Below are 70,355 nucleotides of genomic sequence, written 5' to 3'. Positions count from 1 at the left end.
GTCAAAGTGAACAAGCGTGTGTGATTTTGATAGACATTCCAAATTCCCCTTCGGAGCAGGGGCCAGCTGACACCCCCACAAGCAATATCTGACGGTGCCTGTCTCCCCACATCCTTGCCAACTCAGAGTGCTATTGAACTCTTTAATCTTTGACCAAACTGTCAGGCAAAACTTGTCACTGAACTGCAGTTTTAATTTGCATTTCTTATTATGAGAAAAGATGAGCATCTTCTCATGTGTTTAATAGTCATTTGTATTTTCTTTTCTGTGACCTGTTTCTGTCTATTGCCATTTATTTTTGAGTAAAATCTTTTTCTTATTTATTTCTAGAAAAACTTTTAAGAGTTAATTAGGAAAATTAACTCTTCATCTGCGATACGAGGAGCAAATATATTTTCCCAGTTTGTCACTTGTCTCTTTTAAAAAAAACTTTCTGAAGTATAAGATACACAGTAAAGTGTCGAATCATAAGCGTACAGCTTGACGAATCTTCACAAAGTGGGCCACCTGTGACGCTTGTCGTTTGCCGTGTTTTTTGTTGTTTATCATGAGCTTTTGCCATGAAAAGTTTCTTATTTTTACATAGTTGAGTTTATCGATCTTTTATTTTTATGACTTCTGGGTTTTGTGTCATAGATAGGTCTTTCCCACTCTGAGATTAAAAAAAATTCTGACATTTATTTTAGCCTTCTTGCTGTTTTATTGTTTTCATTTAAAATCTTAATGTAATTTATGCTGGCAGATTGTGTGAGGTATGGAGTAGCCTTATTATTTTTTTCAGATGGCTCAACCTTGTCCCAATGCCATTTGTGGAAGAATCTGTATTTTTTTACTAATCTGAAATGGTGCCATGGCCCACGCTGAAGTCCTCCACCTCTTCTGGAAGCTCTGGTCCGTTTGCTGTCTGTCTATCCGTGGCCATTCGGGGGTGCCCCTGGTCTGGAGGTGTGCTGAGCGTGTCTGTGCTGTGTGTCACACAGGAGCTGTAGTAGTTGACAGTGCGGACCCTTGCGCCCTCTGTTAGAACACTGACTCCAGCAGTCCTGTGACCTTGAGCAGTGAGTTCATGTCTCTGCCTCAGTTTCCCCATCTGTAAAGTGGGGATGATGATAGTGCCTACCTCATAGGCTGGCTGGCCTATGAGGAGGCCATTGTATGAGGAGGGTCAATGTAATGTATTGTGCCGAGGACAGCATACAGTACACACTCAGTGTTAACCATTTATGTTTATTATTTAAGGCCATTTTCATCCTTTCTTCAAGGTTGTGATATAGAAAGTGTTGCTGACTTTATTTTTGGATGAGGAAACTGCGACTTGGAGCCACGAGATGACTCGCCCCGGCCTTTGGTGAGCGGCAACTAGTTCCGAAAGGGGCCTCCCCCGTTCCTGAGCCATGGATGGGCCTGGCCACCTGAAGCAGGTGGACTTCTCCGAGTTCCCATGGGTGGGAGGGGCCTCCCCTTCTTCCCTCTCCGGCCTGTGGCTGATCTTGAGAGAGGAAATGTCACATGCAGCCCCAGCTGTGGGGGGTGGGACGAGGCTTCACCGGGCGGAGGCTGCAGCCCCAGCTGCTGTGTGAAAAGACCTCACAGACTGAGGGACCTGGAGCCTCAGCACTCAGCCCCTCCCTACGGGGCCAGCTGAGTCGCTGCAGGGAATCCGTCTCCAAGGAGGCAGGGCCTGCTCTGGGCAGCCCCAAGGCCCTCGAAAGAGACCTCCAGCCAACTGCTCACCAGTGGTGCGACCTGGGACAGGGCCCTGGTCTCTCTGAGCCTCAGTGTTCTTATCTGTCAAATGGGCAGGTTGTAGCAGGACTCAAAGGAGAGGATGTGTGCACAGCAGGGTGGCGTGGAGGGTTGACTTGTGGTGGCCTAGTAATTTGAGACATCAAACAATGTGTTCTGTTTTCTACCACCTGCCACAAAAGCAGCTGGGCAGGGAGAGGGAGAGCCCAAACTGCTGGTTCAGGGACTGCGCCAGGTGTGAGACAGAGGGACCAGGGAGGGCAGGCCAAGTGGGAGGACTGTTTCTCCTGCCAGCAAGAGAGAAAATGTGCTCGCGCTGGAATGGGCCCGCCACGGAGAGTTTGAGACGGTGAGGAGCGGGTGGGGCTTTTCCTCCTTACCTCTCTTTGGGGCCAGTCCAGGGGCAAGGATGGAGTTGGTGGGGAGGGCAGAGGGCAGAGAAGGAAAGCAGAAAAAGGGTCCCAAGGAGTTTGGGGTCTTTGAGGGAAAAGGAGACCAACGACCCTCTCCCAAGCTGGATTTGCTGGGCCAGGTCCTCACAGACAAATCCAACCCCATGAGTTGTTCTGGCAAACGAAAACACAGGATGCAATATTTGGGACATACTTATACAAAAATATTATTTGTTGGTTGTCTGAACTTCAAATTTAACTCGATGTCCTGTATTTTATCCAACAAACCTACCCACGAGCATGAAAGGGACAGAGCAGAGAGGGGATGGGAGGGCATTTCTGGGGAAGGGAGAGGGGGTATCCCATGGCCTGTGCATTAGTGAAGAGGCCTTCCAGAAGTTTCTGCAGGCTCCGAAGGGGACACAGAAGGTAGCTAGGAGGAATGCCTGATGTGCTTGCCAACAGCGAGGCTCATTCTTCTCAGAGGTGATGCGACCTTGTAGCTGAGGGCTGATGCCCAACCAGGCACCGAGCGGGAGACTTGAGAAACCTCAGCAACAGCAGACATGAAGAAGAAAGCCTTGAAGCTGCGGGGAAACCGCAGCGCTCCTGCTTGCTCTTTGCCACCGGGGCAGGTGGGAGGGGGGCGGGCCGAAGCATCAGCCAGCCCCAGCTCCGTCCAAACCTGTTCTCCTCTCCCCTGTTGCCCAGTCACTTTAGTGGGCTCCCACCCACCCCTCACCGGCCCTGTGGGCCCACCCAGAGGCAAGTGATGGGGAAGAACACCATGACCACCGTCATAAAATGGCTGGGACTCAAGTCTTCAACTAAAAATTTCCAGTTTGGACTGAATTTCCCTGAACGTGTCTCAATTATATTGTCAGAGGTGGTGAGGAGAAAGAGTCAAGAAAATTATGTTTGGTCAAAAAATACACTTATCCTGTTTCTTCTCCTCCTGGGTTCTGTAGACAGTCCTACTTGCTCCGTGCACAAGCACCTTGTTCACGACCCTGAGGTGACCACAGCAGGAAGAGAGCACTGGCCAAATGTTGACAGGAAGGCTGACACTTGAAGGGATTGCAGCGGCTTATTTGCATTTCAACCACACTCTTACAGCATTGACTGCGGGCCAGCCCTGTCTTAAGTGCCTGATAAATATCAGTTCAATTAATCCTCGTAAGTGCCCTTGGAGAAAGGGCTATTGTTATCACCACTTAGCCATCGAGGGTACTGAGTTGCAGATAGGTTAATGGAAGTGACTTGCCGAAGGTCACACATCCAGGGAGGGGCAGCCCTGTCCAGGCCGAGCCCAGGCTGCACTCAGTGAGACTGGGCTCCAGCCCTCAGCCGCTGCTCACTTGCAGGGAGCTGGACCCTTGGTGGGTCATCCAATCAATAGGATGTGTGTGGAGACGTCCACCAGGGCAGGCCCTGTGCTGGGCTCTGGGATGAGCATGGAAACAGGACACCGTTTCCACTCTTGCAGACTGCTTGGTCCAGTGGGAGAGACAGACACAAATGCTTACAACTCAGTGTTCACAAATCAGTGCTCTAAAATGAGCCCATTTATAAAAGTGAGTATTTACTGTGGGCCAGTCCCTGCTATAAGCACGGTGCCCAGCTTATCTTCATCCTCGCAACAACCCCTTGAGATATGATTGGCCCCGTTTTGTAGATGAGTAAACTTGAGGCTTAGAGAGATTCAGTAATTTGCCTAAGGTCACACCAAGCAAATGGCAAATTTGGGACTCACTAGGCAAAGTGTAGGCTTCTATGGGGGCACATCCTAGACGACTTTCCAGGCGAGGTGCTGCTGCCCTTGAGTTGGGCAGAAGAGGGGATTGGTCCAGTGGAGAGAAGTGGGAGGGTGTTCCAAACAAAGGAAACCACTTACAAAGTCCTGGAGGCTCGCGGGCCTGGGGGAGCCCATGGTGCCTGGTCAAGAGCTCTCCTGTGTGACGGGGGCCCCTGCTCACTGTTCTCAGGGGCTCTGGCTGGGCTGGGCTCAAGGGGCAGGAGGAGGCGCAGGGCGGGGACCCAGCCTTGCCCGGCCCTTGGGACAGTGTCAGTGCTGGAATACCAACCATGGAGGGGAAGGCATGGGGAGGCCAGCAGGGCAAGGAGGCTGCACTGTGTAGTGAGTCTGTGCGTGGACTCAGGCCGCAGACTGCCTGGGTTGAACTCCCTGCTCTGTCCTTTACTGGCTCTGTGACCTTGAGCAAGTCACTTCCCCTCTCTGAGCCTCAGTTACCTCATCTATAACATAGGGATAATTAATGGGCTTTAATGAGCATTAAATATCTTAATAGGTGCAAGGACTTAGAGCAGGGCCCGCCTGAAGTCTGCGCTCCAGAAGTGTCGGCCGTTATTAGTACCGAGACTATTTCCCTGGCAAGCTCGTTGCTCTCATTTAGGTTGAGGGGAGCCAATGGTGGTTGGAGAGCCTGGTGCCCCCAGCCACCCTGCCCACATCTCAGGACTTGGCCTCACCAGCCCCACTACCAAGCCCCCGCTACACTCGGGGCCTGGGCCCACTGGGGGTGGCACAGGCCGCTCTGGCTGTGGATGCGGAGGCTCTGGCAGTCGGGGGATGGGTGGGAACCAAGAGAAGTGGTGACTAAGACAGAGCCTGAGATGGTCTCACACAAAGAACTCCTCCAGAAGGTGGGTTCTTTCACTCCGCTCTGGCGAGTGACTCATGCGGGGGCAGATACGGAAGGCACTGGGGCACAAGAGGTGACACATGTCCCTCCCAAGAAGCTGGTGGCACCGTGGGCTCTGCAGAGCTGGGAGTGTCTCCCATATTCTAGCGGGGGTAGGACAGACCCTGTGCTTGAGAAGCCTGGGGTCAGAAAGACCGAGGTTCGTAGTCCCAGCTAGTTAAATCCCCTCCCGGCACGAAGCCCTTCCTATCGTGCTTCATTAGATCTTGGTGACTCCCCTCCTCACAGACCTGCAGTGGCTCCCCTCGCCACACGACATAGTGCAGCCTTCTTCTGTTAGGGGTGAAGTGGGGAGGGGACGGGGAGGAGACACATTTGCGGAATATCTGCAGACTGCGCCGTCTTCATCTTATTTAAACCTCGCTCAGATCTATTTTACAGCTGAGGAACCAGCCCCGCACAGGTGGCCAAGTCACCTAAGGCAGAGCTGGGTTTCAAACCCTAGTCTGTCCTTCCCCATCCAGAGTCTGTCTGTCTATTGCCTACATAGCTTCACCCAGTCAGTAAAACGGCAGGAGTTTAAATGTGGTCACATTGTTATTACAAAGAAAGAAGAGAGAAGGAGAGAAAACCACAAATCGCACTGCACGGTCTTACCTCCTCCTAAGTAACCTGCTCGGCAGTCTGGCCTGCTCCAGAACGGCCGGCAGGAGAAGGCAGTGGGTGTCGCCCTCTCAGCCAAGCTCAGACTTGGTGACAAGACAAGGAAGTTATAACTGCACCTTCACTTGGCTCCTGGGTCTTGCTTCTGTGTCTCCTAATTATATTTATCTTGCATACCTTTTTTGTATGTATAAGATTGTAAAGACACCAGGCCCTGATGATTTCAAAGATGAATTTAGCTAATCTTCAGATGTTTAAATTGATAGAAAATAAAGGTAATTCCAATGCTACTTAAACTACTCTAGGTCATAGAAAAAGATGGAAACTCTCCAGTTTATTTTATGAAGGTAGCATGACCTTAATACAAAAACCTGATGAACACAGTGAACCAACAAACAAATTACAAGAACTAAAACCACAAGGCAAGCCAGTAAATCGTAGACCAATCTCTCAATGATGCGGATGCAAACATTCTAAATAAAATGCTAACAAATGAAAAACAATTGTATATCCGAAGAATAACATACTTTGAACAAATAGCGCTTCTTTCAGGAATGCAACACAGGTTCAGTGTCAAGTGATTGAGCAACACAATTCTTCACATCACACAAAAGGAGAGAGAAAACGCGATCATATCGATTGAGGTTGAAAAGTCAGCTGAAAAAATTTAACAGCTTTTCCTAAAAATACTAAAAAAAAGGAATAAACTGCTTAAGTATGATAAAAGTTCTTTGCCCAAACCTAATAGCAAACATCATTCTAAATACTAAAGCCATTTCCCTTAGAATCAAAACGAAACAGTGTTTTGGAGGTTCTATTAAATATGTCAGGACAAGAAAAGAAAAGAAATGCTCACTATTGAAAAAGAAGAGATAAGATAAGAGATCATCGGCTAGAAATGGAGGGAAATATTTCATCCATGTTTATGTTATTAGGGGATAATTTAAGAGGGAAAGTGCAGGACTTCTATGAAGAACAAAATGGTTGAAGGACAGAGAGAAAGAGCTGGCATGAAAGAACAGGATGATTCAAAACGTCAGAAAAGCATGAACGTTCTCAGATGCGATTCCAATTAAAATACCAGTGGGGATTTTAAACAGTTAGATAAGGCTATATTAAATTTCACATGGAAAAAGTCAAAAATCTGCAACCAGGACAACTAACTAGAGAGGCCAGAAATGGATCCTGTCATCTGTGGGGACTCAAATCCCGACCGGAGTGGCCTCCAGCTCGGTCAGGACGGGACAGTGTGCTGAGTAATGGGGCCAGCACAGCTGGCTAGCCACTTGGGAAAAATAAAGAAATAAAGTTGGATCAATACCTCATACCATAGGCAAAGTTAAATTACAGATGAATTAAAGGCTTAATAAAAGTCTTTGAAGAAAATTTAGGGAACTATACTTACAATCTAGAGATTGGGGAAAATTTTTAAACCAAGAAAAGCAGCCCAGCAGCCACCAAAAGTCTTTTAAATGAATCTGTGTTGAAATCAGAGGAAAAAATTATGGGAAGATACTGTAAGCAGAATTAAAGGGTGATTTGTATTTGCAAATATGGCAGATGAACGGTCCATGCCTGTCCTTACAGATTGACAGCAAAAAGACAAACAGCTCAAAGAAAAATGGCAAAGGATATGAAGAGACAATTCAGAGGAGCAAATCCAAACGGGAAATACATAAACTAAAGATGTTCACCCTCACTGGTAAGCGGGCAAGGGCAAATTAGAGTCCCAGTGAACTAGCACTTTACACCCATCAGGCAGGCAGAGATGAAGGTGCCGGTAGGGTTGGGCGGGAGCATCCTCTCAGATACCGCTGGTGGAGACGCTGCCGTTAACAAAGCAGTCTGGCAACATGCCATAAGAATTGCTTTGCCAGATCTCAAAAAATTGACTTCTCCTGCACCTTTTCTTGGGCAACCACAGGAGAACGTGCCCCACCAAAACAAGAGAGAAAACGAAGTAGAAGGAACATAATTCGATTCTGGAATAGGAGCGCCAACATAGAAAAGAGAGGAAAGGACTTCTCGAGAAATGATGACACGAGAAAGACCCCAGGATGACGCTGTGCACGAGGCCTGAGAGCAGTTGGTTCATCCTGGAGCAGGCAGGGGCTCTAGCAGAGATTTCCTAAGAAGGGTAAATTTGAGAACCACTGAATCCAACTGAGCATCTCGAGACATGATTTAAACAGCTGGTGGAGGGTTCGGGGTTGAATTAATAATACATACATAGATTATTCTAAGCAGATGAAAAAACAAAATCCCTAATGATGCGGGGTCGGTGAGCCGAGGAGTCGAAAGAAAGATTTCTTAGACTCTTAAGATCTGGCAGTAGTGCTCTTTTATTTAGAGAATATTATAGAATAGCATGGGGACAGGACCCATGGGCAGTCAGAGCTTCTGCTGCCGCCGCTTCTGTTGCCCCCGCTGGCATGGGGACAGAGCCCATGGGCAGGCAGAGCCGCTGCTGCTGCCCCCGCTGGCATGGGGACAGGACCCATGGGCAGGCAGAGCTGGTGTGTGGGGACAGGACCCACGGGCAGTCAGAGCTCCTGCTGCTGCCCCGAGTTGAGGGTTAGGACTAAATTTAAGGCATAGGTATGTGAGTCATCTCTTTACAAGACAAAGGAAAGAACATGAAAAAAAGTTAAAATGGTATCAGTGCAGGTGGGGTCTGGTCATTGGGTGATCCCATGACTTTTAGACAAGAATCAAATCGGATTAAGTAAAGGTTAGAAAGGTTAGACGCCACCACCCTAAACCAGTTACATGAGATTGCCAGACAGCAACCAACTTAAGTTCTTGCCTTCCCCATTAAGAGCTTCTAGAGATAAGACCATTCCCCCTTCTTCCTGGCACAGAGAGGGAGGCATCTTCATAGATAGAGGTTTCCCTTAGAAATGTAAATATTTCCCCACAAAGGGGCAAACAAATTCCACTCCTTGGAGCCTGAATCTCATCTGTAGTTTTAAAACTAACCAGCCTAAAGAATCCTCATCATAAGCCATTTTAAAATTAAGCAGCCTAAAAATCCTCATCACCTAACACTAAGAAAACAAAAAGTTGTCAGAAAGAAAAGGTGATCATCATTTACTAAATGGCTTAGCTCAGAGGAGAGTTTACGTGTCATAATAATGTTAGCCAAGATCATTGGAGGGACAGATTAATGTTTTTCATCAAAATTTAGGAAGTTTTCAGCGATTGTTCTTCAGGTTTTTTTCTGCTCCAATAAGTTTTTAAAGGATGATTATTGTAGCAGAGTTTGCAACAGCTAAAAGTAGAAAAAGGTGAACATCCACCCAAGAGGAGATGGTTGAAGGAACTGTGAAGCATCCACACCATAGAATGCTATGCAGCCGCGAGACGGTGAATTAGATCTCTCCCCGTTGCCCTGGTGGGATTCCATAAAGTGTTCCCATTCGAAGAAAGTAAAACAAATGGAGAGAAGTGTGAATGATGGATTCCAGTTTTGTAAAACAAAAAGCAATCCCTTTTCTACGCTTATACGTGCTTGCGTGTGATCACGTGAGACAGAGGCAGGAGAGGCAGCACGTCGCCTTGTAAGCTGTGGTTCCCTGGGGAGGGGTGGAGTCAGGGAGAGACAAGGGTGGGAAGTAAGCCTGAAGCAAAGCAAAGACTGCCCAGTGTAAACAGAGCCCATGTATTGTGACCCCACTGGTAGACATCTCTATGTGTTTGTGCGGGGGTCTAGCCCGAAGGAATCAGAAGGGAATCCCTGAAGGGTGGTCACCAAGCAAAATGGCGGCTACGTTGGGGCAGTGGGATTCCAGGTGACTTGACTTTCTTATACTTTTATATATTATTTTAATTCTTTATAATGCATATGGATCATTGATATAATCAGAGAAGTCAATTAAGTGAAAAAGAAAAGAGAAAGTGAGAGGTCCTGAAATCCCAGGAGGGCGGGTCTCCTTGACCTTGGTCCTCCAGAGCCAGCATCTGTCCGTGCTTGGGAGAGGTCCAGGGTGTGTTGACTTGTCCTTGCAGTTTAGTGCTCTCATATGCACTGAGGGCCAGCCTGGTTCTCAGGGACTCTGGCAGCCGAGTGGTCACCAGTCTGCTGGCATTTGTCACTCCAGGACTGCAGGCTCAGCCGGGCTGCAAGGACGGATCACCTGAGGATCATTGAACAGATCCTGGTGCGAGGAATCTGATTTAATTTGTCTGGGTGGCGCCTCAGCATCTGTGTTATTATCTGTAAATGATTATGAGTTTTTATTTTCACACAGCTTTTGGGAACCGAAGAATCCAGGCTTATTCAGAACGCTAACACATGAGGCGGCTTCTGGTTTATAATTTGATAATTATGCCTTCCTGGTGCAGACATTGGCAGCTCTCTGGTGCTTGGCCATGAGCCATTTTCTATGTCATCCATTTTGCCAAGCCTCAAAAAGAAAACATCTTTTTTAAAGCTATAAATTAAAAAAAAAATCAGATCATGTCACACCCTGCTTCAACCTTCAAGGGCTCCCTCCTGCGCTCCAGAGAGAATCCAAGCTCCTGATGGGCTACCAAGGGCGGACCATCTTCATCCCACTGAGGCTCCCCTTACTCAATGATGCTGCAGCTGCGCTAGTCCAATTTCTCCCCACCCCCTTCTCTGCTTTTTATTTTTAAAATTTTCAAACATAGAAGAGCCGAAAGAATGATATAATGATCACTCACATAGCAATCCCCTGATTCAGTAATTACCATTTTGCCATATTGCTTTGTCTGTGTGCATGTATTTTGCTGAAACATTTGAAAATTAGTTGTAGACATTGTGACACTTAACCCCTAAATACTTTAGCATGAATCTGCTAAAAATAAGGACATCTTCCTCTAGAGCCCCATCCCATCATCATACCCAAGAAATTAATAGTGATTCTCTAACGAATGCACAAAGATACACGCACCCCTATGTTCATCACAGTATTATTCACAATAGACAAGACTTGGAAGCAACCCAGGTGCCCATCAAGGGACGAATGGATAAAGAAGATGTGGGATTTATACACAATGGACTACTACCCAGCAATAAGAAATGATGAAATACGGCCATTTGTGACAACATGCATGGGACTTGAGGGTATTATGCTAAGTGAAATATGTCAGAGGGAGAAAGTCAAATACCGTACGATCTCACTCATAAGTAGAAGATAAAAACGACGACAAACAAACGCATAGAGACAGAGATTGGATTGGTGGTTACTAGAGGAGAAGGGGGGGAGGGTGAAAGGGGTGATTAGGCTCATGTGTGTGGGGATGGGTTGTAACTGGTCTCTGGGTGGTGAACATGATGTAATCTACAAAGAATTCTAAATATGTAACAATGTATACCTGAAATTTATATAATGTTAGAAACCAATGTTACCACAATAAAGAAAAAGAAAAAAGAAAAAAAATAGTGATTCTCTACTATCTTCAGTACTGAATCCACATTCAAATTAACCCAATTATTCCCCAAATGCGTTTTATAGATGTTTATTTTCCAAATCAGGCCCCGGTAAAGTTTGTACACTGCAGTTGGTTGTTGCGTCTTCTTAGTCTCCTGTAGTCTAGAACAGTTATTCACAGTGAGGTTTGGGACCACAGCATCAGCAGCACCTGGAACCTGTTAGAAAGGCGACTGCTACGGCCCCACGCTGGACCTCCAGCTGCAAACTCTGGAGGCAGGGCCCAGCAATCTGTGTTTTAACCAGCCAGGTGATTCTTGTTCATGCTCAGGTTTGAGAAACAGTGGTAGAAGAACCGGTAGAAGAGCCCCCACATTTCCTTGCTCCACAATGTCTGCTTTTTGAAGAGACCAGGTCAGTTGTCTTCTAGAATACCAAACATTCTGGATTTGCCAGATTCTTCCTCATGGTGTCACTTACCTTGTTCCTCTATCCTTAAGTATTCTTTTTTTTTTTTTTGAGGAAGATTAGCCCTGAGCTAACATCCGCTGCCAATCCTCCTCTTTTTTGCTGAGGAAGACTGGCTCTGAGCTAACATCTGTGCTCATCTTCCTCTACTTTATATGTGGGACACCTTCCACAGCATGGCCTGACAAGCGGTGCCATGTCCACATCTGGGATCCAAACTGGCAAACCCCGGGCCACTGAAGCAGAACATGCGAACTTAACCACTGCACCACCTGGCCAGCCCTATCCTTAAGTATTCTTAAGCAGCCAAGTTAGGAACTGCTGTGACAAACTTCTGGCCTCAGTCAGCAGAGCTCTGAGACCCCTCTGAGTCCTTGAAGGATCCTCCAGGATCTTCATGGAGCTCCATGGCTGGGTCCTGGGGTCAGGACCATAACAGACCCCATGGGTGAGCTATTAAGAAAGAAACTCCTCTTGCCCCATTGCCATCCCAGGAAGGGAACCAGCAGTGCACCTCCAAGGTCACTCAAGGGAAGTCACTTTAGATTGTTTGCCCCAGGCGTGGGAGGGGAAGCTGATGAAGGCAGAGAAAGTTGCGGCATCTTCTGAGACTAGAAAAAGATGAGACTGGGGACCCCGGAGAGAGAATGGCTGCAGGGGGCATCTCTGAATCCTCCCAGGACAGCAGGACCAATATACAGGCACATGACCCTCATATTCCAGGGACCTAAGCCTCCCTCAGTTCCCTGGTATTCCATAAGGCCCAGGATTTTTGCATGAATTATGCATTTTAAAATACAATTGCCCGATTGCCCTCCAAAGAGGTAGGTACAACTCTGTGAAAAGCAATTTGGCAACATCTGTCAAGAACCATAAACGTATTCGTGCCAATTGACCTAGAAATTGTACTTCTGGGAATTTATCCTAAAGAGCTAATCCAAAGAAAGGCAAAATTATGAAGAATTTCGATGCAAGGTCATTTGTAATAGTGAGAAATTAGAAGTAACTCAAGTAATTAACAGTAGGAAAGTGGTTAAGTAAATTAAGGGACATCCACTCAGGAGGACACTAACACACCATTAAAATGACGGTTATGAGGAGGCCTCTACAGCCACTTAGAAAATGTTTATGAGACAACGTTGAGTGAGGAAAAAAAGCAAGACACAAAACGTTAAACAGGTGTCTTAGGTTCCATTTGGTTGTGACAGAAAACCACTCCAAATTGATTTAAAGCAAAAAGTAGATATATTATAGGGGCTTAGAATATATCACGAAATCCAAGTACATGAAGCCGGCTTCATGTGCACAGGAATTTAGAACCAGAAAATTGGCACGTACATAGCCAGTTACCTTCATGATCATCTCTTACTTTTCCTCTCTCCTTTTCTCTGTCAGTTTCCTCTCTCTCTCTCTCTCTCTCTCTCTCTGTCTGCAGTCCTACTGTGACAAAGAAATCTGGTTCCTTTTCTTCTTGGGTACATATTTCCCAGCCTCTCTTGCAGTTAGGTGTGGCCATCACTAGTTCTTGCCAGTGGAATGTGAGTGGAGGGTGTGTCCTACTTCTGGGACTAAGATGGTTGAGAGTAGATCACCCTTCTCTCTGTATTGTTTGCCATCCGTCAGTTGAGGCCCCAGGGGGAGCAGAGCCGTAAGGCAGAAGTTTCTGAATCACCACATGGAAGAGCAGACTGTTATGTGAAGTGACGACCTTCTGTGATGTTAAGCCACAGAGATGTGGGGTCTATCTGAAACAGCAGCCAGCATCGCTACAGCTAACACAATGACTTTCTCCACTTCTCTAGGCTCATGACTAAACGTAGCTGCCCCACAACTTCCAAGTTCTCATATTTTTGATTTAAGTGAATATTGGCTGGCTTCTCAATCTCAGTTCTAAACCTCTAGGAGACAGGCTCCAATTGACCCAATTTGAGACAGCTTGAGTCCACTCCGAACATGATCAGTTACCGTATGAACAGGGCAGTAGACCCCTGGCCCTGCCAGTGGAAGAGTAGGGGCCATTCTTAAAGAAGATGTCTACTGCAATATGCTCCAGTTCTTAAAAATACATATGTATGTAGAAAAGGAATAAAGAAAATCAAGGAAAAATATAAAGGCAGTTATCCCCTAGTACAGGAAGAAGAGACAAACGTGGGTTCCTGGCAATGGCGGAAGGTCAGAGACAGCAAGCACCAGTGTGCAAGCCCTGTTTCCAGCCTCTGATTGCATCCCATGGGCTATCATCCCACTGACCGCCGCAAGTCATATGTTTGATCCCAGACTCAAGAAAAGGGGCCGTCCTCCCGCCCGCGGTGGGAGGGCACTGCAAAATCACCTGCCAAAGGGCATGGGTACCGGGAAGGTGAAAGTGTGGGGGCCTAACGAAGGATCTGCCACACGCTAACCTGATTTTCCACTGGAGAATACCCTCTGTAGTTCAACTACTTTAGGTGGGGCTCCGCCCCCAGCTCAGGGGTGGAGCATGTGGTAAGGCTTCAGCCAATCAGAGAACCGCATTGCCCTGGCCGTGGTGATTGAATCAGCGATAGGCACAGCGTCCCATCAGAAGCAAGCAAGGGCAGCGCAAGCGCCAAGCGGGACAGGACGGCCGAGAAAGGGACTCTCGCTTCCTTCTGCTGCGCCTCAGACAGAGGATGCGAGTCGGCGCGGCTGGCAGCTGTCCTACACCACAAGGAGAGAGGAGGAAGTCCAGGAATAAGTCTACCCAGAGGAAGCAGAGCAGATGAGAGAGAAACCTGTCCTAGTGTCAAAGTTGAAGCCTCTGAAGTTAGTTCTACTTTCGGACTTTTCTTTTTCAAATCAGCCAGTCTTGGCTGGGTTTTCTGTCATTTGGGACCAGATGGGCCCAGAGGAATACACACGTAATCTCAGTCTCAGAAGTGAGCATCTAGTCCCAGCAGGGCTCAGTGGCTTCTAGGGATCGAGGTCACTTGTGTTGGTCAGGAGCTGCTATAGGGCGGGGCCCCATAGATCCTGGTGGCTTCAGGGGTCTTACAGATTAGATTTCTCTGGGTACCAGTCAGAATTCCTTTACTGGCAAGCAACAGACACCAAACTTAAATGGATTTGTGAGACTATTTTGACTTATGTAACTGAAAAACCCATTTAGATCTGATTTCAGTCATGGCCTGTGCTCAGATAATGTCATCAGACTCCATCTCTTGGCCCTGCTTCAGTCACTTTGTGTAGGTTTCATGCTTGGCCAGAATCTCCCCAAGTGGTGGCAAAGATGGCCATCAGCTGGTCCAGGCTTACATCCCACAAGCTTAGCAACTCTCATAAGAAGAGAACACTTTTTCCCCTAATGGGTGTAGAAAAAGGCCAGCAGCTGCCTAGTTCGGGTTCTATGTCCATGCTGGAGCCATATGCTATGGCTCAGGGGATGGAATGTGCTGGTTGACCAGACATGGCTCATGTGGCCACCCTATGGAGCCAAAGGGTGGAGTCAGCCCCACCTGAACCACATGGATCAACAACATGGAAGGGAAAGTGGGGGCGTTGTCACCTAAAGAAAGGGGAGACAGTGGGTGCTGAACAGCCAAAACTAGCAGACATTCACTACGTCTTCTATTATTCTTAGCATCCCATGGTCCTTATCACAACTGTAAATATAGCCCCAAATCCTCCACCTTCTGCTGTCACCCTCCGTGTACGTTTAACATCAGAACAGAATGACTTGAGCCCCCTTACTACATGCTAAGGACAACCAAGTCTTTCACAATCTCTCTGAGGATTCCCAGATTGGGGCTCACTGTCTCGAGTGAGGCCGTGCCCAGCCTACTTCTTTGTGTTTTCTTCTTAGCTTTTTTTTTTTTTTTAAAGATTTTATTTTTTTCCTTTTTCTCCCCAAAGCCCCCCGGTACATAGTTGTATATTTCGTTGTGGGTCCTTCTAGTTGTGGCATGTGGGACGCTGCCTCAGCGTGGTCTGATGAGCAGTGCCATGTCTGCGCCCAGGATTCGAACCAACGAAACACTGGGCCGCCTGCAGCGGAGCGTGCGAACTTAACCACTCGGCCACGGGGCCAGCCCCCTTAGCTTTTTTTTTTTTTTTTTAAGATTATTTTTTCCTTCTCCCCAAAACCCGCCAGTACTTAGTTGTATATTTTAGTTGTGGGTCCTTCCAGTTGTGGCATGTGGGACGCCACCTCGGCATGGCTTGAGCGGTGCTAGGTCCACACCCAGGATCCAAACCTGCAAAACCCTGGGCCGCTGGAGTGGAGCACGAGAACTTAACCACTCGGCCACAGGGCCAGCCCCTCTTCTTAGCTTTCTTGAGGGTATAACTGACAAATACAAATTGTATACATTTAAGGTGTACAACTTGATGTTTTTATATATGTGTGTATCATGACATGATCACCACAATCAAGCTAATTAATATATCCATCACCTTACATGGCTAGAATTTTTTTGTGTGTGGTGAGAACGCTTGAGATATACTTTCTTAGCAAATTTCAAGTATACAACACGGAAGGTTAATTAGATAGCCTCCTTCTTGGCTGTCCCTGTATGCTCATGGCCTCTGGAGCCACCAGCCTATTTCTGCCCTCCTTTGGCTCCAAATGGAAAACCCTGCATCCCTGCATTGCCCCAAAGCTCCAATAACCCAAGGCTGGGTGGTGAACATTCTCCTCCCCTCAGCTGCCAGTAAATATCTCTAAATTATTTTTCTTATGCCCACATTTCCACCCTGAACCAGGCGCTAGATGGGTGGGAAGGGCTTTATGGTTTGAGAGAAAGAGATGCCATTTGAGGACACTCTCCCTTGGTGGTGTAACTTGATTAGACATCTTTCACCCTGTGGGAAGGGTATCATGGGACCTTTGAGGTTGCCCCTTCCAACACCCTTATCTTGGCATGCTTAGCTGTCACTTGTGAGGAGTTGGGAAATTTGCATAGGGCTCAAGGAGTGTCTTGGGGAAAAAAGGAATCAAGAATACAGTCCCTTCTCTTCTGAAGTCCAGTGTTATAGGAACCTTTTTGATGGACTGAGTCAGTCTAGACTGAAGACCATGGGCAGAAAAGGACACTAAGTGCCCTCGAGAAAGAACTCGCTATGGTCAAGGGGAGATGACCCAGACTAAAGGGAGGGACCTAGGGGGTTAAAGAGGTTAGTCTGGTTCTAAAACGTGTGTGGGGGAGGCTGGAAATCTTTCTGGTCAAGCCCCTGTGGCCTGGCAGGACGATGGCTTTATCACCTCGGAGGATGCATGAGTTCGACGGCCATGTTGAGCCGCAGGCAGAAGCAACAACAGCGGAAAGCCAAGGCCCCCTAGCGGTGCGTGCTGACCTTCTCTGACACATTGGGAGTTATGAAGAGCTGATACCTGTGCACCAAGGGGGAACCAGGGATAGTTTGCGTTTGTAGATTTCCCCTCCACCCCTTAACAATTCACTAAAGTGTTCTGTTAACTAAAGGGATTGCTGCCCCTAGGTATCCACCCTTATCATTGCAGGCAAGTGGCGGACATTTCCAAATGACAGTTTCCATCAATTTCTTGGATAGGAGTGCTTCCCCCTCTGATCTAGTCTGGGTGGAATTTTTTTCTTCTTCTTTTCTTATTTTTTTCTCACTCTTTTTTTACTTTCTGCCATCCATTTCATAGTTAATTATATAACCTATTTGATGTCTGTTTTCTTCTTTAGAAAGTAAGCTGCAGGGGATGGGGATTGCCTTGTTTATTGCTGTGTCCTCAGCCCCTAAACAGCATTGGGCATTCATTCATTCGAAACATCGTTATGGAGTGCCTGTCATGTGCCTGGCCCTGTACTAGGTATGGGGGGTGGGGAGGGGAGTAGCAGTTTGCCAAACACCGATCTGATCTGGAACCTACAGCGTGGTGGGGAGAGATGAGAACTCACACGTACACGGTACTGCGAGTGGTGATGAGGGCTCAGTGGACAAGGAAGCAGGGTCGGGGAGTCTGCTCCAGGAGCGTTCTCTGGTCTGCTGACATCTGAGCAGGGACCTGAAGGGGAAAGGGACGGGGTTCAAGGGAGACCTGGGACAGTCCAAGACGAGGGTACAGGCCCTGAGGGAAGAGCATGCTCGGCTCTCCTAGAGGCCAGTGTGGCCTGAAGGCAGTGCAGGCAAGGCCAAACGATGAGGCCGGGACCTTGGAGGCCACTGTAAGGACTCTAGCTTTGATGTGGTAGAATAGGGAGCTGGTGCAGGGTTTCGAACCGAGTGAGAGATCTTATCTGTGAGAAGACTCACTCTGGCTGCAGTACTGAGAAGCCTGAAGAGGCTCAGGAGAGGGAGCCGGGTGAGCAGCCAGGAGCCACTGCAGTAAGCCAGGCGAGGGATGACTGCGCAGGGGTGAGAGTGCTCAGGGTCTGGGTAGACCTGTATTTGAAGGCAGAGCCAACAGAATTGTTCTGTTGACACAAGTAGGTAATTAACAAATGTTTGCTGAATGAATGTTGAATCATGACACTCCCTACAGCCACCCACTGCTTTAGAACTTCCTCTCTGCGTGTTGCCTCAGTCTGCAGCCTCTTCCTACCCGGATATGCCCCGATGCCAAGGGAACTCTGAATCCTCCGGTCTCCATCTTTGGGGAGCTCCCAGCTCCTCCAAACCTGATGAGCTTCCCAGTTGTATCCTTCCCCAGCACCTGGCCTTGTATATGGGTAATGTCTCTCTCCATCATTAGATTGCTAGCTGCCCGAGGACAGGGGCCTCATCTGTCCTGCTCACTGCTGTCCCTCTGGTCCCTAGTAGGAAGCCCGGTACACAGAATGTGCTCGGTAAATATTTCCTGACTGGTGACTGCATGAATCGGCATACTCTGTTCCCCTGGGCTTCTGCTTCTATTTCCTGCCCAATCTGAAGGGCTCCAAGCTGACGCTGGCCTCTAGGCCAGGGACAACTCCCTGCCCCATCCCCCAGAACCTGGTTCCTTATTCCCTTTACACTCAAGCCCTGGCCTGGGCCTACTCTAGGCCTGAGAGGTCACAGGAGGCCTGGAGTAGCTGCCCTTAGACTCCGCAGATCCCACTTTAGAACATCTGTCAAGTTTTCAGTTTCTAGAGTGATTCTGTGTGCCCACCTTCCTACCCTGTAGCTGAGACAAGACAGCCACCCAGTGGTAATTTTTCTAAACTTTTGTTTATTTTATAGCAATTGTCATTAGAGAAGTAAATAACACATTTAAAAACCTTCTCAGGGCCAAAGGGTGCCAGAGTATTTACAAACACATGGTGGGGAATGGTGGCAATACACGAGGGGCTGGGATTCCAGCCAAGCCCTGAACCGGGCTTGGACTCTGATGCCAGCCACCGGGGCTGTCCTACCGGCCACAGCGTGGGCTCAGGGAGCATCGGTGGGCCCGGTGGGAGACCCTCTAGTTAACCTGTGGCCATGCCTCCTGCCCAGGGGGCTCCCTATACCCCACAGGCCAGCTCAGCGGGGCCTCTGGGAAGCACCAAAGGACAGGGGGCAGTGTGGAGAGCACAGGGCTGGACCAGAGGTTGGGGATGACCCGGCCTGCCCGGGGTGGGACACACACACAACATCACACACACACACACACCTTCACAGAGAATCACAAAGGGGGAGTTTTTCTGTGTGAGATTTTTATCGTCTAAGTCTTCATGTTTACAGTGTTATTAATTTTTTGCTATTTATTTCTTGTTTCTTCGACAGTGACATAAACTGAGGTAAACTTCTGTGACCAACACCTCTCCTAAGGGGCAAAGGGTCCCAACCCGACCAGCAGAGGTGAGGCAGCAGCAGTGGCCCAGACAGCGAAGGAGCACACCTGGTTCTGGTTGGCCGTCGCTGCCCCTCTGTGCCTCTGACAACAGGGGCTGGACTACAGAACTACGGGCCCTTCCCAATTCTAACATCCTAGCTACTACGACAAGGGAGAAGCTCCCACACAGGGTCTTAACAGAGACAGAGAGAGAGGGTGCGCGGCCAGGGATGTCTACTTGGAATCTCGCTTCCTTGTTATTGCAGGAGAGATAGGATGTCGAGAGGCCTAAGGCAAAAGGAGAAGTCGCGTCTGGGAGAGGCGCCCAGATGGGCTCAGGATGAGCTCCAGGGGAGCCTGGGGCAGTGATGGGGGGCCTTCGCAGAGACTTGGCCCTTGGTGGGAGGAGGGGTTTGCTACTTACCTGGCGTGTGAAGAGCCCCAATGCCCCTGGGGAGGGGGGTCTCCAGAGGGGAGGGCACTCCAAGGAGAGGGGTCCAGGCTCTGGGACAACCGCACAGTTTGTAAACTGGGCCCGGGCAGGGCAGGGGGACCTATAGCCCTTTTGCGCGGTGGGAATGAGAGGCGAGTAGAGAGGTGGGGGCTCCGGGCCAGAGAGTGGTCAGGGCCCCCTCTAGTCAGCCTGGCCTATCAGGGAGCACCCTCAAATGGCCTAGAACCCCAGGAGGGACCCTGACAGATGTGGCCTGGGATGGTGGATGGGGCACTGCCAGGCAGAGGGAGCAGCCTCACCCATGCTGAGGTTATTGCGGGGTCCCAGGCCTCCACAGAGAGGGCAGGGGTCATGAGGGGGCGCTGGGTGAGTCTGTGTTGCTGCCTAAGAGCCTGAACCAACCTGCAGGTGCCTCCCTGCCGGGTTCCCTGAGGGGTGTGGTGAAATGCAGGCCTGGACGCCCTCTGGCAGCCGCCTGGAGAGAATCCTGGGGCCGGGCAGAGTTGCGGAGGTGTCTGGATGCAGTCACAACACACAAGGCTCCACGCACACACGTGCACTCTACTCGCGCTCACACCACACACACACCTATCACACATTCACCCCTCACATTCCCACGCCCCCGTTCTCATACCCACAGCAGCACACTCCAGTGCCAGAAACTTGGGAGGCAGGGGATGGGGTCAGCCTGAGGCTGACATGTTCGACTCCAGCAGAAACCCAGGAGGAACTCCTGGCACAGATCACCTCCCTGCCTGCCAGAAGCCCCTGTGTCGGGGCCGAGGTGGTGAGGACCTGAGAGGTCTCCTGGGTCTGGAAAAGGTGTGGCCATAAGGGGAAGCTGGGCCATCCCTGGGCTCTGCACTCACTCCCCCGCCCTAGGGATGCAGTGCAGCTGAGGCTCCTGCCCTGGGGGCCCCTCTGTGTGGAGCTGTCTGGGGGGGTGACAATCCCTGGGGAGCAGGGGGACGCTACTAGAGCCCCACCTCTCAGCAGCTGTGTGGCCCCAGGCAAGTTGCCTCCTGGCAGGCTCAGTGTCCTCATCAGGGGAATGGGCTGTGGGGGTCACTGGATTCTCGGGGGCCTGTGCCTGCACACTCTTCTGCAACACCCAGACATCTGCTACATTTTGCAGGGGGCTTGGCCTCTCCCCTCCAGCCTCCTAGGAAAGGGGCAGGACGCAGCTGAGCAACACCCCTGCCCTCAGCACCTCGCCCTCCTCCCAGCCAGTGCCTCAGGCCCTAAGCCCCTTCTCTGCCCCAATACTTCAGTTCCCTTCTGTGCCCAGGGTGGAGTGGGGGGCGGGGTGGGGTGCCAGGAGGGCAGGACCGGGGGCGGGGCTGCGGGGTGATCTGCCAGGGGGTGCAAAAGGCTAGGAGCAACTAGTAAGGGTTCAGGGTTCAGGGAGATGTCAGGTAGTCTGCCCGCAAGCTCCTAGGTATCAGGGGGGCCTCTGAATCCTCAGGTCTGTGGGGCTTGGCTCCTCTGGGCCAAGCCCCTGCTCCACAGGCCGGGCAAGAGGTCTTTTGGTGGCTATTTCACCAGCCCGCCGCCGACCAGGCGCCTGGGCCGGCGGTCCAGCCTAGTCTACCACTACTCCCTCCCGCCGCCGCCGCCGCCGCCGCCGCCGCCGGGTTGGGGGAGGGCGCTGCTCACGAGGGCTGCTCGGTTTGGCCGCGGCCGCCACCCCGGCTTGGAGCGGGCCCAGCGCGGCTCCCCGCGCCCGGCCTGGCTGCGTGCACGGCGCCCCGGCCCGAGGGCGGCGGGGGGCGGCTCAGACGCAGATCTCGATGGCCGTGGCCAGCACCACCTGCCCTTTGCTCTTGTCCGGGCGGCCGTCGGTCCTGCCCGGGGGCCCAGGGGGCGCCAGGTCGGCGTCGGGCACGGGGACGGGGACGGGCACGGGCACGGGCCCGACGGCGGGGGCCGCGGCCCGGGAGCCGCTGCCGCTCTCGGTCAGCACCGTCCGCTTAAGCGGCGCGGGCGCCTCGAGGCGCAGCGGCCCGGCGGCCGGCAGACGGTCCCCGGCGGCGGGCTTGCGCGCGCGGTGCGAGGGCCGGCGCCGCAGCTGGGACGTGAGCTCGTGCTTGAGGAAGCGGAAGACCTCCTTGGCCGGCCCGCGGCGCTCGGGCTCGAGAGCCAAGAGCCGCTGGAACATGCGCAGCGCCGGCTCGGTGAAGCGGCGCCACTGCGACGGCAGCCCCGGCAGGCGGCCCCGCTGCCAGCGCACGAACTCCTCGAAGAAGGCGTCGGCGCCCGAGGCCGCCTCCCAGGGGAAGTTGCCGGTGAGCACGCAGAAGATGAGCACGCCAAAGGCCCACACGTCCACGCCCGTGTCCACGGCGAAGCCGTCGGCGCGGCCCGCCTGGCACACCTCGGGCGCCGTGTAGGGGATGGTGCCGCTGACGCGCTTCACGCGGCAGCCCACGCGGCGCGTCATGCCGAAGTCGGCCAGCTTCACGCGGCGGCACTCGCGGTCGAACAGCAGCACGTTCTCGGGCTTGATGTCGCGGTGCACCAGCTGCCGTCCGTGCATGAAGTCCAGCGCCAGGCCCAGCTGCTGCACGCAGCGCTTCACGGTGTCCTCGGGGAGCCCCACCTGGCGGCCGGGCCGGGAGAGGGCGCTCAGGGACGCCCGGTCCCCCGCCCTCGCCCAGGCTCGGGGCTCAACTTCCAGGGCTGCCCTGCACCCACTCCCGGAGCTCTCGTCCCCGCCTCGGCCTGGGCCTCGCCTTCCTCCTGGGGCCCCGGCCCCGGTGCGAGCAGCAGCTGCCCTCCGCCATCCCACCCGCGCAGCTCCGGCTCCCTCGCTAGCGGGGCGCTTTTCATCCCTCACCCTTTTCCCCAGTAACTGCAAGAACCGATGGGCCAGGTGCTGTGTTAAGCGCCCTATCCCGCGCTGTCTCAACTCCTCCCAGCGGCTACTGTTAGACCCATTTCCCGCACAGGGACGTTGCGGCTCTGAGAGGCCTTATCGCTTATCAAGTAAGCGGCAGAGCAGATTCAGGCCTGGCACTGGAACCCCCCTCGCCCACCCCCGCACTCTCCTCACTCCAGGGCACCTCCTCTGGGAAGCCTCTGGTGGCCCTGCCGCCCCCCTCTTCTGCCCCCACCAGTTCCTACGCAGCTGCAGAGGAGGCGCTGTGGGACTTCCTCCTGTCACCCTGGCTGTTTCCTCCCGGGTGCTTATCTCGGTCTATTATCTGGCTTCTGGCATGGCGGGGCGAGAGCAGGACCTGTCTTGTTCACCGTGTATTCCCTCCAAACAGTGACTGGCATACAGTAGGTACTCAGTCAATACTGGTTGATTAAATGAGTGGCCTGACTCACAGTCTAGGGGCCTGGAAAACCATCTCCCCTCCCTCAGCCGCCACCCCAAGTACCTGAGGAGGAATGATGTCAAACAGGTCTCCGGCGGGTGCGTACTCCTGGGCGAAGACGTAGCAGTCCTCGGTCTCAAACACCACGTCGAAGACCTTGATGATGAAGGGGCTGGAGGAGAGGCTGTTGGTGATGCTCACCTCCCGCAGGAAGTTCTTCAGCTTGGTTTTGCTCTTGTTCACGAACTTCAGTGCCATTTTTGTGCCTGACGGGGCAACAGCCAGGGTGGTGAGGACCCCTGCTCCCTGCGCTCCTGTACCTGATACATACCCCTGCCTGTCTGCACAGCCTGTCCTCGCCACAATGGGACCCCCAGTGGGTGCAACTGTCCCCGTCTGACATGTGGGAAACTGAGACCCAGTGAGGGGACGGGACTTGCCAAAGGCCATGCAGCAAGTCAGGGGCCAACCTGAGTCTTCTGCACCCAGCCTGCAGCCCTCAGTGAGGAGGGCCTGCTGCCTTCTCCACCCTCTCCCGTTTTCTTCCGGACACACTCTATGCTTTATGTCGCTTGTCTGTCTCCCCAGCTAGAAGGCAGCTCCGGGAGCACAGGATCCTTTGTCTTGCTCACTGCTGCATCTCCAGTGCCTACAACAGAGTCCAGCGCATGGTAGGTGCTCAACGAGTGTTTGTGAAATGGATGAATGAATCAGACTGAAGTAGACACTGAGAGGTGAGGGTCTGCAAGGCACATGCCCCGAACTCTGCGTGGGCAGGCATCTGTACCCACCTGTGTGCACAGGTAGGTGACATACAGATGTGTGTGTGTTCACAGAGCACTCACACATAACAGTCCTGCCTTCAGCACTTCACATTCACAACTCACTCCTCATAATGACCCTATCAGGTGGGCACTAATGCTGCCCTATTTTACAGAGGAGGAAACCTAAGGCACAGAGAGGTTGTCACTTACCCAAGGTCACACAGCAAGCAAGAAGCAAAGCTCAGGTGACCCCATGTCCAGCGCTCCTCCTGCTGCCCTCAGTTGGCACAGAGTCCCCTACCCCAGGTGTGAGCAGCTGCGCCCCTGACTGCTGAGTGGGCACTGCTGGGAGCCTACAGTGTGGGGATGGCATCAGGCTCAGGGGTTAAACAAGATTCTGGAGCTGACGACTGGGTGTCGTCCTAGCTCAAACCCTCTGTTGACCTTGGTTGAGTAACTGAATCTCTCTGGGTCTCAGTGTCCTCATCTGAGAAACAGAGATGGCCACAGTGACCTCACAGGGTCATCTCCCACCCCTCCTTAAGCATGGTGCCCTGTTCCCAAGGACCCGGCCTCAGTTCTGCCCATCTCTTTGGGGTCAGCTATTGCCGACATGGCAGTGATTCCCCAAACACCACTGCCAGCCCTGACCTCTCCCCCTGAGCTCCACATGTCCCAGTGTACATCCCCTTGGCTGTCCCAAAGCACCTCAGTGGCCCCAAAGCAGCCCACCCTTTAGTCTGGGCACTCTGCCTCACATTCCTCCCTTGTCCCGTCTGCCTGCTGCTCTCCTCCCTGGGCCACGTCAGGCTGCATCCACTCTACCTGGGCCGCTGTCAGCTCCTCCCTGCTCGCCTCCTGGCCCTGGCAGAGAGTGCCCCAGAGCCCCAGCCAAGACCCCACCCCAGCCTTAAAACCAGCGCCCCTGCAGACACTCACCTGTGCCCTTGTAGGCCACTAGGTCGACCTTTCCATAGGTGCCCTTGCCCAGCTCTCGGACGAGTTCATAGTGCTTGGTGACGTCGCTAGCAGCCAGCGTGCGGAGGGTCAGCGCCTGCATGTCTTCAGTGAGAAGGGGCACGCCTGCTCCCAGCCCAGGGGCAGTCCCTGGCCCACAGCAGGGCAGGGAGTGGGGTGGCTCGGGCTCTGGGCAGCCCACACTCATCTTCTCCCTATTGTAGGGGAGTGTGGCATGAAGTACGACTTTAGGCCAGGGCCTCCTCCTCCCTCCCGGTGCCCAGGATCCCTGGGCTGGGCCCAGATGCCAGCCCCAAGATGACCACGAGGGGGCGACAAGCATCTTTGCTGCATCACCATTTCCCAAAACTTCAGGGTCAGGCTTGAGCCAGCACTCCCTGGACACGGTCACTGCCCCCCATCCTCTGACTTGGGTACTGCCAGCCTGTCTCATGCCATCATCCAGACACAGTGTCAGGCATGATACTGACACAAAGACGTGCCATATACTGAGTGCGCGCATTCACAAGTATGGATCAGCACGAGCTGTTTGCCAGGTGCTGTTCAGAGCCCTGGGGACACAGCACTGAACAGATGGACAAGAATATCCCTCTCATGGGACCTACGTTATAGAGAGGAGATGGACCTAAGCACAGTGGACACATGAATTATATACTATGATAAAGGTGATATGGGCTATAGAGAAAATAAGGCAGGAGTGGGGGGTGTCTGAGGCAGGGGTCGCAGTATCAGATACCTCAGCCTTGGGGTCTCAGACAAAACTCTGGCAGGAAGGTGCAGATATGGCCACACACCCATCTCAGCCTTGTAATCCCTCCCCCATGGCAGCTGCTCAGGCACACACAGCTACAGCTGTGCTCCCAGGGCCCGCCCAGCGCCCCGAGACACAGCACCTGTCCCACCCTCCACGTTCCCGGCCTGACTGACCCCTGCAGTGTCCACCCAAGTTGGGGTGGGCTTCCTGGATACACCCACCCCTCAGGGGTACTGAGTTTGTTTCCAGATGGTGTTGGGGGTGCAGAGAGCTGCAGTGGGGAGAGCCAGGCCTGGGTGACAGTGAACGCCCATCTGGGGCCTGCATTTCTGTCTGACGCGATGGGGGGCGGGGGGCGGGCTGGGGAGCTGAGCTTCCAGGAGCAGGTGCACACCTGCACACGTCTGTGCCTGCACCGCAGGAGAAGCCTCCGTAAGCTGCCTCCAGCCCCGGGAAGCCTGCCCCCTGGTGCACCTCCACTGCCCTCACCTCACTGCCTTCTACCTCCAGTCCCAGGCGTACTGCCTGGCACTCAGCATCCCCAGCCTGTCCCTCAGCTCCACCCCTGCCATTCAACCATGGCTTTCTGAGAGCAGCACAGACTTGGAGCCAGATGGCCTGGGTCTGAATCCCAGCACTATGACTTACTAGCTGGAGGTCCCTGGGCAAGTTACTTCATCTCTCTGTGCCTCAGTTTCCTCATCTGTAGAAAAGATATACTGTAATAGTACCTGGTCCCTACGGCTTTCTGAGGATGAAGTGAGTTATAGACGTTAAGTGCTTGGTGGCTGGCACACAGTAAGCACTCTCTGTCAGGCGGGATGTGTTCTCATGGTACCATCTGCGTTCCCTCTTACTGAGCATGGCTGGAGGCTGGGAACAGGGGTGAACTCTCCGTGAGCCCAGCTCCCTCACCCTGGCTCAGCTGCTCTCCTTCCAGGCCCAAACTTTCTTCTCCTCCTCTGCCTTCCCCTTCCCTCTCGGCACGACCCAGCCTCCCACTTCACACGGAGAGGAGGAACATCAGGAAGGAACTTCCTGGCCTCCCACCCAGCCCCACAAGGAGCTCCATCTGCACGTCCTCCAAGCTGGCTGGGGAGCTGGGCACCTCCTTCCCTCCCCAGCTTTGGCTCCACCTCTTCTGCTTCCTCAGGATCCTGCTCCCCATTCAGCCCCCTTCCCCTCCATTCATGAACAAGCCCTATTCTGATAGGACCTTCCCCCAAGCTACTGCCTCTCCTCCCCTAGTTTATTCGGTCTGAATGTGTGCCAAGAGTCTGAAATGCCACACGCATGCCCTCAGAGCATCTAGTCTGTAGCCTGGACTAGCCCATTCCACAGACCCCCAGAGGGAGGCATGGTGCCAGGCCACAGAGAACCAGTCCTGCTTCCCCTCTCTTTGCCACCCTCAGTGTGTTGAACCCAACCCTGCCACAGCACCAGTCACCAAGTCTCTATATGGTCTTTGCTCCACAAGTCTCTTGTGGTCCCGGGCTGGACAGCACTGGGCCCCTCGTTGCCTTGAACTCTTCCCTCTGCCCGCTGGGGAAAGATGCTGGGCTGCTCTCCTGATGTGTGTGGACTCCCTGAAGGCTGCTGAGGTAGGGGGGCCACATGTGTGCAGTGCTCCCACTTCAGGCTCTGGCCCTGCCAGGTCACTTTGGGCTGTTTCTGCATCCTCTGAGAGCTTGAATGGCAGGTGCAAGTTGCTAGAAGTCCTTCTTCCCTCTCCTCCCTCCCCCAGGGACTCTTGGGTGCCTGGCCTGTCCCTGCTGCTTTGGCCTCAGTGTTGTCCTGCGCAGGCACTAGGCTGGGTCAGGGGCACAGCCACAGTGCGGGTGGGTTGGGGCCCCACATTTGCTCCTCACCTCCAGCTTCAGCCCGTGCTCTGACCACTGCCCTTCACTGCCTCTCCACAGCTTAATGCCCCCTCTCCAGTCTCCCCCACCATTCCTGCTGCCTGCCTTCACCTCCCCCGTCCCATACCCCATCGCCTGTGTCTCATTATCCTCAGGTTCCACTCCTCCAGGAAGCCTTCCCTGTGGCCCAGGCACCAATTCCTTTTTCTGTGGGGTCCCAGGATTCAAACAAGGTCTGTCTGTCTCTCTCTTAGGGCCTCTGTTGAATATCTTGGGGTGGTCTCAGCTGTGTCCCTGTCTGTCCCCATCAACAGGCCAAGAACTCCCCTGGGGTTGTGGCTACATCAAATATTCTCCCTCATCCCTTCCCTTGGTTCCTAGGGTCCAGTTTTGGGGTCCTCCCTATCACCCCCTCCCTCCTTCCCAGCTTCCCTCTCCCTTCAGGCCTGTTCTCTGCCAGGTGTCAGCAGGAGACAAGGAATTAATCTGCATGCCCATCTCCGCTGCTGTGTCACCCCCCCCAGGTACAAACTGCCTCTGACCCAGTTACAACGCATGTGACTTAAGAGTGCAGGGGGGAGTGATGGAACGGCACAGGCCTGGGGCCCCGCAGGCTTGGCCTTCATCCTGACGGGCACCACTTTTTAGCTGAGTGACCTTGAGCAAGTCACATCACTTCCCTGGGTCTCAGCTTCCACATCCATATGATGAAGAAATAATAGTAAAAATAATAGCAGCAGCAGCAGCAGCTAACCCTTAAATTGTCCTTACGACGTGCCAGGCCCGTTCTAAGGGTGACGCAGCTCGCCCTCGCGACTCTCTGAGATGGCACGATTCTTATCCCCACTTTAGGGGTGAGGAGAGTGAGGCGCAGGACTAAATAACTCGCGCAAGGTCACACAGCTAGTGCTGGGACTGGTTCCAAAGCTGTGCTCTTAACCACTGTGTTTTCCCAAGTCAGAATGCTGGAACATCTCATCCAGATTCCTCAGTATCCAAGTGGGGAAACTGAGGCCCAGCAGAGGGCAGAGCATCCACCAAGCATGCGCATGCCTTCATTCAGCTCCTGTGGATAGCTGACTGGATGCCAGGCACAGGTCCGGGTGCTTCACACGTAGAACTTGCTGAATCCTCCGTGCAGTGGGGACGCCAGCTTCTTTGTTCAGGTGAGGGCTCGAGCCCGGAGTGAAGTAAGACACATCTGACCACTGAGGGGCTGAAGGTATTTACGTCTGGCATCAGTGGGAACTTGATCACTCTCGTCATTGCTTCCACTTGAATGAGCAGCTGTGGACTTGATGGCTGTGAGCTTCCCAGCGCCAGGTGGTGGGGGCCCCTGGCTGACCTCCATTCACCCCACGTAGTTGTACTGCATCTGTCCACACTCAGGCTGACTGTGCTGCCCCAGGGGACCCACATGACTTGCACCTCAGCTGTGTGTCCTCACTGGCCCCGAGGGAGGCCCTTGATTTCCCATCTGTGATGCTGAAGACAGAAGGGTGTCACCTAGTCTTTGTGGCAGCCCTCATGGTTCTGACCACAAAGGCTCTGGCCTGTGGGCTGGGAGGGCCACAGTGTTCGGGGGAGGGTTTCCCAAGCAAGAAGAAAGACTGAACCACCCACCACTTCCTGTTGGCAGGTGGCTTGAGCTGGGTACCACCTTTATGAAAACTACCCAGTGCCCCACACACACACACAGTGCCAGCTTGGCAAAATTTCACTCACTGAGTCCTCACAAGTACCCTGAGAAGGCAATAAGATGCTTCCTGTTTTTTGAAAGACAGCTGAACTGCGGTATAACTTACATACCACAAAACTCACCCTCAGTAAGTGTATAATTCAATGATTGTAGTGAATGTATGGAGGTGTGCAACCAGTGCCACAGTTGAGTGGAGCTTCCTGTTTTACAGATGAAGGACAGAGGCCCAGGAGGTAGATGGCTTACTATGATTGTGGCACAGAGAGCCAAATGCCCACCAAAAAGCTGTTTCCTCCTCTAGTACAGAGCTGTTGCTGGAGGGCAGCTGTCAGCAAGCAATTTCTGCCTCCCTTGCATCCAGGGATGGCCGTGTGACCAGCCTCCCCAGTGGAATATGAGCAGAAATGAGGGGTGTCACTGCTAGGCGGGGGCTTTTAAGAATGAGGAGAGTTTCTCTCCACTCTCTTCTGTGTGTTGGCTTGATGTGGAGGACTCAGAGAGCCTAGAAGAGTGGGGAGCTCCCAGATAGGAGGAGCCCGTGTCTTGTGGGTGTGGGATGCCTCCCACTGGTGAGGGTTACCCGCTCTGCATTTCATGGGAAGCTGAAGGAAACATCTGTTGGGTTAGGGTTCTCAGATATAGGGGCCTATTTGTTATAGCAGCCAGTACCACCCTAACTCAAGGGCTTTGTAGCAAGTAGGCCAAAGAGCTAAGATTTGAACCTCGGTGCATCCAGCTGCCTGGAGTGTGGCCAGAGAAGGTGACCTGGATGGTGATAATACTGGCAACCAAGTGACAAGAGTCCAGTTATAGGAGTAGGTGGAGGATGACCAGCCTGTAATGAGAAGGGGACCTGCTCTTCTCCTGTCTTGTTGGAGAATAATAATGCTGGCAACTGTTTATTGAGCATTTAGCATTCAGCTGTGTCAACATTGTGGACTAAATCATTTAACAATCACAACAAGTTTGGGAGCTGGGTGCTACGATTATTGTCCTCATTTTACAGAAAGGGATACTGAGGCACAGATGGGCTGAGTAACTTGCCTAAGAGCTAATAATTAGCAGAGCTGGGATTTGAACTCAGGCTATCAGGCTCCAGAGCCCATGCTCTTATGCACTGTGTCCTGCACGGCTCCTGGAGGCAGATGCAGGCAGAGAGCAATTCAGAAAGAGAGCGTTCTCACAGTCGCAGCAGGGAGCAAGCACCTTCCTGTGACGGGGGTAGGGAAGCAGAGACTCCAAGCCCATCTGTTGGGGAATCAGTACGGGGCAAGGTGAGACCAAGTCAGCCAAGGCTTTCTTATTCTCACTCTGGGATTCTAAGGTTCTCTGTCCCCATGCCCCAGTCCCCTCCCTCAGGTCACTGGACCCATGCCATGCCCTTAGCATAGGCAAATCCCAAGAGTAACCTTAACAAAACCCTGGACTTGTGCTTCTGCTACCAGAAAAGAGGTACCTTCTGACCCTGGGCTGCAAAGCTGGAGGACACAGGCCTGGAGCTGCTGCATGCGGGTTCTGCCACCATCAGGGGAGAGCCTGCTGGGAATGAGGCGACAGGGAGATAAGCAGTGCTAGGAGATGGAGCGATTTCAGAAGACTCTGAGCACCTGGATCCAAGCATGCCTCAAGCCAATTATACTCCTGAATGATTGTTTCATGAATCAATACATTTTCTTTTCGGCTTAAGCTGGTTTGAGTTGAGTTTATGTAACTTGCAACCTAAAGATTCCAGACAAGCATATTGACTCGAGTCCAGGCACTGTGCTGGGTGCTGGCATGGGGCAAGCTGGTTAGAACGATGCATCAGATAGAGGGTATGAGCCTACAAGTTAGGGAGGCAGAGAAAATAAGGACTCAGATAACCATGAGGACAGGAAGGCAATAATCAGTACTCCAGCATTTCCTAGGAGGGCACTGACAGTGGGGATCAGGGTGGCTTCCTAGAGGAGGTGACACCTGAGTGAGCCTTGAAGGGGATCAGCAATCCAGCAAGAAACCCAAGAGCTCCTTGAAAGCAAGCCCCATGCCTTAATCATCTTGCTATTCCTAGCACTTAGCCAGGGTGTGACAAATGGTGGGTGAATGATTCTTTACGTATTTGGGAAGTTGTACCTTTTTATATCTTGGCTTTCCTGAATGTGACCCTGCAGGCACATAGCTATTTTCCTAGGGGCCTGTGTGCTTTATCATTAGCCCCATTTTATAGATGCAGAGGCTGATGGCCAGAAGAGAACAGCAATTGTTTAAAATCACGTAAGAAGTCAGTGGCAGGGCTGGGCTGGAAGCCAGGGTGTCTGCAGGACAAGGTGCTATCCCTCTTCAACTGCCCTGGCCCCAAGCACAGCAGAGATGGCAGTGGCTATGAGTGACACTGGTCACTGTGAACAGAGAGGGTAGGGTTCTGTGATGAGAATGATGACAAAAACAGCTAATGCTTAGGGCACCCCTGTCATGTGCTGGGTGCCTCATAGAAGTTAACTCATCTAGTCCTCACAAACTCCTACAACATAAGGACTATTATTCACCTCAATTTACAGGTGAGGAAACTGAGACACAGAGCAGTTGTGTTACTTGATAAAGACCATCCAGTAAGTGCCAGAGCCAGGATTCATATCCAGGCATTATCACTCCAGTGTCCAAAAGCTTAACTACCATGCTTTACTGTCTCTAAAGTGATATAGTAAAAATTATCACTTATTTTCTCAATATGCCAATGCTTTACCTTGCTGCTGCCATTCAATCTTCATAGCAACCCCATTTTACGATAAGGATGCGGAGGCTCAGGGGGTTAAGCAACTTGTTCAAGTTCACTCAGCTGGTGAGGGGCAGAGCCAGGGACTGAAACTTGAACTTCCCCTGCTCTATCGCCCCTTCTCTACTCTTGGTCTCTGGTTTGCAGCCCAGGCCTCCTCTGGCCCCATTGTCTTCAGCACCACAAGCGTGGACAGCACCCAGGCCAGCCCAGCACTAAGTGCAAGCTAGGGGACGCCTGAGGAGGCTGGGCAGCCAGGATGGAGGCACCGCCGCAGAGCTGGAACGGTACATATGGATATACTGCCATTTATTTAACTAAACCCCTACTGGTAGACACTTGGGTTGTGTCCAGCCTTTTGCTCCTCTCTACAATGAGTAGCCTTGTATATAAGTCATTTTACAGTGTGTAGGTGTGTCTGTGTGGTCAGTTCTAGAAGGGCTGCCGGGTTAAAGGGTGAGTGCATTTTGAATTTCTGCAGTTTTGATGTCCCCCAGAGGGCTGTGCCACTGGCCTTCCCCCAGCCACACAGGAGAGGGCTGCTTCTTGGTGGAACTCAGCAGCTGCCTCCAGCTCCCTTGTCTTTTGTGGGCCTCTGTATCACTTTGTTTAGTAAGCTACTTTGAAATGGGGGAAAATAAGAATAGGTTTCTCATTTGCTTGTATTTGCATAAAGTAACTCTGGAATCAACACCAGACATTAATAAAGGTGCCTGACTACCCTCAACATTCTCTCCTACTGGTCTGAGCCATCATCATTTCCCAGCTACTGCAGTAACTTCCTAACTGGTCCCCCGTCCCTCCCCAACAATCTATTCTTGACACAGTGGCCAGGGAGCTCTCAAAACCCAACTGGATCAGTTACTCCCAAGCTTAGCACCCTCCACTGGCTCCCATCTCATTCCAAAGTCCTTAACAGCCCTCAATTAACCCCCAAGACCTGTCTCCTCCCTCCTTCTGCTCCAGACACACTGGTCTCCCTGCTGTTTCCAGAACAGGCCAGCTCCCTGCCTGGGGGCTGTTCCCTCTGCCCCCAGATATCCACATGGCTCCAAGTTCTGCTCAAATGACACCTTCTCAACTAGGACTACCCTTCTGCACTCCCCACTCTATTTTGTTTCCCAGTAGTGTGTATCACTTTCTGACACATTATATAATTCACTGACTTGTGATATCTATTGTGTCTGTCTCTCTTCCCCACTAGAACTTAAGCACCAGGAAGGCAGGGACTTTGTCAGGCTGGTCTTGTTCACTGCTCTATCCCCAACAACTGGCACAGTGCCTGGAACACAGTAGGCACTTAATAAATATTTGGTGAATGAATCAACAAATGAATGTCTAGGGAGAGGAGTGAGAACTGAGGGAACAGAGGCAGGGCAGGAATTAAACTTTTCACTAGGTACAATCCTGTTAGGTCTGGGGAGTAAAAGGAACCAGGTGTGTGTTGGGGGCCCAGACAATGCCAAGGAAATTGTGAAGGGAGGTCATGCCCACCCACCCAGTGTCAGCACCCTGGGGGCCAGAGGAGGAGTGGCCCAGCTTGGTTGCTGTGAATTCTCACAGCAGGCCAGCCCATGCTCGGGAAGGTGGGGGCATCTGGGAGCCCCCTTTACACCCATCCCCGAAGGAGCCTTCCCTTTATGTCCCCAAGGCAGGTGCCCCAGTCTGGCTCTCTGCTGCTCAACGCCTTCCCTGGAAGGTGTCCCTGACCCTCACATTTGTTTACCCCAGTGCAGAAGTCTTTTCACATGTGGGCCCTCCTATTTGTTGCCAGGGAGTGGGGGACTCAGAACTGGGCCCTCTGACCCCAGAAAGAGGCCTGTGAGGTACTTGGAAAAGCTCTGGCCTCTGCTGCTGGTCCCCAGGGACCCCTGGCCAGCACCTCCCCCCACCCCCACACCGCTTCAGTTTTCTAATCTATGAAATGAGCTATCCAGTGGTTCTTATCCCTTCATGGGTCACTGAAGCCTCACTATCCTCTTCCCTGAAAAATGTTCCTAGGCACCACTTCTATATACAACATCAGTGGGCCAGGGCCTGGGGAGCCCAGAAGAGACTCCAGATAAGGTCTCTCCTTCCCCCTGGTCCTTTGACACAAATACAGACTCTACCAAACATTCTATTCTGGTTCAAGAGGAGGAGGAGAATATTCTCACATCTCTTCCTTGTCTTCCCCTTATGGTGCAAATTCCGGCTCCATCCCTTCTTGCTGTGTGCCCTTGGGCAGCCTAAGCCTCGGTTTGCCCATCAATAAAATGGGGCTGAGAATGCCCACTTAAGATGGTGGGATTCTGTAAGAATTAAACGGTCACTTCTTAAAGTATCTAGCACAGAGCAGACGCTCAGTAAGGATTTGCTGGACAGAGGGGCCTGGAACCACGGTTCCATCGTGGACTCTGCACCATCTTGGTAAAGCTGTACTCTCACTGTGCCTTGGTTTTCTATGCCGGAAGTGGGGGTTCTGTTGTCTCTGCTACATTCTCACCCCTTGAACCTGCTTGAGCCAGGGGTCTTTGGAGATCCTCTGATCCAGCTCCCAGATTTCCCAGGTGAGGAGACTGAAAGGAAGAGCTGGGACTTTTCCACACTCAAGCAGCAGGAACTGGAAACAACATACTTCCCACTGCCCTCCCCACCAGGGGCAGCCTGGGGTTCCCCTTGCTGCTAGGCTCCCCTTCTGGCTCTGGCGCCTGCCTTGGCCTCCCCTTCCAGTTGGCACAGTCTGCCCCTTGCCCGGGGCACATCTTTGGTAGTTATTAATAGGCTGTGATGCTGTCTGCCTGCAGCTGGTGCCCGGAGCTGGCACAGGCTCTCCAGCCTCTTTTTGCCATCCCCAGCCAGGCCCTGTGGGGAGGTGGGAGCCCTGGGCCTCATTCTTCCCAGCCTATTGGTGGGCCCAGTGCCTGGGGCAGCCCCTGTGGGCTGAGAGGAGGCATGAGCCTGGTTGCCTGGGTAAGGCGGGTAGCCCAGCACTCAGGGGTATCAACAGGAGTGGAGGGTGGGGAGCACGGTGGCTACCCACCACTGGCTGAGTGGGCCAGGCATCTTGGCTGGGCGTCCACCAGTAGACAGGTGGTGGCCACGGGAGAGGTGAGACCTTCTCTAGCTCCAGCCCTCACCTCTTCCCAGAGGGATGAACAGGGAGTGTAGCCCATCTTAGGAGCCTGGAGCTGATTCAATACCATTTCTAGACAGGAAGCTTTGGGTAAGTCACTCTCTCTGTGCCTCCATCTCCTCGTCAGCAAAGTGGGGATCATAATGTGCAGGTATTGTGCTTTGTTTTTTTTTAAAAGATTGGCACCCAAGCTAACTACTCTTGCCAATCTCTTTATTTCCCCCCTGGTTTTTCTCCCCAAGCCCCCCAGTATATAGTTGCATAGTTTTTTAGTTGTGGCTCCTTCTAGTTGTGGCATGTGGGACGCTGCTTCAGCATGGCCTGATGAGCAGTGCCATGTCCGGGCCCAGGATCCGAACCAGTGAAACCCTGGACCACCGAAACAGAGCGCACGAACTTAACCACTCAGCCATGGGGCGGGCCCCTAAAGTACTGTTAATAATATCCAACATGGATGAACCATTTAAAGTATAAGTAATTTATATATATTGACTCCTTTAAACCTCACAACCATCTTAGGAGAAGCTGCTATTACTACTCCCATTATATTCCTTACAGGTCAGGAAACTGAGACTCAGAGAAGGAAAGATTAAGTGACATGTCCAGTGTCACACAGCTGGGAAGTGGCTTAGAGATACCTGTCTGGCTCCAGAACATTCAGTAAATATTTGCTGAGCTCCTGCTATGGGCTTAGCACTGTTCTTGGGTCTGAATATGTTCATGAACCAAATAAGCGGCCCTGCCCTCAAGGAGCTTACGTTCTGGTTCGGAGGCAGATGATAACAAAGGTTAGTAGGGAGAGGTGACAAGATGCCGGGGGTGGGGAACGAAACTGTAGATGAGTAGCCAGGCAGGAGAGGCCCCACTGAGCAAGCTGCAAGCATGTGGACACTGTGGTGGAAGTGCCTTCTTGGCGGAGGCACAGGGGGACTGTGCCTGGTATGCTCAGGGATCAGTGAGGAGGCCAGCACGGCTGCAGAGTGGTGGATAAGGGGCGACAGGCAGGAGAGGAGGGGAGAGGTGAGGAGCGGGGTGGTGAGCAGGGCCTCAGAGGCCACAGCGAGGACCTGGCTTTCACTCTGAGTGAGATGCACTCCAAACCCTGGACCTGAGCAAACCCTTCCTAAGGCCAACCTGAGTGGCAGGCCCTGAGAGTTGGAGGGAGCCAGTGTGGACCTGACCCAGCTCGCACCCAGAGACTTGGGGCCCAGCCCCCTGCAGCATCCACCACTGTCCTTGGGGCGAGGCTGAGGGAGGAAGGACTGAGGGAAGCCTTAGAGGCTTCCTTAGAAGACCCTCCGTGCTACAGCTCTCGCCAGTCACGGCCCCATGTCAGCAGAGGTGTGGGGGCAGGGAAGCCGAGCGCCATATCAGGGACTGCAGCTGGAGCCCAGGTTAGGTCCTGTTGGGTCCTCCTGGCTGGCCTTGCTCTGTGAACTGCATGTGAATAACGGAAAAGTGGTCAGAATCTTCCCTGAATCCTAGATATGGAACCTTGACTAGAGACCTTCATCCGAGCCTCCGTTTTTTAACCTGTAAAATTGGGGCTAACATTCCCTTTCTGCTCAGGGCTTTTGAAGACTAATATTAACAGCAAACCCTTAGTGGGTACTCGATGCCATTCATAGTACTTTACAAACATTCATTCACTTAATCCTATGACCATACAAGGTAGGTCCTAGTACCATCAACCTTTTTGTAGATGAGGGATCTGAGGCACAGAGACGTTATGCACCTTGCCCAAAGTCACACACCAGGGTCTAGGGGTTGTATTTTTTACCACTAATCCATGTTCATTGCCGGCCCCCTGCCCCTCCTGGAAATGCCTGGGGTCAGGGCTGGCAGGCCCGTGAACTCTCAGGATGGGAGGATCTCCCTGCAGGCCTATGGGCCCTGGCTTGAGAGAGCGGGAAGACTTCCTGCTATGGTGGGGGGCCCAACAGACGGGGGAGTTGTCCTGGGGGATGGGGATTTGTGCAGCCTCTCAGGGCCTGATCAGGAGAAGGCAGTTCTGTCCTGTCCAGCTCCAACTCCTGCCCCTCAGGGCCACCCCAACACCTGGAGGCAGCTGGAACATTCTCTGCCTCTCCCATGACTGGCTGCAGTCACAGGGAAGGAGGGCTGGTACAGCGGGGAGTCACAGCGGCTTCCTCTGGCCTGGACCAGCTCGTTTGCATCCCTGGCAGCGTATGGCAGAAGTAAGAAGAGCACACACTTCAGCAGGTGCTGCTACAAGTGTCTTGTCTATAATGGGTTCGTCAAGTCCTCACCACAACTCTAGGAAGTAGGAGCTGTTATCATCCTCCTTCTATATCAGAAGAAACTGAGGCCCAGAGGACAACTGCCTTGTCCAAGGTCATGCAGCTAGTGAATGGTAGAGGTGGGATTCAAACCCAGACAGTTTGATACCAGTTTCACACAAACCTTTGGTGGCTCACAGAGCTGGACTCAAATCCCTGCTCTGGGTTAATGTGGTGCTATTCTCAGCACTCAATGAGAAAATGATGCCCAGTGCCTGGCATGGAGCACTTGACATTGAAAAATGTTCCACTGCTTCCTTCCAACCCTGATATTACACGGCTCCCGGAGCAGAGGCTGAGCTGGAGTCCAGACCCATCCCCTCTCCAGACTGTGGCTAAGCTATGGCAGGGGGAGGGGAGGGGGAGTGGACAGGAGAGGGGAGGGGTTTAACTGGCCCCTCCAGGCCTAGCTGCCCCTGCTTCCTGAGACCTGGAAGGGACCAGGGGAGTAAGGGAGAGAGTGGGTCTGTTGGAGATGCTGGCCCTGACTCTGGCCTGAGGCCCATCTGCCTGGGGCAGAAAGCCTCGGGGACTCCCTCATGCAGAAGCCAGAGGTGTCTCACCTAGAAAGCAGAGCTGGGAAGGAAGAGGGCCTCAACTACAGAACAACAGCCAGGCCTAGACCTCATCCCTGGGCAGAGCCACAGGACCAGGCCAGGGTTCTGGAAGGGTCCTCACAGACTCTCAGGCTTGAATCCCACCTCACCCTCATCCGTAGCAGGGAATGCTCCACACTCTTATGCACCGCACAGTACTGCCTCTCAGACATCTACTTCCCCTTTCGTGGGGACAGAAGCCCCATGGCCCCCCTAGACTGGCTATAGGAAAACCAAGGAGGCCTTACCACCAATGCTTTGCCACCCACTTGCCAACGCCCCTTTTAACAGGAGCCAGTGGTTACTGAGCACTTTTCACATGCCAGACCCTGTCCTAGGCCCTTTCCATGCTTTAACTCACTAATCCCCTGATGACCCAAGGTAGATGTTATACTTGTTTTCCCATCAGTAAACTGAAGCTCAGAGAGGTTAAGTGACTCATCCAAGGTCACATAGCAGCTAAATGGGATTCACACCCAGGCATACTCCAGAGCCTGTGCTCTGAACCATGGTGCTCTGCTGCCTCCTTTGACCTCTGGCTACTGCAGACCTTCACCCAGGAAGGTGGCACACTCACTACCTGGGCAATGCCCAGTGGCTGGGGTCCAGCTGCTACTTGGCAAGACTTATTGGTTTCATTAATGTTTGGGGGATGTCAGTATTTTTGAGTGACTCCTGCGTCTAGGGCCCACCTCTCCGGCTTGATCAAAACTTACAGCAGCTCGGACTCAGTCCTAGAAAGTTAGAACGAGGGGAAAGCTTATAGCTGAGAGAACCTCTAGTCCAATTCCTCTCTGACATATGGGTAAACTGAGGCCCAGAGAACAGTCCTCCCCCAAGAGTCCTTAGCAAGACCTTGGCCTAGAAACTTGGACTTCTGCTCCTGGGAGAGTGGGACAGTTAAGACAGGTTGTTGGCGTCTGAATCCTTCTAGCATAGGTGAGGGGGCACAAGACAGGGCGAGAGTGAAAATTGGGACCAGGCTGGAGATGCTCTGGCTGGAAGAATTCAGGCTTGCGTCCCCACCTCGCCCTAAAGACCCCTCAGGGATACTGCTCTGTGCAGGTCCTAACTTGGCCCCGGGGAAGGCAGGGAAAGCCCTTGTGCACAAAACACACATAGCGGAAGGTTACCCGCTGAGCAAACATTTTGTGGCCTCCACCCTGGGCCTGCAAAGCTAGCTGCTGACAGGATGGCCTGCAAGCCACATAAATGAGGGAACAGGCCAGGTGGGGCCTGGGCTGAGCTGCAGGGTGACTGCCCTATCTAAAGAAGCTGGTCATTCTCCGGCTCTGGCCTAGGGGGGGACCACATCATCATATTTTTCAAGAGGATCCAAAAATCAATATTTGTATGGGAAATGGTATTTTTTTAGCACTGGCAAAAAATGCAAACATGAGAAAAAACAGTGTTTGGATCAACAAAATGCATCTAGAAGCTGTACTGTTACAACGTGTGCTGTACACTATGCTGGACCCCAGGTAGACAAAGGCGAGGCAGTGTGGACGAGACAAACCAGATCGCACCTCCTGGAGCTCAGGGTTAAGATGTGGAGACAAACTCTCAGAGCACATGCAGACACGTGCCACTGTCTCCAAGCCACCAACCCGTCAACCACTCTAGTTCAGCTCTCCACCCTGTGCCAGCCCAGGTCAGAGCAAAAGGGGAGGTGGAGGCGGAGTGCTGCTCCTGAGCCATCCTGTTGTGGGGCTTTTCAGGTCGGAGGACCAGCACCTGATGGAGGGAGGGAGTTAGGGGACATGGAGGAGATAAGCCAGAAGTAGAGGATGAGGAGTGAGAAGTAGGAGACGAAGCTTGGGAGGTGGGTTAAGACCATGCTGCAAAGGGCTCTGTGCTTCATTCCAGACTCACTGGAGAGCCACTGCAGGTCAGTGAAGATGGGAGGTCTTTCTCCCTGCCCTGCTCTGGCCTCTTGATGGTATTCCCTAGTCACAGTGACTCAAATCTCCACTCTTTAGCCTCTCACTCCACTCCCTTGCCTGTGGGTCATAGGACAAGGCCCTGGGCTCCTGGGAACCCACCAGGGGAAATGAACTCCTCCAGAGATGGAGAGGACACACCTGGATACTTCTCGAGGCCCAACTGTGACCTACATCCACCCACCGGCCACAGAGTGTGGCTCATTCTGTCATCTCTGGGAATTGCCACACACTTGCCCAAGGTCATCCAGTCTTCAAGGCAGCTGGCTCTCCCACAGCCTGTGCTGACGGGGCTGCCTCAACTGTCCTTGAATTTGCAGGAGGGGCCGCCAGAGGTCTGGCCTGAAGCGCCCCAACCTCTTCTCCTGCTGGTCACCTCTTCCCCTTGGGTCGATGCCAGCAGCAGGTGTGGTGCAGGCACTTGGTGTTGGGAAGGGGGAGAAGAGAAACTGGCTGCCCAGGCTCATGGCCTCCAAGTCTGCAGCAGGTGCTTCAGGTGTGGGGTCAGAACTGGTCAGCTGGGAGCTAAGCAGGCTCACCTCAACTGGTCCAACCAAGCGTGGCCTGGGCAAACTAAGAAAAGCCCAGGGGTCTGAGGAACAGGAAAGATCAGGAAAGGAGATCGGGATGAAGTGGGAGAAAGGACCCTGAATTCTGGCATATCACAGACACTAGCTAAAGGTTTGCTGAATGAATAAATAAACAAAGGAACTCCTGGTGGGGTTACCTGTACCCAGAGTCCTGCCTTCCTCAGCATCACTGCTTGCCCAGGGTATGTTCCCTTGGAATGGTCCAGCCTCTTGTCAGGATCTCTGATCCAGAATTTCATGGTACAACATCCTCTGGGCCTCTTCCCATGAGCTGTAGGGCCTGGGGTTCAGGACCTCACTGAGGGCCAGGCTAGGGTACTGCTTTGTATACAGCCTAGAAAGCTAGAGCGAGAACCAAGAATGGTTGTCCAAAACACACTGACCCAACCTGAGGTTTGGCCCTGGGTGTTCTTGAGATCAAGAGGAGAAGGGAACGCTTTGCTCCTGGGGCACATGGGGACAGAAAGGTGCCCTGACCTGAAATGGCTTCTTTATCCAGACTACCTCCCCTCCCCAGAAACCAGCGCCTCACTTTGTTAAGGGATTGCTCCCTCCCTGTCCTTCAGGGAGCGCAAAGTATGGCCTGGGTCAAGACCCCTACTGCGGCCTGGGTGGGAGCAGCGAAGTCACAGAGAAAATAAGGGATTCCAACCCATTCTCTCAAACACACCCCTTCCCTGCCCTCTCACAGACAAAGACACACACCCAAGCCCCAGCCATCACCCTTTGGCCACACACTGCGGGCCCCTCACCTTCGGACACCCCAGAATCTTCTCCTCCCAGGGGGAACTTCACTTGAGAACTCAGCCTGGCCTTGGGGGGAGGGGTATATATACTCCAAGGACTGAAGGTCCAACAGCTCCAGAGTCACAGTTTTGGGGGGGAGGACTCTCCACACTCTTCGCCCCCTCTGTGGCGCAAGCAGCTCTGCCACCATTCCCCTTGGGGCCAGGGAGCTGCGCCCAAACCCCAGGGCTAGGGTGGGGGGTGGGGAAAGGGAGAGGAGGAGGGGGCGGCTCCTCCAAGCGAGACACAAAGAGACGTCCTTCAGCCTCGGCTCCATGGCGACGCTGGGGAGGGGGCAATGCGCACCCAATACTTCCTTCCCCACCTGCAGGTCTAGGGACCTCGGCGGCCACTCACCTGCTGCCCCTTACCTGGGCCCGGCTTACCTGGGCTGGGGCCGCGGGGACGCCGCGGCAGGGGGCCTGGGCGCCGTCTCGGTTTTCGTCAGCCCGGCCCGGGGTGGGGGGGCTCAGGGCGCCTCGACCATGGGCTGGGATGAGAAGGGCGCCGCGACCGGTTCAGTCGCCCCGGTCCTGGAGCTTTGAGCGGGGATGGGGTGGGGGGGGTGGGCCGAGGCCTCTTGCTGGTGAGGGATATCTCTTGGTGTCTTCGGGTCCCTAGATTTGGGAGTTCTGTGTACCGGAATAGGGGGTTCTAGTGGCGTTCTGAGCTGGGTCTTCGTGTCTTGAGGTGTGGAGTTGTAATGACCAGGATCTTGAGAGGGGGTCCCCGCAATCCCGGACGGGGGGGTGTCACTGCGTTCTAGGTCTTAGGGGGGCCAAGACTGAAGAGGGGGGAGTCTTCGCGGTACCGTAGGGAGGTCGCTGTCTTTTGAATACGGAGGAAGTCTCCGCTTTCTCCGGCTGGGAAGTCGCTGTGTGTTGGATCTGGAGGGGCACCCCGCTTTCCTGGGGGGGGGCCTTGGGCCCCGGGGGGGGGGGGGGGTATCCCCGCGCTTTCCAGCCTCGGGGGGCTTGCTGAGTCCCGGCCACCGGCGGGAGCTGGGAGGAAGCCCTTCAGCCGCTGGGGGGCTCCGTCGCCGCCGCTACGAGCAGCCGGGCCCTGCGGTCCCGGACCCCGGCCCGGTCCGGGTTCTGGCTGCGGCTCCGGTTCGCGCTCCGCCTAGTGCTCGGGCCCCGGCCCCGGCGCCCGCCCCGGCTGCGCTCCATCGCGGCATCGCGGCTCCGCCCTCCGGCCCGCGCGCACCTGCCCGCCCGGCCCGCGGCTCCGCCCTCCGGCTCGCGCGCCGCCGCCCGCCCCTTTGTCCGCCCCGCTTGGCACGCGCCCTCGCGCACGCGCACTGGGCCCCGCGCGCTCTCTCCCTCCTGCCGCGCCCTCCTGCTGCCGCGCGCCGCGGGGCGCACATTGTCCCCGCGCGGAGGGAGCAGCGCGCGGCGCCCCCGCCCCGCCTTTCGGCCGCGCTGGGTCCTAGCGCCCGTGGGCTCCCTTTCTATCCTCCCACCCGTCTTTTGTAGGTCAGAGCCCAGGAGAGGCCGAGAACGAGGTTAGAGAGGACTCGAGGGAGTCTGAGAGGGTCACCAGGTCCAGCATCCTGGCCCCTGCGGGACCAGAATGCCCCAGACTGTCCCATTCTATTCTTGTGGGGCAGAGCCTGTGTCTATTTCAAGGAGGGAAACATCCAAGCTGTGCAATCAGATATGCATTCATTCATCCATCTGACCCTCCCGTCTGTCCGCCCATCCTTCCATCCATCCTATTTTGAGCAAGACTTCAGGGGACTAACAGTCTACTCAGGGAAGAGGTTAAAAAATGGGGCCTTGGGGGCCATGTCCAGCCCAGGTGGAGTTTGCCACCTCTGATGTAAACAGGCAGTGACAAGTCATGGGATGCAGCTGGGATGCACAGTGCTCACCAGAGAGAAGGAAGGAAAGGGGATTCCAGGCAGAGGGAGCAGCATGAGCAAGCTCCCGACCCCCCAGCCCCCACCCCCCATGTAAATGAGCATTGTCTGATAACTGGTCGTTGGTGGCCTGGAAGTGGGGTGAATAAGGATAGAGATGAGATAGGGACAGCTCATCCTCCCAGCTCTGATTCTGTCTCTTTCTCAGCCTCATCCATGCAGCCCCAGCCACACTTTCCTTGACGAGAAAGACCCCAACACACCCTGCACCTTCCTTATTTCTTCTCTTTGTTCAGGCTGTCTTCTCCACCCAGCACACTTTTCCCAACCACCCTGTTTCTAGAACTTTTAGAACCAGGGATTGCAAACTCAAGTACCTATAGATCACATAAATTAGTGACTGGGGTCAGGGGTAAGTCCATAGGGAGTGGTGGAGATGAGGTAACCTGGAGCATTGTGGGCCCTGCATCGATAGATGATTTTTCAAGAGAAGCAGGAAATCTATATTCTGACATAAAAATCTTCCAACTTTTAAGTGTTTGAAACGAATTCCCCCAAATTTGGAAATACTGAATGGGCCAGATGAAACATTCTTTGTGGCCCATGGGCCATCAGTTTTTAACCTCTGCTGGCGAAAATATTGCCTGAGTTCCTAACTTGTCTCCCTCCTGCCTCTATCTAGACTCTTTTTTTTTTCCAGAATCCAAGTCCTATGTGACCATCAGCTCTGTAAAATACAGAGTGGATTGGGTTGCTCCCTTCCATAAAATGATCAACGAGGTCCCCTTCCCTCCAGAGTAAAACTCTAACCTACTAATCCTGGCATTCTGAGCCCTTAGCCTTTGGGGCCTCCTACCTGTCCTCTGTTGAGGCCCCTCTCCATTCAGCCTTGACGTCGGCCACTGTTCCTAGAACATCTGCTTTCTCTTTCGTCTGTGCCTCTGTTTCCTCTAGAACATCTCTCCCCTCTTCTTTGTTCTCTAAACAAGTTATCCTCCAAGATACCTCCTCTATGCCTACCTTTTCTCTCTCACCCCTCCCTGTCCTGCTAATGTTCCCAAGTTTCCAACTTCACCCTAATTTTGTTCTAATCCTCTCCAAGGAAGGCTTTATTGCCCCCAAAAAAGTAATGGCGGGGTTTGAGTTATTGGGCAGCAGTAGAGGGAAATCAGAGAAGGAGAAAGAGGGATAGGAATGTCTTCCTGTGTCTAACAAATGAGTCTCAGAACGTTAGAATTTAGAAAGCACTTTCCTCTTTTTACAGATGAGGAAACTGAGGCCTAGCTAGTGTTAAGGGTAGAATGAGGCCTTGAAATGCTCCCAGCCATGTTATCAGGAGTAATACAGCTCAAGCCCAGCTCGAAAGAAACCTTCCCTGGTTCCTCATCTGGGATTTGATTGCCCACAGTGTGATTGGAAAAGGTTTGCCAAAATGCAGGGTGGGTAATCAAATCCCCCCCACCTTGAGCTGTACAGGGTGGGAAGTCCTAGTCCGCAAAGTGGGCACACTCTTACCAGGGGGGACAGCAAGCAAGGGTCCCTTTAAAATTTAAGCCATGGGGACTGCCAGGGCACTTTGGACTCCCTGTGTTCTGGGATCAGGAGGCAAAAAGAGGAGTCACTGTTCTGGCAGTAGTAACTGACCCTGATCAGTTACTAGAAGTTATTAGAAGTACCTTGATGTTACTAGAAGTATCCTGATCAATTACTAGAAGGCAGAGCTGCTTTTACAAAGTGGGAACAGGGAGGAATACATGTGGAACCCAGTGATCCATTGGAGTGATCTATTGGTTATGATAACCAAGAGTTTAGACCCCCCCTCAAGTCTGAAGGGTTGGGTCCCACCACCAGGTGACCCATCCAGACCTGCCAAGGTGATGGTTGAGGGTGTGGATAATTGAGAATGGATAGTGGAGGGGGAAAGGATGAGTACCACTTATGGTCCCGAGATCAAGTGCAGCAAGGGGGAGGGGAGCTGTAGTTTGTTCCAGTAACCTCCTTCTTTGAAGTTTCCACTTAGAAAAAGAGGCTCACAGCATCCACGGAAGAGCTGTGCAGCACGAGGGGTGGGATGTGGCGGCCGTGGGAACGCACCACCCAGATCTCTGACTGTAGGGACAGTGACTGCCCAGGGCAGCAGCTGTAGAGTCTCTCGCGGGTCCACAGAGGAGGCTCCGCTTTGCTTCCCCCCAGCCCATCTCAGCCAATGACTGAGCGCAGCAGAGACTCTAAAGCACCCAGTTCCTTGGAGATACCCGGCTTCTCTGATGCGCACTTGGGATCGAGGACCCGCCATCGGCTTTGTTGAAACTTTATTAACATTGCACTGCAGCCTAAGAGTCTTCCTATCCTGCCTTCCGTCCTTCTTTCCTCTTCCCAACATTGGATCTATTGCATTCTGATGATTCTCCCAGCCTCCTCTGCTCCCTCCTGATTTTTCCCTCCCAAGTGTTTCCCCCAAGAAATTGTTTGTGCTTCTGACCCCATCTTGGCCTACTTCTCAGAGGACTAAACGAGCACAACAGATCTGAAGAGAGGAACTATGGCAGCTGTTTGTTATGCTTCAGGCCTTTTTCCTAGACGCCCGGGGATAATCCACTCTTGCCAGCTCAAAGTTTTGTATCCACAGCAATGCTGCCTTTCCAGAGAGGGTCTTGATGGGCGTGACTTGGATAGCAGAACACAAAGATAAACCTTGGCTATGACTTCCTTAATGACACGGAAGGAACATCAGAAAACAGATCTCCATTCAGATTTCCTCCGCCCAGAGCCCACCACGCTGGCATGTCCAGATGCTCCTGGACAGTCAGTTGCTGCTCCCTGCACAAGGAAGCATGTGAGGCCAGCAACCCCAGGACTTCTGATTGTTAGACACCTTCCCTTTGGCTGCATTTTATATTCAGTGATGTGTCAGAAGTTTCTGCTACTGTTGGGGGCAATGGGAAGGAATAGCAAAAGAGTCCCTGTCCTCTGGCATCTACGTATTATAACGTTTCAAACTGTATGAGTTTGGGTAACTCTACCAGCTGTACTGAAAGCGCTCTGTGAAGATATTGTTTTGGCCATGTTGACAGTGTCCATGCTGGGGAAAAATGGTGGCATTTCCCCAGTGTGTTCTATTTTCTATAATGCTCGTTATTGGCTATGTCTGCAGTCATGAAAGAGAGGGGGCATTCCTGGCTTGTTGATCTGCATTATGGTGGTCTTGTTCTACAGGAAGAACCCCCTCCCCAAGGTGGCCACCATCATCCCAAAGACATTGCTGCTGATGCCCACTCGTGCGGCATGATCAGGGACGCCAGTGGCATTGGTAACCGAGTAGTTCAGAGAGCCGATCAGGGTTAGGATGCTGAAGATGATGACGTTTCGGGCAAAATGACAGAAGCTGCTCATACCCAGGAATGGGAGCATCCAGGGCTACTGAGAGACACAGGTCAAGTTATTGGTGATGAGGAAAACCAAGGGTTACGCCAGAACCCAAGATGGATCAGAAAGAAGATGGCAGGGCGGCCCAGGATATACGGCAGCTGGAGGCGATGGATCTTTGAATCTCTCAATACGTTTTGGAGGATATATTCTAAAGTGAGAAACACAGTGCTCCAGCAAGAGTCCTGACGAGCTTCCTACCTCCTGTGTCAAAATACAACTCCACGACTGCGGCCAGCAGGATGTCACTGATGACGGGAAGTGCAGTGTGTGGGCAGGGTGGAGAGGGGGGCCTCTGCCTCTTTGTGATATTGCAGGGCTGCTGAGTTGTACTTGGAACTGCTTTGAAGGGAATTCTATTCCTTGCAGCTGAGAGCGTGCCAGCTGATATGAGAAGAATATCTCTAAAATCATGCGAGTGGCTGCCCTTGGGGGTGGAATCCAGGAAATGGGACTGGGGTGGTGGCAGATAATGGGAATTCATCTCTATCCGTCATGTTTTTTTCTTTTTATTAAAAATATCTGGCACAAATATGATAAGATGTTAACATTGATTCTAGCTGTGGATATGCACAGGTTTACACTTTTCTATATTTTCTTTCACTTTAAAAAAATTAAAAATTACTCAGTGGAAGTGTTTTTAAATGGAATTTTCAAAAAAAAAAGAAAAGAAATAATTTTTTCACCGTGTGATTCTGTTTTCTAAAGCCAGGTCCAAGAACTATCTAAAGTGACCTCTTGTCTGACACTCTGAGAAACAGCAGCCTGCCCCCATAGCTCCCGCTCCCGCTGCTTCTGAAAGCCTGTCCTCCCTAGGCCGGGACGCCGCTGTTTCTCTGGGGAGTTGTGGAGTGAGGATCTGATAGGTCTGCCCCCTCTCCTCCCGTGCAGATTGCAGGGGGCAGGGAATTTCCTCTGGAACCCTCAGAACAGAGGCAAGGCTACTCAGAGCTGCTCCAGTCCCAGCTCCTTCTTCAGGGGTGGGTCACCAAAGCCAGCTCCCCCAGAACATAGCATTTGGAAGGAAACAAGTGCTGTCTAGCACACATCCCTAGGGGTCTGGTTTTAATGATGTCCTAGTTTGGGTTTCCCAAAAACTGACCCTGAAACAGGGATTCAAGAGCAAGTAGTTTATTTCATAGGCGATCCCAGGTAGGGGGGTGGGGAGCAAACTGGCCGGGCAGCGACACGGGGTGTGTTATTAAGCAAGTTACCACTGCGGTCAGCTGGAGGTGAGCGCACAGGGGAGCTCTCAGGACAGTGTAGAACACGCATCTATGTTTACAGAACATGCATCGTACCCCAGTGCCTGTCAGTCATTGGTGAGAGCTCCTGGGGGCCGGACAGTGCTGTGGATGTGGGCAGAGCAGGCTAGGGCAGAGGAGGCCCTCAGGAAAGGAGATGAGGATGCTGGGAAGGGGCCCAGGGAGATACGGGTGGGGAACTGACAGTGTCTGCCACAATGACTAGCGCTTAAACAAGGGACCATGTCTGGCATGATGGCCAACTATTTTAAGTGGAGTAGGATTCTGTTATCCACCATCATCTGTCCCCCAACCTTTAGCAACAGAACCCCAGTTTTCCTCTGGGGACCCACATTTCTTGACATACCCTTCCCTATTCATTAGGAGTTCTGATGGTGGGGCTCGTCTGTTTGGCTCTAGGGGTGGGCTTGTGGCCCAGCCCCCACCAATCAGTGTATTCCAGGCCCCTGGCCATAGTGATTGTTTCTGAGATGGGTCTGTGCCCCACCCAGGCCAATAGGATAGAACTCCCTTTCCATTGCACTGAAAGAGGGTGGGATGCAAGCCTCGAGTTGCTACCATCAGGGAGAACCTCCTCCTGGAGAGTGAAGACAACGCAGCAGACAGCAGAGCCAAGAGATGGAGAAAGTGAGGATCCTGCTGCCATCCTTTGAACCCCTGGATCTAGCCATGCCTGAAGGCTCTGGACTTTTCAGGTATGTAACCCAATAAAGTCCCCTTTGTGCTTAAGTCAGTTTGACTTGGGTCTCTGTCACATACAACCCCAAGCTCTTTACACTACGTGTAAGTGTGAGTTTCTAAAGTGTATAAAATGCAGGGAGAAATGAAAGGTTTTCCCCTCTGTCCTGCATAATCACTATTCCCTCAGCATCCCAGGTTGTCCAAGGGGGAGCTCAGCTCTCCAGGAGGAGGAGTTTCGAATCCTTAGTGTCCAGCTCCCACCTCCTAAGGGTGGTTGTTCTTGGGGCCATGTGAGGAGCTGGGGGGTTCATAGCTGGGCATGCGAGGTAGCTGCCTGGGCTGCCACATGGGGCCCCTTTCTCTCTAAGCTTCAGGAATCTCTGGGTTCCTGGCCAAGGCATGCATTCGTGCATTCATTCATTCATGCACGCATGCATTCACACGTGTTGATGGGAACCTACTGTATGAGGGCACTAGAACAAAAGGGGGTGCTAAACAGACACTCCTCGCCCTCAGGAGCTTCCGGGCTAGTGAGGGGAGACATGACGCTGATCACACCAATCCATGTAAAATTCTGACTGACACCAGGGTACAAAGGAGCGATAAAGTCGGGAGGGCTTTCTGGAGGAAGTAATGGCTGCTACACTGAGATTGGGAAGAGGAGCAGAGCTAAGTAAGTAAGGGATGGCCCCGGTGTTCAGGCCGCATCCCACCCCTCCCACTCAGTTGTGGCATCAACACCCATCCTTCCCCTGGAGCCTGCCCAGCAACTCAGACACACTTTTCCTCCTTCCCACCTTCAAGATCTTGTCCTCTTTCAACTCCGGGAAGCCCTGCCCTGTGTCTAACCTGCATCCTGCCTGCTGCCAGCACAGCCCGCTTTCTTTGCTTTGGTCCCAGGGGAGGTGAAGGGCAGCAGAGCACCTACCCCAAAAAGCTTTTCACATCACTTCCCTTCTCAGGGATGAGTCTCTAGACGTTTATTGGGCATCTAGTATGTGCCAGGCACTTCCACAAGGCTCACGCCTTCCCCCAGATGGAGAAACTGAGGCACAGGGAGTAGAGGGCCTGAACTAACAAGGCCAGCCTCCTCCACCCCCTAGAGTAGGACGGGGACACACCATCCTGGGTCCTTCTTGCTACTTATTCCCTTAACTTCTCCCAGGCCAATGGTCCCTCTCAGTGGGCAGCCTCTGGTGCAGTTCCCAGGCCCAGTCCATTCCTAGCACCCTAGAGCCTGTGTGGGTGTCTCCCTGACCCCTAGGGACAGCACCCCCAGCTGTCCCCTCCCCTCATCCTGCCCCTCGCCCTCGGGGAGGCTCTGTTCATCCTCGCCCACTTATTTAACAAGCACAGATTTGTGCCAGGCAGGGTTCTAAGCATTTTACACATATTGCCTTATTTAAACCTCGCAACAACCTTACGAGGTGGGGGCCATCATTCTATATCTGAGATAGAGAGAGAGGAGGAGTTTGCTGCAGCTCACACAATAGCTGGGACTGGAACCCAGGCAGGCTGCAGAGTCCAGGCTCCTAGCCACCCCTGGCCCAGCCCATCCATCCCATGCCATCCTCATCTCCTCCTCTCGCCTGATTCCATTTATCCCATTTCCATTCCTCTCTCTATCTTGATTTCCACTCCTGCCTGTGGGCTGCTGTCTGGGAAGGGCACTGTCCTGGTGTCCTGGGACTGGGGAGGAGGGACACAGGGTGGAGGCCTGGGTGCTGGAGGGGCCCAGGCCACACCTTCCTCCATTCCCGGCCTGGTTGAGCCAGGGGCCTGGAGGAGGTGGGCAGAGGTAGGAGCAAGAGGGGGCTGGGTGGAGCTGGGCCTGCAAGCCCTAATTAAGTCAGTTAATTAGGTGGGAAGGAGAAGCCCGTGGGAGTTAACGAGCTTGGCTAATTAAGTGGATCCTGGAGAATGGCTCAAATTCTAGTGGCTGGGGAGAGATGGGGGCTTAGGCAGGATGGAGGGAGGGGAATGAAATACCTGGTACTTCCCCAGTGTGACCAAGATCTGTGGTTACAACTGGGGACTGAGGCCACTGAGGCCACTACTGAGACCTGTAGTAACCCTCAGCATCTGCAGCCACCCCTGGGGCTGGTCTGAAGTTACCATCAGGGTCTTACACCCTCACCAGGGCCATGTATGCTATTGATGTCTGGGTCGAAAGTCATCACTGATGTCTGGTCTCCTGTCACCCATCCCTTGGGGATTAAAGCTAGACTCCCTTTGAACATTTCAGGGGTTGGGGACAGAAATTGAGCCCTGACCCAGGGACCCTTCAGAGCAACCCTGACAATCCCCGTGACAGGTTGGGAACCATGACTGCCACCCGCACTTACCCCCACATTTAAGTTTGCAGAGTATGTTCACACCATGGCTGCTGCCAGAGCAGGACCTGCAGGGTTCTCATCCAGCTCACAGAGGAGGTGGCTGAGGCCAGGGAGGAAGGGCTGGCCCCAGCTCAGCCTCAGCCTGCTGCACAGTGCAGACCTGGCGGCAGGGCCCTGGGGAGGGTGGGGACCGTTCTCTTCCAGGCCTGGGTCAGTCACCTGTAAGCTCAGCAGCTGCCCCAGGGGCCTGGGGGCTTTCTCTTGCTTGGGCCCTGTTTCTCTCTAGTCGTGGAGTCCTGAATGACAACCGCAAGAGTGCCTGTGGACAGAGCACCTAACATTTGGGAGGCGTGCGCACTTGACACCAGGGCCAGCTACAGAATGGGGGCCCCTTGTTCAGAGCGCAGAAAAAAGTTTCTCCTTTCTATCCAGGGCGCTCAGCCTGTCACGGTGTTTTTTATTTGCTATTTAAAGTTGTGCTGCCTTGGGCACCGGGATACTCATGGGGCCAGTGCAGACCCTCACAGGTGCCCGGGGCCACCCCACAGCATGCCCAATACCAAACCTTCCTGTACTCAGGCCCCTGCCAGGGGATAACAGACAGCAGTGGGGACTGAGTGGGGGCAAGGGGTGGGTGGCTGAGAACCCATCCAGGGAATGTGGGAGGGTGGGATTGCTCATGGTGCACCCTCCATCGTCCCATTAGACTTCACTTACAAATTCAGAGATGAAATTATTAAGAATTTCAAGATGCCAACCAGAGAGCACAAAACTGCAAGTTTGGGGCCCTGTGAGACTGCACTGGTCACACCCTGCATGACACACATGATCTGACTGCGTCCTCACAGCCACTCTGCACACTGGGTACTGTGCCTGCCCTCATCCACATATTTGTTCATTCATTCATTCAATTACCAACTATTCATTGAGTGCCTCCTATGTGCGAGGTACTGTTGGCAATGAACAAAATAGAGAAAAATCCCTGCCCTCATCCATTTTGGCGAGGGGAGAAGACAACAAACAAGGCACATAAGTAAATGATTCTGCTTCAAGGGATTCCTGTGAGGGAAGAAATGAAGCAGGGAGGGGACAGGGTATACAGGTGGTCCTCACAGAGAAGGTTACGTTTGAGCAAAAACTCCAAGGAAGTGAGGGGGGAGCCATGCAGATGTGTAGGGGGTACAGTGGGCCAGACAGAGGGAAGAGCCAGCGCAAAGGCCCTGAGGCCAGAGTGTGCTTGGGATGCTCAAGAACAATGGAGCCTGGAAGGAGGTGAGTGGTAATGAGGACAGTTCATTGAGGGCCACTTTAAGGCTTTGGCTTTGACTCTGAGTGAGGTGGGAGTCACCAGAGGGTTTTGAGCAGAGAGGACCGACGAGGTATGTCTTAGGTTTACGACGAGGCATGTCTTAGGTTTTAACAGGCTCCCTCTGGCTGCTATGGGGCAGATAGATGTGGATGGCAAGAGTGGAAGTGAGGAGGCTCCTGCACCTACACCTGGCCCGATGGGAGAGGACAGCAACTGGACAGGGCAGTAGGAGTAGGGGTGGGGAGAAGAGGCAGGATTGCTGACAGATTGGACAACAGGGCTGGGTGTGCGTGTGTGTGTGTGTGTGCAGTCTGCCCTGTGCACTTGCACCATGAAGTTCCATGAACAGGTCAGGACACCGAGCAGCTCTCGGGTCCCCAGACTCCTGGCTCCTGAGGGTCTGGTCTCATTTCTGGGGCACCCTCGCCCCTCCACCTCTGCATTCCTGCCTGCCTCCGGCCGGTGGCTGCGACATGGAAATGTTGACACGAACCCTATTAGGCACAGTTCTCCCTTCACAGCGTTGCAGACAGATGCTCACGGGGGCCAGGGAGGGACTGTGAATAGGGGACATGGCCTGGGCGGGGCCAGGGGTAAACAGGAGAGCCCTGACCCATCTGAATGGTGGCCTCCTCTCCCCTGTGGCTCACTGCTATCGTGTGGGAATGTGGACTCAGGCTCTAAGAGCTTCCAAGTTTTCAAGAGAAGTGGGAAATCTGGATCTTAGGATGTAGTGCCCTGATGTTTTAAATATTGGCAAATCATTTTTAAAAAATCAAGGCAGGCTACACCCTCTGTAGGACCAAGGATAGGACAGAGGGCCTGCTTCTGTGGGCCTTCTGCCCACAGCAGCCTCCACACCCGGGGTCTCTGCAAACCTGGGAAGCTCTTGGCTGGTCTGGGCAGGAGGTGAATGAGGGGCAGTTGGGAGAATGGCTGAGAAGGAGCACCCCCTCTGAGCCTCTTGGGCGCCAGGCAGTGACATTGCTCCAGGGATGGTGTGGTTGCCGGGCAAGGGAGGCCGCTGGTCCCTTGGGTACCCTGAAGGGAAGGTGAGACCGTGGCCGGAAATGAGCCACAGGGTGAGGTTTGCTCCAAGACAGGAGAACCAGCAGGACTGAGCAGGAAGGGGAGGTGTCTGGGTTCCTCCTTGTCTCTCCCCTAGAGACCCCCGCCCAGCCTCCCCACGCCGCCCCCCAGCAGGCTCTGCTCTTCCCCTACCCCGGAAGTCCAGAAGTCGACCTCCATCACTTGCCCCGGATCTGGGCTGGGCCGAGGGGCTGCAGGAGAAGCAGAGACAGAGGCAGTGGCTAAACCTCCGCCACCGTCACGTACGTCGGCTTAGCCATTCCCCAGTGTGGCGCTGCGTTTCCCAGGCTGACCTCATTCATCCTCCGAACCATCTCAGGTCAGAACTATCGCTGTGCCCATTTTACCGCTGACGAAACTGGGTCACAGAGCGGTCCGGTAACCTGGCCAAGGTCACACAGCCCGGAAGTAATGGGAGCTGGAGTTAAACTCAGGGCAGTGTAGCTGCAAAATCTGAACTTTGAACATAGCAGCTGTCAAAAAAAGAAGCTGAAGCCGCACCCCTGGCCGCGGGCTGGGCCGGTCCCCGCATGTGTGAGCGCAGCACTCCCTCTAGTGGCCGGCTCGCCGCAGTGCAGGACGGGCCGTGGGACCGCCAGGTGCTTGGTTCTCGTCTCCCTCTTTCTCTTGTCTGGCCCTCTCACACACCCGTTTACTATCTAGTTCTCCCGAGAAAGACCACGACATCTCCATATTCTGCTCACCTACGCTCCCTACGCAGCTGCTCCACTCAAGGCCCCTTTCCCTGTGCCAGCCCCGGTGCCTTCTTGTTGCTCCCCTGTTTGTCTCTTTCTGTCAGAGCCTGGGTCTGTCTGTGTACGTCTGTGGTTCTCAAACTCTGCTGCACACTATTATCTACTGGGGAATTTTCAAAATTCCCCATGTCATGACCTCCTCTCCCAGGCTCACACCCAAGACCTCATAATTATCTCATACCCCATCTCCTCTGAGGTCTCTATTTTGGTCACCTCTCTATGTTTCCCTCTTCCGTCCTCTTCATCACTTCCTCTGGTACCCACATGCAACAGCTCTTTGACCTCATCGAGACCACCAGTCCACTGCCCCATCACTTTCTCACTGCCCATCAGCCCCCTTCTGCCACTACCATCACCAGAGCAGCCCCCCTGGAAACCCCCCTCCTGTGTCCACTTCTCCTGCTGTAGGGCCTGCTTGGCAAAACACCAACCATCACCTGCTTTCTGCCTGCCCTGAGCAAGCCAACATTGCTTGGAGCGTGCCACACCAGGCTGGTAGCTTCCCTTCTAATTCACCGTCTCAAAGGGGCACTCATCGCCCCCCTACCCCAACCCCGCTTATGCCTGCCGGTTGCTTTTACCCTTCTGAGCAGTGCTTCTCAAACTTCAGTTGGCCTACAAATCCCTTATGGATCTCGGGGAGACCTGCGATTCTGCATGTCTAGCCAGCCCCCTGGTGGTGCCAGTGCTGCTGGTCTGGGCATGCACTCTGAGTGGCAAGATCTTGGATAACTCTTTTCCCACCTTCTCCTCTCTCCTCAAACCGTGGCTCCCACTTCACTGAGAAAACAGATGGATCAGATGCAGTTCCATTGCCTCCTGCCATCAAAGCACAGACCCACCCAGCTCCTCACTCCTCCCTTCTTCCCAACTGCTTCAGTGGTGGGAGGCCCAGCTCCTGAGGCCAACCCTGCCTGGGGACCTTGTTACTTCGGGACTCCCCTCCCTCCCCACTCTACCATCCTTGTTCTTTTCCAGGATCATTCCCACAGGCGTGCAGGCTCTGGCACCCCCTCCTTCACCCCGCATCTCCGTCGTTTCCCAGACCTCCCTCACAGTAAAGCTGCCTGATGGGGTTGGCTCCTTGTTTCTGCTCCCAGCCTCTCTTTCGTTCTTTTTGTTATTTCCACTTTCCTTCTGTAAATATAGCTTTCTATTTTCCTTTTGTAAATATAGATTATTCAAGTTAAACATGACCATAGTTTAGAATCAAGAAACACGGGCAATCCCCACTCCCATTTCCTACCTCCTAAGGACAGTCATTTCCCTCCAGTAGTAATTTCCACCTCCGTGTTTCCTGCGTTGCATGTTTAGGTTCCTTTTTTTCCAGTTTAGTCTTCCTTTCAACTCCCCACGTCAGCAGATGCGGATTTCACTCCCTTACCTCCCATCCCCCTCCCTCCTTCCTTTCTCTCACCCTTCCAAAACAGTTGCATCATAATGATGGGAAGATTGGTAGGGTTTACGTATGTGGAACAATTATTTACAGCTTTGTGTGGAATACTATGATTTCATTCCCTTTTCTCCTTTTTTATAATAGACTTTATTTTTTAGGGCAGTTTTAGGTTTATAGAACAGTTGAGTAGAAAGTACGGAGCGTTCCCGTCTACAACCCGCCCCATTGTCCCTTATTATCAATGTCTTGTGGCACACTTGTTACAATTGATGAACCAATATTTATACACTGTTATTAACTAAAGTCCATAGTTTACACAAGGGCTCACTCTGTGGTGTACAGTGTATGGGTTTTGACAAATTCCTAGTGTCATGGACCCGTCATTACAGTATCACACAGAATAGTCTCACTGCCCTAAAAACCCCCTGTGCTCCCCCTCCTCACCCCCCCCCCCCCCCCCCCCCCCCGGCCCCCCCCCCCCCAGCAACCACCCATCCTTTTACTGTCTCTATAGTGTTGCCTTTTCCAGAATGTCATAGAGTTCGAATCATACAGTCTGTAGCATTTTCAGATTGGTTTCTCTCACTTAGCAATATGCATTCGAGGTTCCTCGACATCTTTTCTTGGCTTGACAGCTCATTTCTTTTTATCACTGAATATTATTCCACTGTCTGGATGTACCACAGTTTGTTTATCCCTTCATCTATGAAGGACATCTTGGATACTTCCAAGTTTTTGGCAGTTATGAATAAAGCTGCTATAAACATCCATGTGCGGGTTTTTGTATGGACATAAGTTTTCAACTCATTTGGGCAAATACTGAGGAATTCTGTTGCGGATCGTATCAGACTGTGTTCAGCTTTGTAAGAAACTGCCAGTCCGTCAAAGTGGGGGTAACATTTCATATTCCCACAAGCAATAAGTGAGCGTTCCTGTTGCTCCACGTCCTCGCCAGCATTTGTTGTTGTCAATGTTTTGGATTTTAGCCATTCTAATAAGTGCACAGTGGTAACTCGTTGTTTTAATTTGCTGTTCTCTAATGACGTATAATGTTGAGCATCTTTTATATGCTCATTTGCCAACTGTATATCATCTTTGGTGAGGTGTCTGCTCAGATCTTTTGCCCATTTTTTAATTGGATTGTTCACTTTCTTATTGTTGACTTTAAGAGGTCTTTGTATACTTTGGATAACAGTCCTTTATCAGATGAACAGTTCTATATCAGATCAGATGTCTTCTGCAAATATTTTTCTCCCACTCTATGGCTTGTCTTCTTATTCTCTTAACAGCATCTTTTGCAGAGCAGAGATTTAAAATTTAAAATTTCCTTTTCTGCACAAAAGTGTTGTTGTTGTTTTGCGGGGAAAGATTCGCCCTGAGCTAACATCTGTTGCTAATCTTCCTCTTTTTTCTTTTTCCTCTCCGAAGCCCCAGTGCATGGTTGTATATCCTAGCTGTAAGTCCTTCCAGCTGTTCTATGCGACCCACGGCCACAGCATGGCAACTGACAGACGGGTGGTGTGGTCCCGAGACTGGGAAACGAACCCTGGCTGCCAAGGCAGTGAAAGTGCCAAACTTTAACCACTAGGCCATCAGGGCTGCCTCTGCACAAAAGTTTTGTTTCCTGGGTTTAATAACTCTTTTTTGGGGGAAGGGAGGGCTCATTTTTCTATGTGTTTATGTCTAATTCAACCCACATTCTCTCCTTGTTGTGTAAATCTCTGAAAAGTTGAAACGCATTAGATATTCTATCAATTTCAACACCTTGAAGAAATCTTCTCTATTTCTGACTTATTCCAATGTGAACTACCTGCCCTCCAGGCCTGCTGCCCAGAGATGCTGCCCTGGGATTTTCAGAGGTGAAAATTACTAAAAGAAGGGAAACAGTTCTTAGGGAGAAGCAGGAAATGGGAGTGGGGCCTGCACATGTTTCTCGATTCTAAACTATGGGCATGTTTAACTTGAATAAAAATAGAAATTATGTTTACAGAAGGAAAATGGAAGTAATGGTAAGAACAAAGAGAAACTGGGAGGTGGCAGAGCGGGGACAAGAAGCCAACTCCATGAGGAAGCTTTCCTGTGCAGGGGTCTAGAAGTGGACAGGGACCTGAGGTAAAGGAGGAGACGCGGGAGCCTGCGTGCCATGGGAATCTGCGAGATGCCCTTCGGCTGTCTCTTCTGTTGGCGCCCCTGTTTGCTGGGTCCCAGTCCTACTCTTTCTAGGTTTACTCACTTGTTTTAGCAGAACACATCTTCCAGTAGCTTTTTAAAGAAAGGGTGCTTAGGAGGTAAAATTTTTGAGCCCTTGTATCTAAAAAGATCTTTTTTTCTATTCTCACTTTATTAATGGTTTGGCTGGATATAGGGTCTAGGCTGAAAAGAATTTTCTTTCACACTTTGAAAACTGTTCCCTTCTCTTCTGGAGAGGATTTCCAGGATTGCTGTTGAGAAGTCTGATGCCACTATGATTCTTAATCCTTGGCACAATCTTGTAGAATGTTCTTGCCCTTGTGTGCTGAAATTTACTGGTGACTGGCCTTGGTGCGGGTCTCTTTTTACCCTGTGGTTGGACACTCAGTGGGCCCTTTCAATCTGGAAACTCAGGTCCTTCCGTTCTGAGAAATGTTTGAAATTTTTCATCAACTATTTCCTCTCCACTGTTTTCTCTGTTCTTTCTGGATCTCCTTTGTCAGGTGTTAGATTCCTGCACTGGTCCTCTTTCTTTCTTATTTCCACATCGTGGCAGCCATGGAGCTGCCTCACTGGGTTCTCCCTGTCACTTAGCTGTGAGGAGTATAGTTGGCTGACAGCTTCCAGCATTGAGATCTGCCACAGCCTTTGAGCCAAGACCAAGGTCTTCTTGGGCAGCCTCGGCCAATGACCGGGCACAGCAAGGACACTGGAGCCTGGCCATTTCTGCCTAACGTGGGGCACTCTAAGGGGCAGTCCTTGCTTGGGGGGCCCCACTGGGTTGGCCAAGACTTGTTTGATCTGCGTGAAGCTCAGGCTCTCTCTGCCCAGATCCATTTCCCTCTCTCGTTCCTTTCACAGGTGTCAGATCTACATGACTGTCTCAAAAGCTTCCCTGCCCAGTCCTGCTTCCTGCTCCTTTATTTTCCACTGGCATCAGCCCCCTAGGACTTCTTGCACTCCTAACTCCAGCTCGGCATCTGTTCACTGGAGGCATTCAAACTGACGCGTGTATCTTTATCTTTTTGCTCTACCTTTTGGGAAATTTCTTCAACTTTATCTTCTAAGCCAGGGGTCAGCAAATTTTTTATGTAAAGGTCCCAGTGGTAAATATTTGAGGCTTTGTGGGCCATATGGTCTCTATTACAACTCCTCAGCTCTGCCTCTGTGAAGGAGCCACAGACAGCACGTAAACGAATGGATGCGGCCGTGTTTCAATACAGCTATATTTCAAAACCAGGCCGCAGGCTGGATTTGGCCTGCAGGCCATAGTTTGCTGGCCCCTGTTCTAACCCTTTTAAGTAAGTTTTCCATTTCTGCTAGGATATTCTTAATTTCTAAGAACATTTTTGTTTTGTCCATTCTCGGAGTGTTTTTTCCGTTCAAAACAGCACCTAGTTTTTGTTTCATAGTTACAATATACTTCCCTAAGTCTCTGGATGTAGTAATAGCAGTTTCGTTTTTTCAAGTTTTCTTTTCCCTGTATATTCTGTTTCCTCCAAATTCTGTCTTTCTGTTTCTGTTCTGCCTTTTATATTAGAGGTTTTTCTCAAATGTTGATGATCCCTGGTTATCTGCTCATATTTAAGAGATTTAAAGAGTGAAAGGATAGGGCCTTTGCGTGTGTGTGGTGGGGAGGAAACTTTCTGGGAAGGTGGAAATATTCTACATCTTGATTGAGGTGTGGGTTACACATTTGTTGACAACACGCATTACACTGACCACTTAAGATCTTTGCATCTCACTCTCACCATGCCTTAGTTAAAGAACACAAAATAGCACTTATAAAAGCCAGCTGCTGAGTAGGTCTGTGCTGGGGTGGGGGTGCTGTCTGACTCAGGGGCTCAGTATGGAGGGTTCTGGGTGAGATGTCTGATTGGGAAATCTCTGATGCCAACCTATTTAGGTATTCTTTTCTTTGCTAGTCAGACTCTAAAAGACAGAACTAACGCAAACAGAAAGAAAAGAAATTTGGAGGAAATAGAAGAGAGGCAGGAAGAAGAAAACTAAAACAGGAAATACAACAACAACAGTAACAGAATACTGTCATTGACACATTCGGAGGCTGATGTACAGACTGTCGTGCCTGGAGAGTTCAGTCCTAACCTCACTGTTCTGGGAGCCAAGAGGGAGGAGGCCCCAGGCGGTGGGGGCAGGGGCAGGGCTTCCCACGCTCAGGTGCGGTGCTCAAATAATGCCTCTGGTTGGGGCTGGAACTCCCCTCCTCTCGTGCGGTCTCCTCCAGTTCAGAGACCCTGTGTTTCATCCTCTCTGGACAGTAAACCTTCAGCCTTTGTTGGGGTGGGGGAGGGGCAGTTGCCCAGCTGAGCGGAGAAGGAATCTGAGGATTAAAGTTCTTCGTAGACCAATCCGACTGTTTTTGGCCCCAGCTTTACTCCCATTTCCAGGGGTGCTTCGTCAATCAACATCAGCACCTTTGGGGTTTTTTAGGGTAAACCGTGGCGCTCTTGGACTTTTCTCGCTCCCAGCTTGGGACTTGAGGGACACCTGTCATTAGACTGCTAAATCCCTTACCACGTATTTTCTTTCCAGCTTCCAAAATTTTGTTCCTGTCGTCTCCTTTTTCAATTTCTTAGTTCTTGCTGATTTATACTGTGGGAGGCAGAATAATGGCCCCCTAAAATGTCCACGTCTCAATCCCCAGAACCTAGAAGTACGTTACCTTACATGGAGAAAAGGGACTTTGTGGATGTGATTAAGGTGAAGGGTCTTGAGATGAGGAGATGATTCTGGATTGTTCAGGTGAGCCCAGTCTAATCACGTGGAGCCCTGAAAGCAGAAAACCTTTCCCAGCTGTCGTCAGAGAAAGAGATGCGATGCGATGACAGAAGGAGGGCCAGAGAGATGCTGCCTTGCTGGAGGGAGGGGCCACAAGCCAAGGAGTTTAGGTGCCTTCTGGAAAAGACAGGGAAATGGAGTCTTCCCTAGAGCTTCCAGAAAGTTCTTCCAGGGGTCAGCCCCATGGCCGAGTGGTTAAGTTTGCATGCTCTACTTTGGCGGCCCAGGGTTTGCTGGTTTGGATCCTGGGCGTGGACCTGCACACCACTTGTCAAGCCATGCTGTGGCTGCATTCCACATAGAGGAACTGGAATGACCTACAACTAGGATATAAAACTATGCACTGGGGGGCTGGCCCCGTGGCCGAGTGGTTAAGTTCGCGCGCTCCGCTGCAGGCGGCCCAGTGTTTCGTTGGTTCGAATCCTGGGCGCGGACATGGCACTGCTCATCAAACCACGCTGAGGCAGCGTCCCATATGCCACAACTAGAAGGACCCACAACGAAGAATATACAACTATGTACTGGGGGGCTTTGGGGAGAAAAAGGAAAAAATAAAATCTTTAAAAAAAAAAAAACAAAAAACTATGCACTGGGGCTTTGGGGAGAAAAAAAAGAGGAAGATTGGCAACAGATGTTAGCTCAGGGCCAATCTTCCTCAAAAAGAAAAGAAAAGAAAGTTCTTCCTAGAGCAGCCCTTGCAACACCTTGATTTTAGCCCAGAGAGACCTGTGGTGGATTTCTGACATATAGTCTGTATGATAATAAATTTGTTTGGTCTTGAGCAACTAAGTTTGTGGTAATTTGTTAGGGCAGCAGCAAAAGACTAATGTGCATACTGGAAAGATCCCCTCGCTTCCTTTGATTGGGGTTTCAGGACACAGAGAAGTTAAAGGTGCATTCAGTCCCCCACCTTTAACCAGAAATCTCCACTTGGAGCTGCTTTTGTCTCCACCTCTTCATGAAGTGTTCTTATCCAGGTTACTGTCAACTTCTGTGTCGCTAAACCCACCCTCGTTTTCGTTGCCTGTTTGGCATCTGTGAAGCTAGCTGTCCACTGTCTCCCTCCTCCTTGGGATGCTCTTCTCTTGCTTCCTGCGACTGCATGCACACGGCTTTCATGCCATCTTTATGCTGATGTCTCTATATTCTATCACCAGGCAACAGCCTCCCATCGTGAGCTCCAGACTCTTGGTACCAAATTCTCACTTGACATCTTCACTTGGACATCTCATGCGCTTTCAAGCAGAATTCACATTTCTCACCACATCTCTTCCATCCCCTGAGCCTTCCCATCATCCATGCGTTTATCCGACCCAGAAACCTCAGGTTCACCTCGATTCCCTTCTTCCTTTAACCTATCAGCAAGTTCCGTCTCCTAAATATATCTACAGGCATCTACTTCCCCCATCTATGAGGCCTGAGTTGGTCCAGGCCGCTGCCACACTCCCTCCATCATCACCATGTCCACACTGCTACCTGTCCACTCTGGCCCGGCTGCCATTGATTCTTCCCAAGACATCTTTGAAATGTCAATTACATCAGAACTCTTCCCTCACTTAAAAGCCTCCAAAAGCTTCCCAATCTCATCCAGAATGAACCCCACTCTCCTCACCATGGCCCACAAGGCTTACATATCTACTGGGTTCCTGTCTCTCCCCCTTGCCCCTGTTACTCTTCCCATCCACCATGTCACTCTCCTGATCACCTCATCACTCTCCCCATCATCCCTGTCACTCTCCCCATCATTGTATCACTCTCCTCATCACCATGTCACTCTCCCCATCACTGTATCACTCTCCTCATCACCATGTCACTCTCCCCATCACTGTATCACTCTCCTCATCACTATGTCACTCTCCCCATCACCCCTGTCACTCTCCCCATCACTGTATCACTCTCCTCATCACTATGTCACTCTCCCCATCACCCCTGTCATTTTCTCCATCACTCATGTCACCCTCTCCATCATTCACTCTGCTCTAGCCACACTGACCTGATATTTCCTCGCACTCCCCACACTCTAGCCTGCCCCTGAGCATTCACACTCTCTGTTCTCTGTGCCTGGAATGCTCCTGCCCCCACCTTGCCCAGCTCCTTCTCATTCTTTAGGTTTCTGATGAAACATCCCTACCTTTCCTCTTCACTTTATGCCAAGGGAGCGTCTCCCCCATCATCCCTCTGGTTGTATCTTTAACTTGGGTTTCGAACATCTATGAACATATTTGTTTATTTGTGTCCTTGTGTTTTGTTCAGATCTCCCATTCAGCGTCAGCCCCGTGAGAGCAGAGATGTTATTTTCACCGTCCAGTCTCTAGTGCCGGTCCACTGAGGGAGCTCAATGAAATTTGTGGAATGAATTAATGATAGAATGAATGAATGAATGAACACACTGGACACTTAGTATGTGCCAGGTGCTTTCATGTGCACCAAATATTTCATCTTCACAAGAACCCTATGAAGTCGTCACAGCTGGGCTGCGTTTCCCAGTTTCTCCTGCAGTTAGCTGTTCTGGCCAGTGCACGTGGGAGAAGTGAAGTAGGCCACTTCCAGCTTTGGCTCATCAAAACCTACATGCAATCCCTGTTCTCTTCTTCATCTGTCAGTGGCTGCAGAGGATCCAGCAGTGGACTCTGAGGCCTGAGGTGATGACAGAGTCACAGGTGGGAGGAGCCTGGGTCCCCGAAAGACTAACTGGAGCAGGGTCTCCCCCACACCCCAACCCCCTCTAGACCTTGCATAAGCAGGACATAAGGCTCTATCGTCAAGTCATTGCGATCTCTAGGCTTATTTGTTACAAAAGCTAGCCTCACCTTAATTAATACATCAAAGCACCATGTGTAGGTGGCTGGTGAGCAACACTGTGGGTGACACTTTTGCTGACAAGTTTTCATCCAATGCAGATGTATTCTTGCATCCTCCCACAACAGAAACCAAGGGCACGGTGCTCACACCTCTATCACAGCACACTGCGCTGCGTGGAATAGTTGGAGCGTATGTGTCCTCTCCTCACTAGGCTGCAAGCTCCTCCAGAGGGGTGCCGGCTCGTGTTTATCTCTGTGGCCTCAACATCCAGGAGGCTTCGGGGAAAGTTTACTGAATCCACAAATGAGTGAACCAGTTGCCTGCACCCGTCATTGCCTCTCTGTCCTTATAAGTGCCGAGAAAATCAACTTTAATTTTACAGAGGCCCGAAGAGAAGAAATGACTTCCCCAGGGTCAGAGAGAAGCAGGATGCAACAGAGTCAGCATGACGCAGGGCTTCTAAACGTGGTAATTGGCTATTGGGAGTCAATCCTGGCGACTTCCAGAGGCTGGAGAATGGCTGAGAGGGGTGGGGGTGGGGGGTGTCTCCTCTAAGCCCCCAAGGTGACCCCACCAGACCTCACTGCCCACTGCCCCCCTTCCAGTAGGAAAGAATCACTTCAGAGCTTTCCCAGCCAGCACTGCCTGGCTCCCACAGCCTGGTGTCCACATCACTCAGTATTTTTAGCTACACTACCTGGCACCTGTGGTCATTGTCTCTGCCCAGCCTGGCGGTGTCTCCTCCCCAGGCCTTAAAGGGCCAGCACCCACCAGCTGGAAAGGAGACCAGCTCCTGCAAATGCAAGCCACCATACTCCCAGGGCGGGAGGCAGAGGGGCAGCCCCCAGGGGGTAGGGGGGCCCTAAAGTTGGAGGTGGGAGATGGAGGGCGGGGAGGAGAGCAGGATCCCATGGGTGCCTGACTCTTAGGACTGCACCTGTCTATTCTGGGGTTTCTCAAATGCTGGTTTGTTCAAGCTGCTCACCTGGCAGGACTGGTTAAAATCCCACGCCCACCCATCTAAGACCTGAGGCTGCAGAGGCCCCAGCGGGTGCTGGGAGTGTGCATTTTTTTAAAAAAGATTTTATTCTTCCTTTTTCTCCCTAAAGCTCCCCGGTACATAGTTGTGTAATTTTAGTTGTGGGTCTTTCTAGTTGTGGCATGTGGGACGCCACCTCAGCATGGCCTGATGAGCGGTGCCATGTCCGAGAAACCCTGGGCCTCCGAAGCGGAGTGTGCGAACTCAACCAGTCGGCCATGGGGCTGGCCCCCAAGAGTGTGTATTTTTTAACAGTCGACTCAGATGATTCTGATGTCCTATCTCCCCATGTTATAGTCATTCATTCACTCATTCATGCGTTCATTCATTCATTCAACAGGCATCTTGAGCTCCTATGAAAATAATGATTCTCTTGGGAGTCCATTGCTCTGGGGTTCAGGAGCACTTCTACACCTATCGTCCCATTGAGTCTCCTAACTTGGCCCTGTCTTGCTTCGAGCCCTTTGCACTGCTCACCCCACTGCCTCTGGATCAAGTCCTTGGCTCAGCAGTCAAGGTCCTTGCCATCTGCCCCTGCCGTCCCTGCCTCGGCTCTACCATCCACACACAGTTTCTTTTTCATGCCACCAAGCCTTTGCTCCTGCCATCCCCGCTGCCTGTAGTGCCTTTTCCTCAACTTCACGCCCAACCTGGGAGAAGATCTCACTCTAAGACAGACCCGCAGGGTCTGCTAGGGCTCCTGTGGGCAGAAGGGCTCAGTCTTTCCTCCTGACAACCTGAGCACAGTACACCCACACCCATCAAGGTGCCATCACTCTGCCAAATGCATCTGTCTGCCTGTCTGTCTCTCCTGGCAGTTGTGACCCTGTGAGGGCTGGGTCTGGGGCCCCAGCCCCCAGCTCAGGCCCTGGCACTCCGTGGGTGCTCAGTCACTGCTTGTGCAATGATGACCCCACAACCATGGCAGGGAGCATCCTCCCATTTCACAGATGAGGAGACAGAGGCCCACAGAGGGAAAATTACAGACCCAGGAAACAGAGACATTCAGAGAGGAACCTGGCCTGGGCTGCAGTAGACCACCCCCCCGCCCTCCTGCAAGGGGCCTGGAGGGGCACCTGGGTTGTCCCTGCGCCTGCCCTTCCCCCAACCTGAGGCAGTGCTGACTCAGGCGATGATGGAGGCGTGGGCGGGCTGTGCTGGAGCAGAGGTCACCCTGTCTCCCCGGCGGATTTGCCATCTACTCCCAGAGCCTGCGGTCACAGCTTGGGTAATGTATTTGGCTGGAGCCTGGGTTTCCCTGCTGGTGGGGATGGGGAGAGCTGACAAAAGGGACAATGGTCCTAGGACATGCACCCTCACCCAGGCACAGTGCACAGCCCCTCTCCCACACACGTTCATAGAACTCACATCCATTCCCACAAACGTGTATGCACACTCACACACACTCACCCCCAAATGCCCAATCACAGTCACACGAAACTCCATTTCCCCAGCTCCCCACTCTCTCCCTTTTCTCTCTCTCTCTCTCACACACACACACATATAGACACACACACACATGCTCCAGCATATACACATTCAGACATTTTCACTTATTAATTCAACAAAGACTGAACACTATTAGGTGCCAGTGCAGGGAGGAAAAGTGGCTCTCAGCTCGGGGTGGAGCAGGGGCTTCCTGGAGGGCTTCCCAGAGGAGGAGGCATTGCAGCTAGGCCTGGATGGAGGGGAAGCAGGGGAAGGGAACTTTGGGCAGTGAATATAGGGGAGCAGGGCAAGGTGAGGTGGGTGGGGTCGGCCCAATCAAGCAGGCCTTGAAAGCTCAGCTGGGTGTCAAATTCATCCTGTGGGAGCTGGGAGCTATGGAGGGCTCTGAGCAGGGGGGACTTGACCATAATGGGAGAGGGCAAGAAGGTCACTGTGGGGCCAGGATGAGAGAGACAGGCAGGAGGCTGTGGTGACAACCAGGTGAGAGAGCTGAGAGTCAGACACAGGGAGGCGGCAGTGGGTGCTAGGCAGGGAACAGATAGAGAGACTCAGACACAGGTCTCCCAGGCCCCAAGGGGCCCCAAGTCTGAGCCGTGCGCCCTTGCCCTGCCCACCCGCTGCCCACCCATGGGCACTGACCTCTGTAGTGGGACCTCTTCCAGCAACTCCTCCTCCTCCTCCCTGTGAAAGCAGACGAAGCAGAAGGCTGGCACATCTTCTGTTCCACAGCCCAGGGGCCAGGCTGGAGGCAGCTCCAGGACAGCGCAGGCGTGGCCGGTGGCAGCCTCAGCAACATCGTCCCTGGGCTGGGCAGGGGTCCCTGAGCCAGAGCACTCCAGGGTCAGCAGCCTGTTGGCCTCAGGGCCCCGCGCCTGCCTACCTGCCACCTGTGCCTTTTCCCTCAGGTTACCCGTCGCCTTGGTGGGTGGAAGAGCCTGTGGCTCTGTCTGCTGGGGACTGTCCTGACCCACAGGGCTTCCAGCCACAGGACTGGGCCTTGGAAGCAGCTGCCAGCCCCCGGGACTCAGAGGTGGCTCGCTGGTGGACAACGGTCCAGCAGGGCCCCTCGCTGCCCCTTGTGGAGCCCTAGGCCCCTCTGCTGCCAACTCTACTGCTGCCTGTCAGAGGCAAGACTGGGAGGACAGGCTCGCAGATGCCCTGTCCATGTGTTCATCGTTCTGTCCAGGCGTCCGCTCCTCCTGTCCAGCTAGCACGGCAACGCAGGTGGTTCCCCTGAGAAAGTTAGTTCTCCTCCACTGGGGTGTGTGGCATGGGTGGCCTCCAGGAGGGAGGGTCGGGACCTGAAGCTGAAAGGTGAATGAGGGCCAGGTGAGGCTGGCACCGCACCCACACTGTCCCTGAGAAAAGTTCTTGCCCCTGGAGCCCTGGCTCCAGCGCTGGCTCCGACTGGAGATCGCTCCCTCTGCTCCCTGCTCCCTCCGACTCCAGTGGCTGCTCTGGCAGACTGGCTTGGCTGTGGGTATTAATAGCTCCACATTCATGCTGAGAAGCTGAGAGGTTAACTCCTTCCCTGCCAGAGCTGAGAGGCTGGCCGGTGGGTGGCCACAGGGAGCAGAGGGAAGGGCGGTGCCTCAGTTCCGCCCCTGCCTGAGCCTGACCTGCCTCCGCAGGACCCTCAGATGCCACCTCCTGACTGTGTGTCTCTGTGCAGCACTTGGCACCTGGATCTCGGTCAGAGTACCCAGGCCACCTGAACCTGCCATGTGCACTTCCAGGGAGCCAGGTGGGACTGGGGGCTCAGGGCAGTGCCCTTGGGACAGGCAGGGCTCTGAGCTCGAGGGAGCACCCCCAGGATTCCTCCACTCACACATCTACCCTTCAACTCACTGAGTGCCCCCACATTCCCTTAACAAACAGTTACCATCCCAGACTGTGGGTCCAGTTCCGTTGCTGGCTTCCTGTGGGATCCACCCCAGATGAACTGTACGCAGCCTCTGTGGGACCCAGAGATGGACCACACGCAGCCCCTGGTGTGTTCTGCTGAGGAGTGCAGGAAGAGGGTAGGAGTGACAGAATCTGAGTAGAACTTGTTTGCTTGAAAAATGTTTTTTGAGCACCTGCTACATGTCAGGCACTGTGCTGGGCACTGGGCACACAGCAGTGGAGAGGGCAGATGATATTCCTGCCTCGGTGGGCTTGCAGGTCATGGTGGGAGGCCAACAGGGCTGTTGCACTGCTCTCATGGTGCCAGTGTGTGAATTAGGAAAAGGTGCTCCCTCCAGGCAGCTGCAGCTCTGAGCACTAGCTTATAGTTTCAGCCCCACTTACCTCCTCTGCAATTTACAACATGCACGACTATTCACAGTGACCCTGGAAGCATCAACAAATAAAGGAAAAATGAATTCAGATTGTGAAAAGTGCTATGAAAAAATAAAACAGCGAGATGTGAGAGAGGCTGATGGGGAGGTGGTTTGATAGGATGTTCAGGAAAGAACTCCCAAGGAGGTGACAGTGAGCTGTGGCTAGCAGGAGGAGGGGGAGCCAGTCAGAAGATCTGGGGGGGATGGTCTAGGAAGAGGGATTGGCAGGTGCAAAGGCCCAGAGGCAAGAACTGGCACATTTGAGGAAGGGAGTGAGGAGCAGAGGAGAAAGTCTTTAAGATGAGTCTTAGAGAAAGCATAGAGTTTTCCAGGGGGCTCAAGAGGTGGGGCATCACCAGCAGAGAGAACAGAGTATATGCAAAGGCCCAGAGGCATGAAAGGATAGATGGTGCCCTGCAAGGCAGGAAGAAGATGGAGGCGACCTGGTCAGAGGTGCGGGAGTTGCTCCTTCCAGGGCTCTCACGGGGAAGGATGAGTCGGGGGAGGATGGAAGTGGGAATTTGGGTCAGCTGAGGGGCTGAGGAGGTGGGTGGAGGACAGAGAAACTTGGAAGGAAACATCTAAATTTGTTGAACTGAATTATTCTGGTTGGAAAGACAGATCTTGGCCTCCTTGGCCAAGAAAATGTAGGGGCCAGGGACATGGCTCCCATGTACAGTTGTTTAGGCTGCTCGCACTGCACAGGGCATCTTGGCAGATGGTGAGTAGGGGTTGATATCCAGCCCCACCTCTGCTCTGCCAAGCCTTGCACCTTAAGAACTGCAAGAACCTGGGGGTTGGTGTCGCCTCTTTCTAATTGGTTCACCCAAAATGTTGCCTTTTTCTTATTGGTCAGCCTGAAAAGTGCCTTTCTAAAATTAGTCCACCTAAAGGGTTGCCTTTTTCTAATTGTTCTCTTCAGAGGGCATGCTTGCATCTAATTGGTCCACCCAGAAGGGAGCCTCTTTTGAATTGGTTCTATCCAAAATGGGTAACTTTTTTTCTGATTCGTACAAAGGCACCCCGTAGGCTGGGCTGGGAGGAATGACCTAGGGGTCCCAGGTTCTGATGGGGGCTATGGACCTGCTGTGTTCCTCTCTGGAACCACAGAGCTAGAGGCTTAGCTGGAGGCCAGTGAATTTGAGCCCTACCCTGCACAGAGGAGGGAATGAGCCCCGAAAGGGGCTGACTCCTCTGAGACCACCAGTGATACATGGCCAGAGTTGAGTGCTCTTTTTTTTTTTTTTTTTTTGGCTAGAGGAAGATTTGCCCTGAGCTAACGTCCATGCCAATCTTCCTCTATTTTGTATGTGGGTTGCCTCTACAGCATGGCTGATGAGTGGTGTAGGTCTGTGCCTGGGATCAAACCCAGGAACCCAGGCAGCCAAAGCAGAGGGCATGAACCCAACCACTAGGCCATGGGGTTGGCCCTGAGCCAGGTGCTCTTGACTCTCAGCTCAGCGTTCTGGCCTCCCTGCTCCAGTGTCAGCTGCGGTTGCTTGCCTTGGAGACTCAGTGTCTCTTTGAGGAAAGGACGGGAAATGAGAGGGGACAAGAGGAAGAGTAGAGATTCAGGGAGGAGGAGGGGAGGGATGGGCAGCTCAGACTATGGCTCCCCAGGGTGGGAGTCAGAAGAGGTCAGGGAGCCCCAGGCCTCCAGGCGCCCCTTCCCCCCTCCCTGGGGCCTGTGGTGTTGTCATTTGCCGATGTTAATTATTCATGATGCTGGTGCTCTGCCTGGTTTTAATGCACTCTGATGGCGTTCTCTAGCTAATGGGGAAAATCAATAGGTTTTAATTCTCAGTGGCTGTGAAGCCCTGTCTGTCTCCTGCTTGGGTGGCTGGGCTGGCAGTGGGAGTGGAGGCTCAGACCCAGTTTGCAGCGGCCTGAGACTACCTTCCCCTCTCCCAGCCCGAGCCTCTTCTGTCTCCAGCCAGAGGAGAGAAGACTAGAGTTGCCAGGCAGCTCCAAACTCTGCTGCAAGTGTCTAGGAGGGTCTGAGCCCTTAAATCCGAGCCATTTGCCCCGTCTCCAAGAGAGATGGTGGCCCCTCCTCGCCCCTTCTGTCCCCTGTGCCAGACCTAGGGGCCAGAAACGCACCAGCAGGGCCAGCCCCACCATCTTTTGGTGGCTGGAGTCAGGCCTGCAGCCCTTGGCCCTGGTGTTTTGGGGCCTGGGCGAGCCTTCCCTTGCCTAGCACTCAGGGTCAGCTCCATCATCCTCCTGGGCTCAGGCCCGGCTCACAGACCTGTCTCGGGCAAGAGGAGAATCTGGCCCAGGCCTCACATGCTTGAAGAGCCTTAAGTGTAAACATTCTGATCACATTCATTCTGAATGTGCAGTTACACATTCAGGCATGACAATTTCTCTGATGGGATTGAGACCCAGACCATTCATGGGACATTAAGAGCGTGTTCCATCTCCAACCACATCCTCCCTCTAGACCTCCCAGGGGGTACCCCTGGGTCAATGGCTTTTATGAATCCCATCATTATCTTGTGAAGGGAATAACTATATTGCATTGTACTTGTGTGTATGTGTTCAAAGTGTTACTTAGGGGAAGAGTAAACATTTAAGATACACCACGATCTTCATAATGCTGTTCTTCACATTTTTTAATGTTTCCAGAATGCAATGAGCCCCCAGAAAAGGAAGAGGCTTGAGATGTCTCCACCTTGGAGAGGC

The 70,355-nt window shown here is 52.6% G+C and overlaps 1 protein-coding gene across 2 annotated transcripts; it reads right to left on the bottom strand.

Annotated features, from left to right (window-relative positions):
- Positions 1–18,482: 18,482 nt before the first annotated feature.
- Positions 18,483–66,141, bottom strand: SBK1 (SH3 domain binding kinase 1). Of its 2 annotated transcripts, none has more exons than XM_046665503.1 (4): positions 65,989–66,141; positions 24,523–24,755; positions 22,883–23,085; positions 18,483–22,098 (listed from the first exon to the last, which is right to left on the bottom strand). In XM_046665503.1, exons 2-4 carry the CDS (start codon positions 24,746–24,748, stop codon positions 21,274–21,276), a joined length of 1,254 nt encoding a protein of 417 aa, XP_046521459.1. In that variant the 5' UTR covers positions 24,749–24,755; positions 65,989–66,141; the 3' UTR covers positions 18,483–21,273. The 2 variants fall into 2 exon arrangements, with proteins under 2 accessions (XP_046521459.1, XP_046521460.1); XM_046665504.1 differs by lacking the exon at positions 65,989–66,141 and adding an exon at positions 41,339–41,395.
- Positions 66,142–70,355: the final 4,214 nt, after the last annotated feature.

This window comes from Equus quagga, chromosome 7 (assembly GCF_021613505.1).
Source record: "Equus quagga isolate Etosha38 chromosome 7, UCLA_HA_Equagga_1.0, whole genome shotgun sequence".
Lineage (NCBI taxonomy): Eukaryota > Metazoa > Chordata > Mammalia > Perissodactyla > Equidae > Equus > Equus quagga.
Note: the sequence above shows the minus strand (reverse complement) of the source record. Positions and strands in the feature narration are given on the sequence as shown.

What these genes read in the sequence shown, in the direction of transcription:
- SBK1 (XM_046665503.1), bottom strand. Translation starts at nt 24,748, where the DNA reads ATGAGTGTGGGCTGCCCAGAGCCCGAGCCACCCCACTCCCTGCCCTGC. An exon ending in AGTGGCCTACAAGGGCACAG is followed by an intron (nt 23,086 to 24,522) that starts GTGAGTGTCTGC and finishes TTGCCCCGTCAG; the next exon opens with GCACAAAAATGGCACTGAAG. An exon ending in TTGACATCATTCCTCCTCAG is followed by an intron (nt 22,099 to 22,882) that starts GTACTTGGGGTG and finishes CCCGGCCGCCAG; the next exon opens with GTGGGGCTCCCCGAGGACAC.